The sequence below is a fragment of the Manis pentadactyla genome, chromosome 8 (assembly GCF_030020395.1).
Source record: "Manis pentadactyla isolate mManPen7 chromosome 8, mManPen7.hap1, whole genome shotgun sequence".
Classification (NCBI taxonomy): domain Eukaryota; kingdom Metazoa; phylum Chordata; class Mammalia; order Pholidota; family Manidae; genus Manis; species Manis pentadactyla.
Genome location: NC_080026.1, coordinates 102,719,792 through 102,791,880, shown reverse-complemented (window position 1 = coordinate 102,791,880; position 72,089 = coordinate 102,719,792). Strand labels below are relative to the sequence as shown.

The window sequence follows — 72,089 nt, the reverse complement described above, 5'->3', positions numbered from 1 at the left end:
TGCTAGGAAACTTCATATTTACTCAGAATATGGAGGAGACAAACATTCTTCAGCTCAATAAGGCTAAAATTGTTTTTTCACCAGAAACAAGATCAAAGTTCTGTTCCAAGGAGGAATGGGAACTCCTCAACAGGCTACACTGGGGTGGATATTAGCAGAAGAAAGCTAATCCTCTGACTGACAAATAGTGTATGATTTTAGATTTTAGATGACTGAGAAGGAAGCAAATGGCAACCTGAGATGGAGCCCACCTTTCCTTCCCTCCACCTCTACTCTTTCTCATTCTGTTGCATCCCACTGCCTTCATCCCTGGGACCAAACTCATGGTCCTCTGACCTCCACCCTCCATCCTGGAAGAACAGAGGGAACTGGCAGAAGAGAATGAGCTGGGGAAGAGGCGAGAATCCACAGGAAAGGCCCTGGGTGCCTGAAGGAGGGAGGACTGGCAGGAAGGAAATTATGGGCAAGGCAATTTGCAGATGTGGCAAAGCCAGGAGGGCAAGGTATAAATGATTCTCCTCTTCAGCAATGCCATGCCCATCCCTCCCAATCTTGTTCAGCTACAGATCTTTAAGGCAATTAACTGAACCTTTTAGAAAAATACTGCAGTATCTTCAATGTCCACTATGTATTTCTTTTAGGAAAGTGAGGCATCTCAGGAGCATCAGTGGCTCCCTCTGTTTCTCTGTGGATCCAGGGAGCCGGGATTGTCTATCTAGACAGCAGCTCTTTCCCAACAGTTTCTACTCCCAGATGCTCCCTAAAGTCGCACGTTAAGGGAGAGAAGAGGAGAGAACTGCCAGCTAAATTAGCAGCTTGTCTGCCTATCGAGTCTCCACAGTGAATTGAACCTTCTGGAAGGAAAAGCTTATTCCTTCTTTGTCCTCCCTCTCCCCAGATCAAAGTAACCAGACTCAGTGTCTTGCCCAGAATGACCTTTAATAAATGATTCATTTTTTTGCCCCAAATCAAGAAAATGATAAACATCTGTTGATCACTGTGCCAACAGTGATAGCAGAGGTAGGAATACTATAGATGAGAAACCCACCTTTAAAGACAAGTCACAAGAAAGCTAACAATTCAAGGCTTTTTGAGAAAAACCTAAAGAGGTTAAGTACATTTGCAAGGGCACATAGCTAGTAAGTGATGGAACCAGTATTCTAGTGGTCTCTCAGACATCAAAGCATTTAGCCACTGAAGGCAGCAGGGCAGGAATTCTGGACCATTCATCAAACTCCAGGCTTCAGGAAAAAGGTTTCTGAAAAATCAGTGCAAAGCCTGGACTCAGACCTGGGCCTCTAACTTTTGGCTCAAATAATTATGAGGTCTGGAAATTATTTCCAAAAAAAAACCCAAAAAAGCCAAAATGTCTGAGTCATAAGCAAAGGTTCACTTTTTCTTATTGAAAGTAAACTAAAATCTTAACATGGTTAACAGGTTCTGAGACTGTTATTCTTTCTAGCTGCCCCTTTTTAATAGTACCTTTAAGTCAACAGGTCAGCTGTCCCCAGAATCATGAGCTAAGGACATGGGAGGCTTCATGCTTGTTTAGATCTTTCCAGTGGTTGATAGTTTTCAATTAACTCTCCTTCCTTGTTTTCCAGTGCTTTATCAATTTGTTTTTCTTTCTAGTGACCCTAAGAACACCTATTTTAATCTTCTCAGGCACCCCATGGCAGTGAAGGCCATTAGCATCAGAAGCACGGTAACTAAAACTCAAGCCTCAGTTTTATTAGGAAAAAGGTCTCACTGAGGTAGTTGCACTTTGTAGCAGATTTTGTCAGTAGTTTGTCAACCCTGCCCATGCCTCCTCCCCAGGAGGCAAGTAGATGTGCAGACAGAAGCCAAGATAAGAGACCATGTGCCTGGGTGGCTGGAGAGGATTGCCCTGGCTCCTGGTGGCTCTCCAGCCCCTGGGGACAGTCCCTGTGAGGCCTGCTGCCCTGCCTGACCTTGGGATCTCAGAGATCCCCATGTGTGCTTCCAACAAACCCCCTTTTCAGTCTCAAGATCATTTTAATTGTCCTGAGAAAGATACCTGAACTGGCTCCTTATCTATTTGTCACTGGATTACTTAAGTATATTCTGTGAGCTTCAGCTGACATCTTTGCCAGTCCTCTCTAGCCATATGAGCTTACTTACTGGTTTGAAGGAGTTGCTTGATTTTACTTTTATTTAATCTGGACAAAAAATTTATTTGGCTTAACTTGCAATAAAATATAACAGTAAGCCAGAGAGTAAATTGGGGGATATTTGAGCTGGGAAAAGATTATCTTGGGTTATAAATCTGAATTCTATCTCTAGTCACAAATTGTGAAGGGGATTTCCAAATAGCTAAAAAAAAAAAAGTACTTGTTTCTTTTATTTATACAACATCAGAACATTCTGTCATCTGACCTCTTAAAAATCTGAGCTGGGAAAACCATGTAGAAGAATTCAACTGTAATTTCATAGATCAGGACACTGAGTCTCAGAGAGGTAAAATGTCCCTCCTTTCGTCTGCTAGGCCCAGAAAAGGTTATTTTAGGCCAGAATCTCGACCCCTGACCTTGACATTATTGGGAAACAGATATTTCCACACTTTGTCTGTTGGTAGGAATTGCCCTAGCTTCCTGGGCAGGGGCTGCCCCCTCTGATGGAAGTCCCTTTAGGGACAGAGAGGGGTCTCTTCATTGCAAAAGCTCATCCGAAATGTAATAAGGTGTTATGAGGTATTGATTGAGGTTATTTCCTGCTCCTGACTTTGCTTTATGGCCCAGAGATAGCACTCTATTGAGGTGCTAGTTCTCAGAGAAGCTTGATTCAAAAAAAGCCCCACTCTGGCAGAGGACTGCCCTGTCACCTGCCACCACCCACCTCCTCTGCAATAGAGGTGTCCTGGGACTCTGGGGAGGGGAGATACAAGAGAGGACTGGGATCTGGAATGACATTGTCTGTTAGGAAATCCATCATTTTTGAAAAGAGGTCCCCACTTCTCTCAGGAAGAAGGCTACCTGGAGCTTTGGAAATGGGGCTAAAGGGAACAGTCTCGTCAGCTCTGGTGGTAAACTGCCATTCCGTCTCTAGCTGAATGTCTGCTCAGCTTCTTGGCTTGCAGGTCCACCCCAGTGGCATCTGAACCCTGGGGAGAGAGCATAAGCAGGTGGGGAGGCAGAGGGACAAGGACATCACAGACAAGTTCTCATTTCCCTGAAGGCACATGAAATGGAGGCTTCCTGGGCCCAGAGTCCCCAGGAGATAGAGGAGGCCAGGCAGAGGGGGAGAGCAGGGCTGCTGCACATTAACAAGGACCGCCACAGGGAAGGGGCGGAAGCGCTAGTGCCAGGGAAATGGGGTGTGAGACACCCAGCTGGTGGACGAAATGGATGTTTGCAAGGGGCACTAATGCCTTGGCAGGAGGCGGTGGCTGCTTGGTGCTGAACAGCTGCCCACTGGGGGTCCTTCTGTCCACCAATTGTCCAACTCAAGGAGAAAGAGCCCGGATCCAGGACCTCTTCAGGGAAAGGTGGTGTTGCTGAGCCTTTCCATCTCCCTACACCACATCCCGATATCAGGGAAGTAGCGCAAAGAAGTAAAAGGCAGATCATTCTCTCGCAGCCCTCCTTGCCCATTCCAGATAACCAGAGCTCCCAGGGCAGCCTGTGTTGGGCAACACGTTTGAGAAGAAGAGAGCTTAGAATCAAATGCAGGATGGCTGTTTCAAAATTAACGATCTAAGTTTCAAAGACCTGATGAGGCTGTTTGAATAACTGGAAGTGATGGAAAAGTATAGAATTAAACTGATCTTCTCACCTGGCTGGAAGGGAGGGCAGGAAGGAGCTGTCTTTTCCACTGCTGAGCTTTTTCTCTTCCTGAGCTTTGCACTATGCTAAGTACTTTATGTGCTGCAGCAGTTACAGTGGGTTGGGGATTGATAGACAAAGGGAAGGAAGAGATCCTTGACTCTTCTCTTTTTCCCACATGCCACCACTTTTCCATTTGAAAATCTTGGTCCTATTTTCAATTCTCTGATCACCTTTTATCACTTTACTTCTACCAAGTCAGTCAGTTCTCACCTGTATTATTGCAGTATAGCCTCTAACTGGTCTTCCTGCTTCCACGTTTGGCCCCTCGCAATCTCCTTACCATAGTGGCCAGAAGATCCTTTAAAAACTTATACTGAAAATTGTCTCTCCTTTGCTCAAGCTCATCAGTGGCTTCTCATCTCATTCAGAACAATCTACAGTACTGCCTATGATCTATGAATTCCTGCCTGATCTGGCCCTCACTACCTCTCTGCCTTTCTCACTCTGCTGCAGCCACACTGTCTCTTGCTTTTTTTTTTTATTGAGGTATCATTAATATACACTCTTATGTAGGTTTCACAAGAAAAACAATGTGGTTATTACATTCACCCTTATGATTGAGTCCCCCGCCATACCACACTGCAGTCACTGTCCATCAGTGTAGTAAGATCTCTTGACTATTCTTTAAACATGCTAAGCATATGTCTGCCTCAGGAACTTTTCACATGCTGTTCCCTCTGCCTGGAAAGCACTTCCTGTGATACCCCCATGGTCCCCTTTTCCTTCAGAGCTCTGTGTAGCTGTTAACTTATCAGCAAAGCCTTTTTGATCACCTTGTAGAACATAGCAATTTCTAATCTTGTTTTATTTCCTTTCATGGCACTTTTCACCATGCAGCCTACATATTTACTTGTGTAATTGTTTATTGTTTATCTCCTCCCACTGTAGAGTTATATCTCCTTCATGAGGAGTTCCATGAGAGCAAGGACTTAGTCTCATTTGCTGATCTATCCCTAGAACAATGTCTGGCACATTGTTAACATTCAATATATGAGCGTTAGATACTGTAAGGCATTTTAAGATATTGTTATTAGGTATTACTATTCTTAGGTAACATGCTTAATATTACTATACTCCATATTTGTAGAGAAGATGTTGCCTAAAGTGGTACTGGGAGAGAACTCGGGTCTTTTAACTCTTAATTCAGTGGTTCCTCTGATAGCTTGTGGGAACTTGGCTGCTGTGGTTGAGGCAGGAGCTCCATGTCAAATGGGAAGATTCAGACCCACCTTTTCCCACATCTCACAGGTCCCAGCTTTCTTTGTTAGAGGCCGGAAACCGCAAGTTTCTGTGGTCAGACTACGGCTGTGACTCCTGCACAGGAAGTCAGTTAACCGCGGTAGTACGCAGAAAACCAACTGATGCAACCCATTTCTCCCAGGTTAGTTTTGGCGCAGTTCAATTCTACTACCAGTGATGAGGGCACAAAGGAAGCGGTGCATTTTGTCAACTGTTTTCATGTGCTTTTGTCATAATTATACCCTACTAGCTAGAGCATCAATTTCTAAAAATTAGAGTTTAGGATGAAATTCAGTGTAAACTGAGGGCATTTAATGTAGATCAGTGAAGAGCTTTGGTCTTACTAATTATTTGCCCTCTAAGCTGTTAGTTAATGTAGTTACTTGAAAAATTACAGCTGTGCATATGGAAAAAAGGCTTAAGAATTTTGAGTCAGATGCTCAATGTTCTAAGAGAAGGTTTTTTGGTTTTGGGGTTTTTGTTTTGCAAAACCAGACATATTTTGCTTTGGTTTCATATTAAAATTTATTTTTCACTTACCTGGAAATCAGATAAATAAGTATTTTGGTTATCTATTGTTATATAACAATCCACCCTCAAGCTTAATGGTTTAAAGTAGGGATTTGTTCTTCTGATATGTGGGTAGGTTGGACAGATCCTCTGCTTGCTTCATTTGGGTTCATTCATTCAGCTATACTCAGCTGGAGACTGAGCTGCACTTACTAAGGGAACAGACAACTTTCTATAAAGGGCCAGAAATTAAATATTATGGTCATATGGTCTCTGTCACAAATACTCAAGTCTGCCATTATAGCACAAAGGCAACCACAGACAATATGTAAATAAGTGAGTGCAGCTATGTTCTAATAAAGCTTTATTTGTGGACTCGAAAAATTGAATTTCATATAATTCTCATAAGTCACAAAATATTCTTCCTTTGATATTTTCCAAATATTAGAATGGTTAAAACCAATCTTAGCTCATAGGCTATACAAAAACAGCCAGGCTGGATTTAATCCATGGCTGTAGTTTGCTAACCCCTATTTAAAAGGTCCAGGATGGTCTCACTTATATGTCTAGCAGTGGTTGCTGGCTGATCTCTAGGATACCTTGGTTCCCCTCCACAAGGTCTCTTTTCCTGGAAGCTGAAGCAGCTTCCATTTGTGGCGGTCTTGGCGCAGTGTTCCAGATGGTAGAAAGACAAAAGCTGCAAGGATTTTTGAGGCTTAAGCTCCAGGCCTCATATAGCGTCAACATTGTTATATTCTCTTAGTCAGTCACATGTCCTGCCCACACTCAAGGGATGAGAGACTAGACCCCAATTCTTGATGGGAAGAGCTGTAAAAGAATGTGGCCATATTTTTCAATCTATTGCAATGAGTAACCATTATGGGTTGAATTGTGTCTCCCCAAAATTCGCATGCTGAAGTCTTAATCCCCAGTACCTTAGAAAGTGAGCTTATTTGGAAATATAGTTGTAGCACATATGATTAGTTAAGATGAGGTCACACTAGAGTAGGGCTGCTTTTATCAAAAAGAGAAATTTGTATACAAACATTCACACCGGGAGAATGCCATGTGAACATGAACACAGAGACCAGGGTGGTGTGTCTACAAGCCAAGGGGCACCAGAGATTCTCTGTGTCTTAGTTTCCTAGGGCTACTATAACAAAGTACCACCAGCTGAGTGGCTTACACTACAGAAATTTATGGTCTCAGTTCTGGGGGCCAGAAGTCTGAGATCAAGTTGTTGGCAGGGCTGGGTTGGCTCTTTGTGAGGGTTGTGAGATGGAATCTGTTTCTGACCACTCTCTTTGGCTTATGGATGGCCATCTTTCTTCCCATGTCTTCACTCTGTGTGCACATCTCTGTGTCCAGATTTCCCCTTCTTGTAAAGACAACAGTCATACTGAATCAGGACCCAGCCTAATGATCTTCTTTTAACCTGATTAACTCTGTAAAGCCCCTGTCTCTAAATAAGCTCTCATCCTAAGGTATTGAGGGCTAAGGCTTCAACACAGGAATTTGGAAGGGGACATAATTCAACCCATAATAGCCAGTAAATGACCAGAAGCTCAATGAGAGGCAAAACTGAATTTCTATTGTTTAAGCCATGTAGCTTGTGGTGTTTTGTTAAGGCAGCCCTAGAAAACTAATACAGTAACTGTATGTAAAAGGCAATTTTTTAAGAGCTGAAACTGCCACTGGAAATCAGTGAGAGGTTATAACACATTGAAGATCTGAAGCTCAGCACTCAGATGCCACTATTCAAATATGTTGACAGATAAAAATATTCCAAAAGTCAATCTGAGCAATTTTACTTGTGTTAGTTACAAATATCTATGGCTGGGAATCTTCCCATTTCATACTTCTTCAAAATAGGATTCCAGGCAATAATAGTCCTGATTCCAATTTATATTCCTACACAAACATGAAAGCATAAATTGAAACAAACAGTTAAAAATCAAAATACTTAAGGATTAAAAAAGTGATATTTGATAACATCAGTCTAACTTCATTTAATAGCTGAAAAAAATCAAGTTAAAAAACGAACTATGACTTACCTGAATCTAGAAAGTTAGAGTATTAAGTAATTTACTGGAATCCCAACTATGCAAGTACCTCTTTATTCTAAACCCAAAGCTCTTTCAGCCAGCAAGCTACCTCCTCTCTTTCTTTTGCATTCAACTCAAAAAATGTCACACTGGATAATTTCAACTTAGGGTGCATATAGTATTTTTTAACATATGTATTGTCATCTTTTTCCTGAATGGTAAGATTTATTGTCTCAGTTTTATAGGTGAAAAAAATGGGAGCTCAAAGATGGTGGCACCAGAGGAGAGACAGAGGCTTCCTCCTAAGACTGGATACAATTAGAAAATTTAATTGGTGCAACTAATCCTGAGAGAGCAACAGGAAAGAGGACGCATCAGACTGCACACACCTGGAGAAAAGAGCAGACCTCAGCAAATGGGGTAACGTACCAGAGCTGTGGCTCCGCGGAACCCGAGCCCTTCCCCCACCCCAGCTCACCGGTGGGAAGAAGAGAAATGGAGAAGGGAGGGAGTGGAAGGCTTGGGACTGCTGAATACCTAGCTCCAGAGATCTGTGCTGGGAGCACAAACCTACATTTCATGGTGCTTTTATGAGACTAGTATGACTATCGGGTTAGAAAGTTAATACAGGCAGAGTTCCTGGGGAGACTGGGACTCTGGCCGCTTGTGGAAAGCAGGGATCCATATCTGGCTTCTCTGGGACAAAAACTTATACCTGTGTGCCCAGCCCACTGGCTCAGGCAGTGGAGACAGGCACAGCAGCCAGGAGGTGGGGAACAGCTCTTTCCTACCCCAAGTACCACTCCCCTGTGACCCCCGACATTGCTTCAGGGGCTCAGCAGCTCCAGAATAGAGCTTCTGGACACTACAGGGCACCATATACAAACATGAAACGCCAAAGGAACCTTGTCCAGAGTAAAATTGTTAATACAACTCCCAAGAAAGATTTAAATGATATGGACCTAGTGACTCTTCCTGAAAGGGAGTTCAAAATAAAAATAATCAACATCCTAATGGAGGTTCAGAAAGACATCCAAGAACTCAGGAATGAATTCATGTCAGAGATCCAATCATTAAAGAACACAATGGAGGGTATTAAAAGCAGGTTGGATATGGTGGAGGAGACAATAAATGAAATAGAAACTAGAGAAGAGGAATACAAAGAAGCTGAGGCACAGAGAGAAAAAATGATCTCTAAAAATGAAAGAATATTGAGAGAACTATGTGACCAATCCAAGAGGAACAATATTCACTTTATAGGGATACCAGAAGAAGAAGAGAGAGAAAAAGGGATAGAAAGTGTCTTTGAGGAGGTAGTTGCTGAAAACTTCCCCAATATGGGGAAGGAGATAGTCTCTCAGGCCATGGAGATCCACAGATCTCCCAACACAAGGGACCCAAGGAAGACAACAGCAAGACACATAATAATTAAAATGGGAAAGATCAAGGATAAGGACAGACTGTTAAAAGCAGCCAGAGACAGAAATAAGATCACATACAAAGGAAAGCCCATTAGACTAACATCAGACTTCTCAGCAGAAACCTTACAGGCCAAAAGGGAGTGGCATGATGTATTTAATGCCATGAAGCAGAAGGGCCTAGAACCAAGATTACTTTATCCAGCGAGATTATCATTTAAATTTGAAGGAGCGATTAAACAATTTCCAGATAAGCAAAAGCTGAGAGAGTTTACCTCCCACAAACCATCTCTGCAGTCTATTTTGGAGGGACTGCTATAGATGGAACTGTTCCTAGTGTTGGATAGCTGTCACCAGAGGTAGTAAAATTATGGTAGGGAGGGTGGAGCAGCTGATTGCGAGGCAAATGCAAAATTAAATTGACTATCCCCAAACCCACTCAAGGGATAGAGAAAAAGTATAGAATCTGATACCTAATATATAAAGAATGAAGGAGGAAAAAAAAGGAGGAGAAATAGAAAAGAATCTTTAGATTGTGTTTGTAACAGCATACTAAGTGAGTTAAGTTAGACTCTTAGATAGTAAGGCAAGTAACCTGGAACCTTTGGTAACCACGAATCTAAAGCCTGAAATGGCAATATGTACATACCTATCGATAATCACCCTAAATGTAAATGGACTGAATGCACCGATCAAAAGACATAGAGTCACTGAATTGGTAAAAAAACAAGACCCATCTATATGCTGCTTGCAAGAGACTCACCTCAAACCCAAAGACATGCACAGACTAAAAGTCAAGGGATGGAAAAAGATACTTCATGCCAACAATAGGGAGAAAAAAGCAGGTGTTGCAGTACTAGTATCAGACAAAATAGACTTCAAAATAAAGAAAGTAACAAGAGATAAAGAAGGACATTACATAATGATAAAGGACTCAGTCCAACAAGAGGATATAACCATTATAAATATATATGCACCCAACACAGGAGCACCAGCATATGTGAAACAAATACTAACAGAACTAAAGGAGGAAATAGACTGCAATGCATTCATTTTAGGAGACTTCAACACACCATTCATTCCAAAGGACAGATCCACCAGACAGAAATTAAGTAAGGACACAGAGGCACTGAACAACACACTAGAACAGATGGACCTAATAAACATCTATAGAACTCTACACCCAAAAGCAACAGTACACACATTCTTCTCGAGTGTACATGGAACATTCTCCAGAGTAGACCACATACTAGGCCACAAAAAGAGCCTCAGTAAATTCAAAAAGATTGAAATTCTACCAACCAACTTTTCAGACCACAAAGGTATAAAACTAGAAATAAATTGTACAAAGAAAGCAAAAAGGCTCACGAACACATGGAGGCTTAACAACACGCTTCTAAATAGTCAATGGATCAATGACCAAATTAAAATGGAAATCCAGCAATATATGGAAATAAATGACAACGACAACACAAAGCCCCAACTTCTGTGGGATGCAGCAAAAGCAGTCTTAAGAGGAGAGTATATAGCAATCCAGGCATATTTAAAGAAGGAAGAACAAACCCAAATGAATAGTCTGACGTCACCATTATCAAAATTGGAAAAAGAAGAACAAATGAGGCCTAAAGTCAGCAGAAGGAGGGACATAATAAAGATCAGAGAAGAAATAAACAAAATTGAGGAAAATAAAACAATGGAAAAAAATCAATGAAACCAAGAGCTTGTTCTTTGAGAAAATAAACAAAATAGATAAGCCTCTAGCCAGACTTATTAAGAGAAAAAGAGAATCAACACACATCAACAGAATCAGAAACGAGAAAGGAAACATCACAACGGACCCAACAGAAATACAAAGAATTATTAGAGGCTACTATGAAAACCTATATGCTAAGAAGCTGGAAAACCTAGAAGAAATGGACAACTTCCTAAAAAAATACAACCTTCCAAGACTGACCAAGGAAGAAACAGAAAATCTAAACAGACCAATTACCAGCAAAGAAATTGAAGCGGTAATCAAAAAACTACCCAAGAACAAAACCCCCAGGCCAGATGGAGTTACTTCAGAATTTTATCAGACATACAGAGAAGACATAACACCCATTCTCCTTACAGTTTTCCAAAAAATAGAAGAGGAGGGAATACTCCCAAACTCATTCCATGAAGCCAACATCACCATAATACCAAAACCAGGCAAAGACCCCACCAAAAAAGAGAACTACAGACCAATATCCCTGATGAACATAGATGCAAAAGTACTCAACAAAATATTAGCAAACCGAATTCAAAAATATATCAAAAGGATCATACACCATGACCAAGTGGGATTCATCCCAGGGATGCAAGGATGGTGCAACATTCGAAAATCCATCAACATCATCCACCACATCAACAAAAAGAAAGACAAAAACCACATGATCATCTCCATAGATTCTGAAAAAGCATTTCACAAAATTCAACATCCATTCATGATAAAAACTCTCAGAAAAATGGGAAAAGAGGGCAAGTACCTCAACATAATAAAGGCCATATATGATAAACCCACAGCCAACATCATACTGAACAGCGAGAAGCTGAAAGCTTTTCCTCTGAGATCGGGAACAAGACAGGGATGCCCACTCTCTCCACTGTTATTTAACATAGTACTGGAGGTCCTAGCCACGGCAATTAGACAAAACAAAGAAATACAAGGAATCCAGATTGGTAAAGAAGAAGTTAAACTGTCACTATTTGCAGATGACATGATATTGTACATAAAAAACCTTAAAGACTCCACTCCAAAACTACTAGAACTAATATCGGAATTCAGCAAAGTTGCAGGATACAAAATTAACACACAGAAATCTGTGGCTTTCCTATATACTAACAATGAACCTATAGAAAGAGAAATCAGGAAAACAATTCCATTCACAATTGCATCAAAAAGAGTAAAATACCTAGGAATAAACCTAACCAAAGAAGTGAAAGACCTATACCCTGAAAACTATAAGACACTCTTAAGAGAAATTAAAGAGGACACTAACAAATGGAAACTCATTCCATGCTCCTGGCTAGGAAAAATTAATATCGTCAAAATGGCCATCCTGCCCAAGGAAATATACAGATTTGATACAATCCCTATCAAATTACCAACAACATTCTTCAACGAACTGGAACAAATAGTTCAAAAATTCATATGGAAACACCAAAGACCCCGAATAGCCAAAGCAATCCTGAGAAGGAAGAATAAAGTGGGGGGGATCTCACTTCCCAACTTCAAGCTCTACTACAAAGCCATAGTAATCAAGACAATTTGGTACTGGCACCAGAACAGAGCCACAGACCAGTGGAACAGATTAGAGACTCCAGACATTAACCCAAACATATATGGTCAATTAATATTTGATAAAGGAGCCATGGACATACAATGGGGAAATGACAGTCTCTTCAACAGATGGTGCTGGCAAAACTGGACGGCTACATGTAAGAGAATGAAACTGGATCACTGTGTAACCCCATACACAAAAGTAAGTTCAAAATGGATCAAAGACCTGAATGTAAGTAATGAAACCATAAAACTCTTAGAAAAAAACATAGGCAAAAATCTCTTGGACATAAACATTAGCGACTTCTTCATGAACATATCTCTCCGGGCAAGGAAAACAAAAGCAAAAATGAACAAGTGGGACTATATCAAGCTGAAAAGCTTCTGTACAGCAAAGGATGCCATCAATAGAACAAAAAGGTACCCACAGTATGGGAGAATATATTCATAAATGACAGATCCGATAAAGACTTGACATCCAAAATATATAAAGAGCTCACACACCTCAACAAACAAAAAGCAAATAATCCAATTAAAAAATGGGCAGAGGAACTGAATAGACAGTTCTCCAAAGAAGAAACTCAGATGGCCAACTGACACATGAAAAGATGCTCCACATCGCTGGTTACCAGAGAAATGCAAATTAAAACCACAATGAGTTATCACCTCACACCAGTAAGGATGGCCACCATCCAAAAGACAACAACAAATGTTGGCGAGGTTGTGAAGAAAGGGGAACCCTCCTACACTGCTGGTGGGAATGTAAATTAGTTCAACCATTGTGGAAAGCAGTATGGAGGTTCCTCAAAATTCTCAAAATAGACTTACCATTTGACCCAGGAATTCCACTTCTAGGAATTTACCCTAAGGATGCAACACTCCAGTTTGAAAAAGACAGATGCACCCCTATGTTTATCGCAGCACTATTTACAATAGCCAAGAATTGGAAGCAACCTAAGTGTCCATCAGTAGATGAATGGATAAAGAAGATGTGGTGCATATACACAATGGAATATTATTCAGCCGTAAGAAGAAAACAAATCCTACCATTTGCAACAACATGGATGGAGCTAGAGGTTATTATGCTCAGTGAAATAAGCCAAGTGGAGAAAAACAAATACCAAATGATTTCACTCATCTGTGGAGTGTAAGAACAAAAGAAAAACTGAAGGAACAAAACAGCAGCAGAATCACAGTACCCAAGAATGGACTAACAGTTACCAAAGGGAAAGAGATTGGGGAGAATGGGAAGGTAGGGAGGGATAAGGTCAGGGAAGAGGAAAGGGGCTATTATGATTAGCATGTATAATGGGGGGGTAGGGGAAAGGGGAGGGCTTTGCAACACAGAGAAGACAAGTAGTGATTCTACAACATCTTACTATGCTGATGGACAGTGACTGTAATGGGGTTTGTGGGGGGACTCGGGGTAGGGGAGAGCCTAGTAAACATAATGTTCTTCAAAAAATAAAAATAAAAATAAAAATAAATGGGAGCTCAACATCACTCAAGATAACCAACATCAGTGGACAGAACATGAACCCAGGTCTTCAGAACCCAAACCTGGTTCTCTTTCTACTATTTTTCAGCTGCCTCACTGACACCAAACAAAGGCATCGCAGAACTCAAAGCCAGCTGGACCACAGAATCAGAGAAAGCAGATACTGCCTTAAGTTGTGAAACCAAAATTAACTATAAAAGCTCGAAGTCAACTTATATTTTAAACCAATATTGTGCTTTCTTTATAAAATAGATATATATTCCTCAAATTCCCACCCTAAATATATTGAAAGGGATATAGATTCTCACTTTATAAAATACCAATTAACATGGAGTATACCACCTTACTGAGTGGGGTTTTCAAACATTGTTAACTATTGTCACACTACTGCATTTTCAAGACTATGAGATGTCATTTGTGTGTTCACTCTCAGACAACCAAAGCACCCCTATCCTTAAGCACTTGGGCTAAGGCACTGTCATCATTTTCTCATTTCTCATAACAGCCCTGTAGAATTGGGTTTAGTGAAAAGTGGGGACTTAGGAACCAGCAGACCTAGAACAGACCCATAAACCAATGGAACAAACTAGAGAGCCCTGATATAAACCCAACCATATATGGTCAATTAATATACAATAAACGAGCCATGGATATACAATGGGTAAATGACAGCCTATTCAACAGCTGGTGTTGGCAAAACTGGACAGCTACATGCAAGAGAATGAAACTGGATTATTGTTTAACCCCATACACAAAAGTAAACTCAAAATGGATCAAAGACTTGAATGTAAGTCATGAAACCATAAAACTCTTAGAAGACAACATAGGCAAACATCTCCTGAATATAAGCATGAGCAACTTCTTCCTGAACGCATCTCCTCGAGCAAAGAACCAGCAGACTTCAAACTCTGGTTCTGCCACTCACCAGCTGAGTCGATGTGACCTAGTTACTTAACTTCAATCAGCTTTGGATCCCCATTGATAAAACAGGGATGACAACCAGAAGTACTAACACTGTATTCAGCACATAGTAATTCTTAACTTTGGTCATTAGTGTTATTAATCTAAAGCCTATTATTAATTGGCATATCCAAATGATTAAAGCAGTGGAGGACAGAGCATTGGGCAGTGATAGCCACTGGTGTTTGTTGCTTGATCACAATGTATGTCTCCCAGGACATTTTTATTCTGGAAACTGTTAGCATATTTTATCCCTGTTATCAGTCACTGGATCAAGTTTCCCTTTCTGCTTTGGCTGCTAGGAAGATCAGAACCAAATTGGTGACTCAACTCTACCAACAGTGCAGGACTGGAAGGCCTGTGGATCTTAGACTTGACTTTCCCTTTTTCTTGATTATCATTCTTTTTAGTTTATATTTTTTCTGATCCTCATTTTCATTTCCCATTATATTAAATGGTTACTCATAAACTACTTTAAGTCTTTTGTGTCAAGTTGTTGGAGTATAAACATGAAACATTTTGATTTCTTTCACTGTTTCCCAAGTGCCAGTTATACTCCATCAAATCATTCTTTTTGCTTTAACAGCATTCAGGTATGTTCCATAACCTTCTCTTCTTCACTTTCAACTGTTACAGTTTAGTCTGGTACAGCATAAAGCTTCAATTTCCTGAGATGTTTGAAGCTCTAGGCCTTTCCTCTCCCCTCGTCTGGGCTCCAGCTCCTTCACTGAGTTGGGACAGTGTAGTAGTCAGGGCTTTCTGGAGAAACAGAACCAATAGAATATTTTATCTCTCTGGATGTATATTATACATACACTTACTATATACATACAGAGAGGGAGACAGAGAGAAATTTATTATAAGGAATTGGCTGATGTGATTATGAGCTGGAAATCCAGGTGAGCTGATGGCATAGTTCCAGCCCAAGTGTGAGTCTGAAGGCAGGGGAGAACTGCTGCCCCAGCATAAAGACAGTCAAGCAAAGAGATCAAATTCTCTCTTACTCGTGCTTCTTACTCTATGCAGGCCTTCAGCGGATTGGATGAGGCTCACCCATGTTGGGGAAGGCAACCTGCCTTACTCAGTCTACTGATTAACATATGTTAATCTCCTCCAGAAACACTTTCACAGATACACCCAGATTAATGTTTAACCAAGTATCTGGGCACCCTGTGGCCCAGTCAGGTGGACAGATAAAATTAACCATCACAAGTGAGGAAGAGGGAAGGAGTAAGCAAACTTGACTTAAGTGGTTGAGGTCCTCTCTTGTGCTGCTAGTTATCCAGCTTCTACTGGTCAATGTCTGTGCCTCCAGTGTGACAGGTGTTCATGCATCAGTTTTTTTGGAGGCTCCTGAAGAACTTCTTCTCCTTTCCCAGCTGTATAAACTCCTGGCTGGGAGATTTGGCTCCAGCTCCACCTCTTCTATTCCGGGATGCTCCATTCACTTCAGCTCCTACCAAGGGTGGCATATGCATCATCTTGTTGTTGGGTATCTACACTGGATAAACAACTGTCTTGGGTAGGATAACAGTAAGATGTAAGTAAGCTCAAGCTCAGCTCCCTGCAATGCATTGTGTCCAGCTGCCTCACAGGAAACTCAAGTTCATTGTCAGGTCCGATGGTGGGCATGCACCTGCTCCAAATGGTGAATCATCTCCCTGTACCCTCTGTATCTCTCCATTTCTCTCTGGCACAAAGGCAGAGAGCTAGTCTGCTGTGGATATCCAGGAGATGTCAGTTTATTTTTTATGCTGGAAGCCCCAGTCTATTTATAGGTATACCACGGACATTCAGGTTCGTTTCCTGACACCTGAACAAACTGAATATCACAGTTAAGTGAATCAAACGAAATTTTGGGTTTCCCAGTGCATATAAAAGTCATGTTTGCATTACATTGTCATCTTTTAATGTGCAATAGCATTATGTCTAAAAAACTGTACATACCTTAATTTAAAAATATTTCATTGCTAAAAAATGCTAACCATCATCTGAGCTTTTGGCCAGTCATCATCTTTTTGCTAGTGGAGGTCGTGCCTTGATGTTGAGGCTGCTGACTGATCAGAGTGGTGGTTGCTGAAGGTTACAATAACTGTGGTGATTTCTTCAAAGAAGACAACAATGAAGTTTGCTGCATCAATTGACTCTCTCTTTCATGAATGATTTTTCTGCAGCGTGGGATGCTGTTTGATAGTATTTTACCCACAGTAGAACTTCTTTCAAAATTGGAGTCAATCCCCTCAAACCCTGCTGTTGCTTTATTAACCAAGTTTATGTAATATTATATAAAAATTACAATATAAAATATATAATTTATGTAATCCTTTGTGGTCATTTTAACAATCTTCCCAACATCTTTACCAGGAGTAGATTCCATCTCCAGAAACCCCTTTCTCATCCTTAAGAAGCAACTCCTGATCTGTTCAAGTTTTATGATGAGATTGCAGCAATTTAGTCACATTGTCAGGCTCCACATCTTATTCTAGTTCTGCAGTTTACACTCCCCATTGAAGTCTTGAACCCTCAAAGTCATCCATGAGTGTTGGAATCAACTTCTCCAATTTCTGTTAATGTTGGTATTTTGACCTCTTCCTATTAGTCATGAATGTTCTTAATGGCATCTAGAATGTTTAATCCTTTCCAGAAGGCTTTCAATTTTCTTTTCCCAGACCCATCAGAGAAATCACCAGCTAGGGCAGCTATAGCCTTATGAAATATATTTCTCAAATAATAAGACTTGAAAGCTGAAATTACTCCTTGACCCTTGGCTATAGAATGGATGTTGTGTACCAAAAATGAAAACAACAGTAATCTCGTGGTACATCTGTATCAGAGCTCTTGGGTGACCAGGTGCATGGTCAAAGAGGAGTAATCTTTTTTTAGAAAAATAGAAATATTTTTTCTAAATAGTAGTTCTCACCAGTGGGCTTAAAATATTCAGTAAATCATGTTGTAAACAGATGTGCTGTCGTAGGCTTTGTTGTTCCATTTACAGAGCAGTCAGAGTAGATTTAGCATAACTTTTAATATAAGGGTCCTAGATTTTCAGAATGGTAAATGAGCATTGGCTTTAACTCAAGGTCATGAGCTGCATTAACTCCTAACAAAAGAGTCAGCCTGTCCTTTGATGCTTTCGAACCAGGCATTGACTTCTCTTTTCTAGCTATGAAAGTTCTAGATATCTTCTTCCAATAGATGGTGCATCTACATTGAAAATCTGTTGTTTAGTGTAGCCACCTTCATTAAGTATCTTAGCTAGATCTTCTGGATAACTTGTTACAGCTTCTACATCAACATTTGCTGCTTCACCTTGCGGTTCCACGCTACAGAGACAGCTTCTTTGCTTACATGTCATGAACCAACCTCTGGTATCTTCAACTTTTCTTCTGCAGCTTTATCACCTCTCTCAGCCTTCATAGAATTGAAGAGAATTAGTGCTTTACTTTGGCCCTGGATTAGGCTTTGGTTTACAGTAATGTTGTAACTGGTTTGGTTTTCTATCCAGACTGCTCAAACTTCTCCATATCAGCATAAGGCTGTTTCGCTGTCTTATCACTCACATGTGCACTGGAAGAGCATTTTTAATTTCCTTCAAGAACTTTTCCTCTGTATTCACAGCTTGGCCAAGATAACTGACAAAGAGTCAGACAGATCTTGGCCCAAGTCTTGGCTTTGTCATTTACCAGGTATGTGACCTTGAACAAATCACTTAACCTCATTGGGTTTGTCTCTTTTTCTGTTTAAGTGGAAACAACCCCTAAGTCACAGAGTTCTAGAAAAGATCATCAGAGATAATAGATAACAGACTTTGCAAATGGTTGGGCTTGACAAACCTAAATAGTTCATACTACAATGATCTTCACAACATTCTGAGATTTACTGAACAGGCCCAGGGGAGGGCTAGCAGGCTCCCCATCTGGACATTTGTTTCCACTGGTACTCAGAGCCAATTTTCTCTCTGTAGCTGAACTCTTAGGTGGAGATTCTGGCCATATTTGAAAACATAGAATGTAAGGTAAGCCAATCTGGGTTTGAATCCAAAAGCGCTTCCTTCCTAGCTGTGTGAAAAAAATTGCTTTAACCTGTCAGACTCAGTTTCTTCATATGAAGGGAAAATGAAATTGTAAAATGGGGAAAATAATCTTATCTGCATTGAAGGATTTCTGTGAGATTTAAGTGAGCTAATTAAACATTTATCCTGGGCATGGCATATGGTGTGTGCTCAATAAAATGGTAATAAGCAGGTTGGGTTGAGAGAAAATTCCCACTACAGCTTACAATTTGTCATAGGTGGAAAGTTTCACACCCTGTATAGCCTTCCACAAGACTTTAAAAACCTTTTCTCATCAATTTCATGAGCCATGAATTTAAAGGATAGGCTTTCCTGTGTTTCTGACTTGGACTCCCCTAAAAAAAAATGTCACAAAAGGGAAATACAGAAGAACAGAGCTGCACCCTTGACATTTTGCACTACAGCCTGTCTCTTCTGCTCCTCAGCGCAGCTGTCTTCAGTAGTTGAAATTGATGCTGTCCATTTTGAAGATTTCCTGCAGGTTCCAGGATTCAGTAAAAATGAAATCCCTAAAACACCATGGAGGAATACTTGATTAAACAACGCTCTTTAATAAAAGGTTAATTCCCTATCAGCTGATTGAAAGTTTTCCAGCCAGCCCTTGCTCAAGAATCACCTTGGAAGAATACTTCTCAGGTGGGTTAATTCTCAGGCAAACAAAATTATCCTTTACCCTTCACTCTAAGGACCAAGCAATTGCAGTTATCTAGAATGTTCCTGGCTTTAGCCACAGCAAGAAATGAAAGGAATTCTTGACATTTCAGAAGTCTGATGTGGCAATTTCTTTGAACATTCTTTTAAAAGGAGGATGAATTTTTTTAAAAAAAGGTCTGAATAGTTCCATTGTTGTATCTGAGCATTCCTATTCAGTGGACTTACTCTAATTTACTAAATGATTCTAAGGAAGATGGTTTCCCCTACAGTAAGGGCAAGGCAAAATGATCATAACAGAGACATGAATGTAAATTGCTTTGGATGGAAAATTGACTGAATTGTAACAAGTGGTAGCTGCCAACAGAAAGCCCCTGCTGCCTTTTATAAACTGGGTTTCTCCCCCTGATCTCAGGAGTTTGGATTTGAGGTAGGCCACTGCTGGTGACAATCCCGAGTTTTCCTGAGCATTGTATGGGGTGCAGGCATTGCTTGGTTACCATGATCTCCACCCTGACTGAAACCCGTTACCATATTTGGGCATCTTTAATGCTCATTCCATCAATAGAAAATGCATCATAGCAGGGGCAGCAGCCACAGCCAGAGCAAAAGGCAGGAGTAAGGAAGGGAGGGAGGCAGAGAGAGGAAGAGAAAAGGGCAGACAGCCAGTGACTGAGAGAAATACACTGAACCCCATGGAGAGACACACAGAGACAAGTCCTACCCACTGACAGCCACACAGGGAATCACACAGGCAGAGTCGGATTGAACAGAGGAGAAAGAGGAAAGAGAACACCGAGAGGGAGAAATAGAGAGACCCCAAATTGATATGTTTATTTACCCATCTATCCATAGTTATATATGTAAATATACATGTGTGCATATGTGGGTAAGTTGGGGGTCCTATGGCCAGGATCCTCACTGAACTTAAACCACCTGATGATGTAACTGGCCTGTTGCTAGGCTACCACTTCCACACCTTTAGGCAATAAGCTATTGTGCTATATAGAGAGCTGGGCCCAGTGCTCTGGACGGAGGCAGAGACGCTAGTGCTTGACCTACCACTGGAGAACAAGCTGGGTAATAAACCCTTTCACCCCAAGAACGTTTCGCTATCGATATCTTTGGTCACAGTGAATCCATAGCGAACTTGTCTGGGGCTGAAACCCATTGACAAGACAGCATATATGTAGGTATGTGTATGTGTGTGTATTCAACCCATTCACACACCAGAAAACCTTGCTGGCAAGTGACCTGGTAGGGCCTCCACTCTATGTTCCCACAGAGGTCATAGGTATTTATTTGGTTTGGATGTAGATCATAAGGTACAAGTGAGCTCAACTACATCAACTCTCCTTCAGCTATAGGGATCTTGTCTTAGTGCACCTGACAAAAGATCAGGAAGAAAAGCCCTCTTCTCAAGGAAAACATTTATCCAGAAACTCTGAGAAATTAATTGTCTAACTTACCCTTCAGAATAAATAAACTCTAGATGAGCACTCAGGTTTTCCTTTAATATCAACTCAAACTGTGTCCCCTCAAAAGATATCATGTAGAAAGCAAGGTGCCCAGTCCATAGAGAACCTTCCCCCTCTTAATTTCTAGGCCCCTTTTTTCCACTGATCTGAGCCGAGAAGATGGGATTTGTTAAAGAACTGGTGCTTTAGTTTCTTACTTTTGCTAGGAATTTTATCTTACCTCTCAGTTGCGTCCACACTCTCTTGCCGAAAACAAGGTAGCTATGCATTGAAATGAAGTAACTGGTTCTCTTTCTGTCTTATTTCCAATCCTGGCAGAAAGGGCTTCAATTTTCTGGCATAAATTCCTTTCCTGGATTCATGCCCCTAGTCCTGGAAGAGTTTAGCTATCAATCCTCTGAAATGTGATTGATTTGTCATTTTCTGATGCTGGAATAAGTTTGTTAGGGGAAATTTATGAACACATCACCCTAACTGGCAAGAGCTTTGAGTGCTTGAGGATTTCCTGAAGAGACACTCCAAGAATCTTCAGTGGCTTTTTGTTTTACCCTAGGATGTGGTACAGTTTTCATGGTCTATTTGTTATAAAGCTTCCCTGACGTAAAATACTCATATAGCGTAAATAAGCTCTGGCTGAAATACTTTGAATCTTTCCAATCTGGAAGTCTGAGCTTAAGCTCCCTGCTTTAAATACACTGCAGACAAATTACCCAGTGGAAGAGACAGCAAGTTCCTCTTACGCTCATTTTAACTGTATGTACCCGTTCTTAGCATGTCTGAGTACACAGATTTGGTCTTTATTTTTGATGCTATAGTGTTGACTGCATAAAAACTAATTATTGGGTAGAACTTTTTGAATGATTTTTTTCATCCCTCTTTGTCTCATTTAGTGCTTTTTGCTTTGAGTTCATTTTGTCTGGTACTAACATTGCTCTTTCTGCATATTTTGGTAGCATTTACATGATTTCACTTTATCCCTTTATTTTCACCCTCTCAATGTCATTCTGGTATAAGTGTGTCGTCTCTTATAAACAGTAAATAGCTTGGTTTATATTGTTTTGCCCCAAATAAAAGTATCTGTCTTTAAAAAGAGACATTTAAGTCATTCATACTCATTTATTTGGACATATTCCTGACACTCCAGTTCAAATTTATACCATTCATTTACTGATGTGCTTAGCAAATATTTTTGTTTTCTTGTTTCTCATACACAGAGTCTTTGAAAATTGCATTTGAGTTGTGGTTGCAACCATGGTGATGTTGATGAATAATGGAAATGTACCTTTTGATATCATGCTTTGAAGGAAGAATATTTGTCTTGAAGTTACCAATATTCAAACTTGGTAAATCTTCTTGAGAGTGATTGTCATTGGGCTCATGCTTAGTTGCGATGGGATTTAACTACAATATAGGTGCTCTGAACTTGGATTCTGCCTCAGGTTTGAATTTGCACCCCACACACACCTCCCCCCACACACATACATACTTGCTATATGGCTGTGGATATTGAATTAACTCTTGCTTCCATTAATTTCCTCATCTGGAAAATTCTTGGGATGATTAAGGGGATTGAATGGAGCAACATGGGAAAGGACTTTTCCCAATTCTAGGCTTATTGCAGTCTTAACAATGTCTACATAAAAATAAAACTCCATCTCTCTTAGTTTGTGGTATGTTTCCTTTTCAGAGCTGGGGTCTGGCTGGTATGCAGGGAAAGGAGAAGGCATGCGAGCTATGTTATCTGCTTGTCCTCACAGGAGGAGCCAAGCGGCAGGCCCTGGGTGGAAGCACATCCGGAGCACTGGGGTGGGCCTGGGAATTCCACAGTGAAGACTCCGAGATAAGGAAGTGCCAGGGGGCCGGGGCTGCTGAATGGCTTGTGCCTCTGCTGACCAGGGCCACGTTCTTGTGGGAAGAGAGATGAAGAGGGAATGTGGCTTCCAGAGGCACCAAATAAGGACATCGGCTCTCCCTATCTCATCCAAACGCAGATGTCAGCAGCCAGAACAACTCACCGCACACCATCTCAGGATCCCCTAAACATGGTTTCGAATGGACCCAGGACAAGCTCTGAGCTAAGTGGTGCAGTAGGAACTGCTTAAACAAACAAAGCAAACATTCCTTTTATTTTTTGATATGATTTCCAACCTCTCAGTTTCCCCCATATCCCTTCTTTTGCTGTACATAATTTACCTAGAAAAGAGGACAGCTGCCTTTAAACATCACAAAGCTCCCGTGACCCCAGCCCCCGCCATTGCCCCACCCAGTGCGCTTGTCCAGGTTGGTGGTTCTGGTCTGTTACTAACCCAAACTGACTCTCTGGGGAACAACTGGGTTGTGCCTCCAGAGGTCATTTCCTTGCCAAACATTCCTTTTCAGTGAGAGGATGTTTCTTGCCCTGGTAAACAATCCCCAGCCTGCACAAAGCAGAGAGGGTGCCTGTCCCTCTTCACGCTCTCCGCTTAGTCCTGAGTGGATTCCAACCCCAGAGGCGGCAGTCTGCTCTATAAATTCCTATGTGAAACCCGAGAGCCTCACTCCGAAGGAGAGCAAAGATCTTGGAGGGGTTACAGTTTCCCTCCTCCCTAAAAGATCTGCTTGTGTTGGCAGCAGAAGAGTATGCTTTTCCAAACAGGCTCCTCCTTTTCTTATATGTCAGTTCAGAAAGCAATCTTTCTAAGGCCAGGCTCCTTCTAAGTGGGAGAGGTAAGATCACCTCCCTGGCAGGTCTACACAGGAAAGGATGACACGTGGGGAGATTTCTCTAGTAAAAAGAGTCTGAAACGCTTTCTTAAAGAGTCATTATTAGGAGCATGGCTCCACTTAGGCAGATTGGTGTTGGAGGCTGGGGTCAGCCTGAGCTTCACTTGTCTTTAATTTCAATCACTGTGGTTTTTTAAACTGTGTGAGATAGACATAGACATAGACATAGAGACGGGAGAGACAGAGAAAGGAAGGAAGGAAGACAAAGAAAGAAAGAAGGACAGGAAAAAGACAGAAATAGAAGAGACGAAAGAAAGAGAGAGAGAGAGAGAGAGAAGGAAGAAAGAAAAAAGAAAGGAAGAAAGGGTGGAAGGAAGAAAGAAAAAGAAAAAAAGGTGGGATGATGAAAGGAAAGGAAGAAAAGGGAGAAAGATAGAAGAGAGAGAAGAAAGAGAAAACTAGGGCTGGGGAGAAAGAAGCCTTCCGCAGAGCCGCCAGGGTCTGTCATGCACCCGGCAGTCCCTGGCCTCAGCTCTGATTCTCTCCTCCGTATACCTCCTGGGTCATTTTTCTTTTATTCACATTTTAGCTATTTCTTTACTATATATGTTTCTTCATTCCAAAATTTGGAAATGAAGCAATAAATCTTCAACTGGTTGAATCTTAGCGGACTTATCTTTTTAAAACAATATATTCTTTTGGTGTCATTAAAGGAGGTAAAATGAAGAAAGAAGTCAGCTGTTGCCTTACTGTGAGATTGTCAGTTTCACCATTTGCGTGGGGTCTGCTGGATCTCACAGTCCTGAGGTTTAACAAAAGTTCAAGTTTTCCCCTGACTCCACAGGGCTGTCTGAACCTGTGTGTGCTGACAGATGCCTATATTTTTATACTCTGATCAGAAACATCTCCTTGCCACTTCCAGCTCAGCTATGGCAGGTGATGAGAAAGCAGGTCATGGGTAAGACATTCTGGCTGAGTGACGGCTCTTCCCCCAACCATCTGCCCAGCTGGCAGCGCTAAGAGCGGATGCAGCCGAGAGCGCTGCCCGCAGGAGCCTCCGTCTGTGGCGTTCCTGTGGCTCCTGGGAGCCCTGAAAAATGCTGACTGGCAGACACGCCTGCTCCCTGGCTGCTGTCCCCTCCCTCTGACCATAATCTGGGGCCACCTTCTTATTTGTTTTTCATTAAATACATGTTTATTGAGTGCCTACAATGTGTCAGGGACTGCTCTAAATACTTAGTGTACATTAGTGAGAGAAACAAACACCTCTTGCTTCATGGAGTTGTGTTCTAGGGTTCCTATTTTACTAAAAGGTTTTTATTTATTCATTCAAAATTCTTGAAATGTACGGAAAAATGGAAGAATAGTATAATAAGCACCTGTATGCTCTTCTCCTAGATTCAAGTGTTAATATTTTATAGTTGCATTGTTTTTTCTTCCTCACATTTTTCTTTCTCTCTATATATACACACACATAACTTTTTAGCTGAACCTTTTCAAAGCGAGTATCATGACACCTTACTCCTAAATAATTGGAAGCATATCTTCTAATAATAAGGACATTCTCTTACATTTTCTCAAACTCATTACTACATGTAAGAAAACTATCATTATTCATGTCTAAAATATAGTCCATATTCAAATTTAACTGTCCCAAAAATGTATTATGACTTTTTGTTTTTTTTAATTAGAGGATATCCACCTGAAGTTCATGCATTTTGTTTAGCTTCTTTTAGTATATACCAATCCCCCACATCTTTTTTGTTTGGCTTTTCAAGCCATTGACCTTTGAAGAGCCCAACTAGTTGTCTTATTCAGTGTCCAATATTCTAGATTTGTCTGAATGTTGTCTCCTGACTGGATTCAGGTTAAAAATTTTTAGTAGGAATATTATATAAGTGATGGTTGTACTCCTTGTAACACTTTGGAATATGCATAATGTCAGGTTGTACCCCAGAACGGGCTGAATAAATATTTGTTGAATGAATAAGTAATATATATAATGTATGTATTTTTTCCCATAGTCCTGGTAAGGCAGAGCCTTTAACAATCAAAATTCAAAAACTGTGATAATGATGTTTGTACATTTACCTACACATTCATGTAAATCTAAACCCTATGATGGTATTCTCAACTCTAAATGGAAATTAATATCACCTGGAAAATTTTTAAAAATACTGGCATTTGGGACTGGTTAGCCAGAGATGGGTAAGATTCCTCAATGGAGGAACAACCTAAGACAGGCACAGTTGCAGGGGGGCCATCAGGTGAGAAATTGGGGACCAACAGAGGGGAGGCTTAGAACCTCACCCCCCCTGTTTTGAGAGAAATCTTCTGCATCCATGGATGTTTTGTTGCCCTTGTCTAGCTTGGGTTAATACTTAGTCTATAGGCACAGACCTGATCATCTACCTCTTAAAATTTGCCCTCTTACAGCACTAAATTATGTTTTCTACCTTTATCTTGCATCTACCTACCACTTCAGCATTTTATTAAAAAATAATAATAATAATAATAAGGGAGAAATCTGGGATTCATATATAAATCATGTATAAAAATAAAATGAATAATCATATCTGACTTGATTGTTTATAGTTCATGATGCGTGATCAAAACCGAAAGTTTCTGTGACATGACTGCCCTTGCACTGTTCACCATGTAAGAACTTACTCACTATGTAAGACCTTGTTCACCATGTAAGAATTTATTTGTTATGCTTCAGAAGATTGGAGACTGTTGAGATATAGGCTTGGGGTTGATTAATGACTGTGCATTGAGTCCCCTATACAGAATTTTATTGTTGTTAACAACCATTTGATCAATAAATATGAGAGATGCCCTCTCAAAAAAAAATAAATAAATAAAATAAAAATAAAAATAAATATTGGCATTTGGGCCCTAGTAGTTTGTGAGTTTGGCCATTTGTAAAGGTGGTGCCTGCCGGATCTCTCTGTTGTAAAGATGCTTTTGTACTTACATTCAATCTCTTTGTGATCGTTTAATACCATGAGAATATCCTGATGCCCAATGGCTTTTCATAAAATCGTTTTAGCGTCCGTTGATGATCTTTGTTTGAATCAATATTTCATAATATTTCATTGGGGGTTGCAAAATAGTGAATTTTCTAACTTTATCCTTCTCTCTACATTAATTAAGTGGCATTCTTCTGTAAAGAAGAGATTTCCCTTTCCCCTTCCTTTCTCTATTTATTTACTTGTTTATGGATTTACATTATTTATTCATTGAGTATCAGTATAGACTCAACAGATTATTTGTTTCATTCATAAGTTACCATAATTCTTTTGGACTCTCACCAAATCCTAAATTTGGGTAGCAGGAGTGCTTACAGCTGCTCCTTAGGGCAAGTCTCCATTAGTCCATGATTAACTGCTAGTTTTCTGGCATGGGATATTCTGCACTCATCTTGTGCCTTCCCTGTCCCAGACCTGAAAACATCTGTCTGTCCAAGGAATGGGAACCTATATATAAATATATTTTAAAATGACAGGTATAAACCTTTGCATAGGAGGAGACAGGAAATATGAAATAATACATGTGTGGACATTTACTTTGAAGGAAATGGAGCAGTAGAGATCAGCTAACATCTCTTTGTGAAGAAAAATACTGAGTTTACTGAGCTACTTTTAATCTGGGGATGGAGCACTAACCTGAAGTAGGTAGACCTGAATTTGTATACTGACTCTGCATGTGATTTGGGATGTCCCTTGCTCCAATGTATTTCATTAAGGGACTGGGCTGAACAAGATTGAAGCTCTTTCTACTTCTAAAGTTCAATGTTCTGAAGAGCTTAACAATACCTAGTTGTAAGAAGGGTTTTGAACCGGTGGAAAGCAATAGTTCTTATAAGATTTCAATGGGAGGTGTTGGGAGCAAACCTGTGGGCCTTTAGGCGGGCTTGGTTATGAAAGCCCCACCCTTAAAACCTCCCTCCCAAGGGCCCCCACCCACAAGATGGTGAACTCCCTGCTTCTCTTCCGGGTCCTCCGCTCCCGCCGGAGCCAGCCAAGGCTCAATCACCCCTCTGCACCTTCCCGCCGGCGCCACCTAAGGCCCAATCACCTTCTGACCCACCCCTTCCTCGCTACCTGTATAAATTGAGCCTGCAAACAATAAACTGTGCCAGCTTGATCAGACATCCTGTCTTGCTGTCCGTTCTTTGTGTCCCTTGCCCCTTCATTCTCTCCTCCAGGTCGTCGACTCCCGTTGATAGTCCCGCGGGTCGGGACAGGGAGGAACTTCATCTTTTAGTTCTTTCTGCTTGATCAAGCAAGACTCATTGTATTAAGTGCTTAATAAATGTTTTTGACAGTGATGCTTTTTCCTGAAGCCGGAATGAGATAAACAGACTAAACTGCCAAGATTTAGGTAAGCCATAAGAAATTAAGTTGCAGTGAGATTTTAAGCATCAGGTTGTTTATAAAAGGATGTTTTAGTCTTTAAAGTAAGAGGGTTCTGCCTGCTTGAGCCTGGCCCTTCCTGATGGCCAGGGAATAGACTTAGTAACCACTCAGTATTTTTATTAAATTTCTCTGCTTCCCAAAGAACCTACACTTAAGATGTTTTGCAGCATTTTCTCTCTTATTTAGGAAACTCCAAACTATACCAAGATATTTTTCCAATACTCCTTACTTGAAGTCAGAAATTGCATTTTAAAAATAATTCTCCCCTGCTTTAATAAATTGGCTAAAAAGGTTAAATGGATTTTCTTTCTGTTTGCAGTCACAGAAGCACTTATCTCTTACCCCAAGTGTATGCCCTATGTAATTGGATGTGAAGTCATTCCAAAGTTGCCTCAAAGTCTTTTCAGAGAGTTACTATGACAATCAGACTTCTTTTTTTTTTTAAAACTGCTTTGACACAAACTCTCCATCTTTCCACACTCCCTTCAGTGAAAGTTCCTCTTATGAAGTAGGTTTATTTTTCAGAAAGTTTAGGGGCAGTAGGGGAGATCATTATGAATTCACATTAAATGATTATCCCTCTGACCCATTCTTCTCAAAGTTGTAACAGACAGTCCATCATCCTTACCATGGTCTCAGAATGTTGATTGTTAAAAGCTCTGCCTTACTAAGACTATGGGACTTAATTCAGGGGCCTGAAAAAGAACCCATTTTTTGGAGAAATAAGACTTTTAATATAAAGTCACAGACTTCCTGTCCATTTATTACCTTTTCTACATGGATTCCAGCAAAGGCAAGAATTTGGGCAGAGATTCTCAGAGGGGAAGGAGGAGGGGAAAGAACCTTATTAAAATCTCTAAGGTCTGGGGAAATTTGGAAAGATATTTTCAAAATTACCATCGCTTTGATTTGGTTTTGGCCCCAAGCAGACCTTAACATTTCCATTCATGTGAACAGAATGTATGAGATTTTCATGTTCACCAAGTGGGGGCATGTCTTAAAAATAGTTGAAATACACTGGGCTAGTGAAGGCTTTATGACCCATTTCCTATGTAAGAGGTTTTGGAGGGTCAACTCTGCTGTGCAATGCAGCAGTCATGGTTATTTCTACCTTTTGATTCAGTGGTTTTGAGACTCAACCCAATCTTATGGTCCCAGAAATCACTTTGTTCAAAGCTCTCCTTTGGTAACTTGAAGATTTGAAATTCTAAGAAGTGAGGGCACCTGCTCAGCTAAACACAGGGTGGAAACAGGATTAAAAGCCAGGTTCCCTAATTCCTCATCCCCAACCCTTTGTACTCCACAACTGCATCCATACACAACTGCTGCCTTGCCTGACCCTCCTTGGCTTCTTGGCAGAAGCATGTTGCATTGTCTGCAATTTCCCTTAAATATTTCGGTTGAACCGGGAAAATACCACAAGGGCAGGGGAATATTTCTCCTAAGAGTATTGCTATATCTCAGATGTACAAAAGTACCTGACACATAGTAGGGTGAAATAAATATTGAATAAGTAAATTGTGTGCGTGTGTGTGTGTGTGTGTGTGTGTGTATCCTCTCTTCTTAGTAAAGACAGAGTCTTCAGCAATCAAAATTCTGAGACTGGGATAAGAGTAGCTAGACTCCCTACTGTACCTTCAAGAATATATGTCTGTATAAGTATAAATGTAATCATTTAAATCTGTACCTTGTGGTGGTATTCTCAATGCTGGGTGGAAATTAAAACCAACTGGAGAATTATTTTAAAGGCCAATACCTGGACTGTAGAGCAAAGATTCAGATTTTACTTACACATGGGGTGAAGCTGGGGAGAATCGTTTAAAGGATTCCCAGCTGATTCCAGGACACCCAGCCTTGAGAACCACTGGCCCAGGAGATTAGTTCACATCTAAGATCAGATCCCCTAAACTGGGAGATTCCACTTGTGGTTAGTTAGCATTTGAAAGATGCCAGTGAGCTATGCATTGTTCAGAGGAGACCACCAGCACTTTTACGTGTACCTCTAATTAGTAGAAAAAGGTTATTTGTTAATTAGCTTTGGAAATGTTACAACGTTATTTGTCATTGAAAGGAGCATTTGAGATCTGTGGTTTGGCTAGAAAAGAATATAAGAATTTGCAAGGCACCTGCCCCACTATGTGTCAGGTACTTTGTTATGCCCTCTGGAGTCCTAGGCCTGTAGTGATACCAGGACTCAGTTAGATCTTGTATTGGGCTATACATGGAAGGCTCAGCCATGTGAGTAGACGAGAAAATTAGCTGAAACCTGCTGCTAGAAGGTGGTTTCTATTGCCCAAAGTGCAGCTTTTATGCCAGACATTGCCCAGGGACCTAAATGGACAGAGGGCTAGTTTCCTTGAGTTTCCAGAACAGTTTATGTGGCTGTGTGTGTGCCATGACATGGGTTCATACATCTGGCAGAATTTGAATTGAGACACATAATTTACTATAACAGGGCACCTGCTGTAAGGTGTGGGGCAACCTTAGACCTACAGCCTTCACCTACCTCTACTGTCAGAGGCCACTGATATCCACAAAAAGGAAGCTTGTTTTGTGTTGCTTACAGCAAAGAGTGTGCACTTTCTGTCCAGAGCTCTGGGTAGAAGACTTCAGTCCTGACTTTGTCCTCTAAAAAGAGATGAGGGCAGATGCCATGGTCCTGCTCAAAATGGCCTTGGTACATTAGGCTTTTCAAATACAATTCAATTATTCCATTCTTGGTTGGTGGGGGCAGGGAAACAACCTTGTTTGCTTTAGTTTTATGACCTTCCTTTGGCATTTGCAAGTGTGTAACTGAGCCATGGCTTGGCCATAAGGATACTTGGATTCTTAGTCAGGCTAAGTCAGCCACTTCTCTGAGCCAAGAAAGGTGAGTAGCAGCTGGGCCTGGGAAGGCTATTAAGAGGATGGCAAAATGAGCACTTATAAAGTGCAACAGCGAACAAGGTAGCTTCCAAGTCAGAATCTGGCTTTGATCCTTGGAGTCCTTCCTTTTAGTATCAAGGTGAATGTTTTAAGAACAAGAAGGAGTATTGATAACAACAAAAGTTGATGTGCTATAAAGTGCCTTTGATTATAGCAAATAAAAGTAACCGTTTTGAAAAACAACCCAAATGTCCATAGATAGGTGAGTGGTTAAATAAGCAATAGTACATCCACACGTGGAAGTCCACACGGTTGTTTAAAATAATGAGATTTGTTTGTGTTGATGAAGACAATCTCTAAGACACATTATGGAGTGAAAAAAGTCACATATCAAATCAACATTCAGTAAAATCGCAATTAAGCAACATTCTGTGTTGTTTTAGTTTTTAACAATGATGTATTTACATATTAGTTACATAGTTAAGAAAATATAATAAGAAAGATAAAAAGTGAGTGAAAGTACCGTGTCCTAGACTTTGGAAGACGAGCTTGTCCTTGGAGGTGAGCTATGGCACATGGACCTGAGGACCATCTGGGCACATGTTTCAAATGTTGGGTAACAGCAATATGTGCTTTAAGCCTTGTTCCTCTGACTCTCATTTTCTCCAGCTATAAATAGGGTTATAATTCCGGTCCCTCTGAAATGCATAAATCCTGCATAGAAGAGGAAAAGGTAAAGCTCAGGGACCAATGCCTCTGCTCGTCCTGGCCGTAGATAGTTGACGGTGGGTTGCTGAATGATTGTAAAACTAACCTGGAGCTTTGTTGTCTCAATTCATCTTAGTAAGGAATGGTTATACCCAGTTAGAGGCTATGATCAAGCCAAATACACAACTTTCAGAACTTACCCCACTAAGTAAACTTTTACTGGAAGGAAGCTCCTTAAAAACAAGTGACAAAGAAGAGGGGAGTGGTTGCTGTGTGTGTGTGTGTGTGTGTGTGAGAAAGAGGTGAAAGGGATAAAGAGGCACAAAATTCCAATTATAATATAAATTAGTCAAAGGGATGAGAGTACACACACATAGGGAATATAGTCAATAATATTGTAATATTTTTGTGTGTTGACAGCTGGTAACTACACTTACTGTGGTGAGCATTTAATACTGTAGACAACTTTCAAATCACTATGTTGCACACCCAAAACCAATATAGTGTATATCAACCATCCTTCAATGAGAAAAAAACCTACTTGAGAAGTTTTGCTCTTAATTTTGATGAATAAGAATTATTTGAAAATATAATTTTATCTTATGTGTTGTTAGGGAGCTAAATGTATTTAGAATCTCTTTTTGAAAAGTAAATCCTCTCATGCTTTGAAATGACAAACTGGATCAATATGGGAAAAAAGTGGGTAGGCCCAGCTGTGATTTTGCTGGCCAGAAGATCCGAGGACCTGCCCAGCTCACTTTGTTGAAGTTCAGCCAGATCCATCAACCCTTCCTCAACTGTCATTCTCTGAGAAGTTCTCTTCAAGACTTCCTGGAGCATCCTGTGCAGAATCAGTCAGGTTTTCAGGAAAATTCAATGACTAGAGGAAGGGAAGGGCTTGAAGGGCCATCCTGCCCACTTTCACTTGCATTCTTGGAGGTGATTTGAACACTGAAGAGCCTTTGATCAATTTTGTTTGAGCTCTGAAGGGGTCTGGGTATGAACTGCCCTAGAAAATCTGTGTTGGGCTCAAGGATTCTCTGCTCCTATTGGATGGAATCCAGACTCTCCAGCCTAGGATCCATCCACTAACTGTGTCTGCTGCCAGTTTAGCATTTCTGGGCCCAAGCATCCTCTCTGTAAAATGAACTCATTGGTCTTGCTCGAACTTTAAGGGCACTAGCAGCTCTGGGATTCCATATTCAAGACCCTTAAACAACTCATGACCCTTCCCCAAAGATAACTCCTAACACTATCCTCATTTTGTGTCAGGCCTGGAACAAAGACATAAGAAATGGTAGGGAAAGCTTCAAAGGCTGCTTCTCACTCAGATGAAGAGACCAGTAAAAATGGGAATGGCTTTGTTCACCTTAAAAGAAATCACCAGATTTCTTTTAATAAAACTGTTTTTTAGGATAGAAACTTAAGAGACCAGAAGAGATATAGGAGTTATTGGAAGGGTTCCTTTTTACCACTGCTTTGATTTAGGGGGTCATTGTCTCATTCAGAAAGTTCCAGAGAAACCATGCACAGTCTGATCAGCTCAAGGTTGGGAGAAGAGACTTGTAGCCATGTCTGTAGAGTGGGAAAGTTTGAGGGAGTGACAGATACAGGAATGTCAACACATCCTAATTAACAGCCCCCTCCATTTACTACTCCCTTTCTCTCACTCTTCCCTTCTTTCTCTAACTGAAAATAATGTTTTAAATGACTTTGAAGTTAGTAACCCCAATTTCTCCTTGAAATGTAGAAATATCTAAACATTTTTAAGGAATTTAATACCTCAGAAATGAGAATACAAATACCTCTGTTTCAAAGTGAAGCTCTTTGCTCCTTTAGCAAAGTGTCTCGAACCTTGAAGTATCAGAATTATGTGAAGGCTTGGAAAACTACAGATTCCTAAAACTCACCATAAATTGACTCAAAAGGCCTTACAGTGGGGCCTAGGGATCTGCATTTCTGATACATGCCCAGGGTGTCTTTTATCCATAGTATCTGAGAACTTTGGCTATACAATCTTATGCAGTTGCTAATAAGTGGTCTCCTATAATCTATCTTGGGACCATTCAGATCCTTTTTGAATAAAAAAGTGCCCCAGTAAGTATGCTTTTTAAAAAGACAGTAAGCATATCATGTGCTAATTATGCCCAGTGACACCATGAAATAAAAGTGCATTACTGGATGCTTTCAATTTCTTACAATGATGGTAAGGTGGCATGTCATGGGGCCTTTTTAGCCCTAGACATCACTCCAGAGAATTCCAAACAGATATAGACAAGGGCCATTAGGACCCGGATCTTTTCCTCTCATGCTGTTTATGCCTGGGAATAGGATGTCCTGAAGCAACACTTCCCCCAAGTGAAGTGTTGATAAGTCTGGTTATCAGAAAGATATTATTGGGAGTGTGATAAGCAGGGCATTTACATTTTCTTGATAGGCTTAGTCATATGAAAGCTGACAAAGAAGGAAAAAGAGCAGTGATGTGGTGCAATATCAACAGACAGCTGTCCCCTGGCTTCTCGATAAATAGGATGACTTGCATTGCTGAGCGGTGTGGTCACTGCCAAAGGAATGGCCCTCTCACATTTCTTCCTGATTCACATATTCAGTGTGTTACTTGTCATCCCCTCCCTCTTCTGTTTCTCAGACACTGAGTCTGGAATGAAAATTCACCTGCCTCTGAGTTGGCTGCCGGTGGGGGCAGGCAGGGGTGTTAGTTGGGTTCCCAGGTTGGAAGATTATCTCACCCAGCCCTAGCTATATAAGCTGACCCGGGTGGAGGGGCTCAGCGGGGCTGCCTCAAGGGATTCATTCTACAGCAGAAGAACTTACAGATGAACTGAACTTCAGGCTGACATGATGATGCTGAAAGTAGAAGAGCTGGTATGTTAGACACATTATTTTTACACAGTGAAAACCAGTTCAGTCTTGATTTTTATTTGAAAATTGAAATGCCCTTTTCTTTCAGGCATAATGCACAGGTACTCTGAAAATGCCATATAGGGAAGATGGTTGGTTTATATGATGCAATAAGTGAAATTGGAAAAGTGGAGCTGGCAGTAATGAATTCTCTACATATTTCCTATTTATTATCTTCTCCTTTGGTTTTATCACTGAAGTGTGGAATCACTGTAGTTATCAAAGTGCCTTAGGGAAGAAATCCTATTACAAGAATATATGTCTGGAAACCTTGCAAATAAGGCCAAGAGCCATCAAAAGTACCTAAAATGGGAGAATATTAATCAAAAGGGTTGTGATTTTCCTAGGAGAAATGTAAGTGGCTTAAAAGTAGATTTAAACATAACAACCTAACCTAAGCCTTGATCGTGAGTGGACAGTCACCTGAGGGTAATCCTGGAATACTGCAGTAACAGAGGGGCTGTCACCAGGGAGGGAGGGCCAGGGCTTCCTGCAGGGTCATCTGAAGGGAATGTCCCCAGGACAGGCCCTGCTACTCCTGACCTTGTCACTTTCTTCTCTTACAGGTCACAGGGAAGAAGAATGGCAGTGGGGATACCGGGGAATTCCTTCCTGAGGATTTCAGAGATGGAGAGTATGAAGCTGCTGTTACTTTAGAGAAGCAAGAGGACCTGAAAACACTTCCAGCCCACTCTGTGAGTCTGGGGGAGCAACAGCAGAAAATCGAGAAACAGCGAGAGGCAGAGGTGAGAACATGGAATCGAGTAGTGGGAGGTTGGGGGTGGGGTAGGGGATGGAAGTGCCAGGCAGCAAGGAGAAAAGAAACAAATGAAATAAACGCAACCACTCCAAAGAGATTTCCTTACTAAATTTAAGCCCAGGTTGTGGGAAATAATTATTTAACAAGACGATGACCTCTGGATTCTGAATCAGTGACTGAATATTCTGTGACCATGTTCTGACTGTAAGACTTGGAAAAAGAAATGTGTCTAGTGAATTTCTAATCTCATGCAATCCCAAGCAAGGGAGACCTCTTTTTTTTCTCAATAACATGATTTGTGGTCCATGGCTCATTGTTTGGCTGTGTTTGATATCTGTGTTGAGAAGATCTGTATTGCAGGGTGAATTTGCATTACTTACTAAACACAGAGAGAACGTGTATTAGTTAGCTGTAATTCCAGAACAACCTGTTTCGTGGACCTTGCATAGATGGCCACCTGAAGGAGATTGACAATGATATTTCAGAATTAAATGCTTATTATTGGGTTCTTTGGGGTAAAAAAAAAATTCTCAAGCACGATAAAAAAAATTCTGCAGAAATCTGGAGTTTATTCATGGAATCTTCACTCAGAGACCAGATCCTACCTCCAATTAGTCAAAAACTGATGCTACACACAAGAGAAATAACTATGAAGGCAATTAACTGAGAAAACAGACTTCCAAATACTTGAATAAGTCACTAAATCCAAGTCAAAGATGTATTTTAAAATTAGATTTTGCTTTTGTTGTTCAGACTGTTCACATGCTTCTCTCAGACATTGCAGATTTTGTTTAGACACAACCAGAGTGCCTGTCGGGAGAACTTACCATATTTTGAAATTTGTATTTCTTTCTTAGCTCAAGAAGAAAAAACTAGAACAAAGATCAAAGCTTGAAAATTTAGAAGACCTTGAGATAATCATTCAACTGAAGAAAAGGAAAAAATACAGGAAAACTAAAATTCCAGTTGTGAAGGAACCTGAACCTGAAATCATTGTAAGAACTGTTTGGTTTTGTGGTTATTACACATCTGGCATTATGAATAAATTATCCGTGGCAGGTTTGATTCAGTGTTGGAAAGCTCACGGTGACTCTCACATTATTTTTTTGGCTTTAGACGGAACCTGTGGATGAGCCTAGGTTTCTGAAGGCTGCCCTGGAGAACAAACTGCCAGTAGTAGAAAAATTCTTGTCAGACAAGAACAATCCAGATGTCTGTGATGAGGTAAGGTTTATATAAAGCACTGCAAAATCCAGCTCATTAATTTTATGTTTCTTATGCTTAACTGCAGCCTTGCTAATATGGTACCAAAAATCAATCTACCTGAAGCAGTTTCTCCAGCTGTTACCACATACACCAGTAGCTTAATAGGAGGGTGCAGGGCCCAAAAACAAAGCCGGGTTAATGCCAAGGTTGCATTATTTTTTTGTACTCTTGTATACTTCTGGCTGATTTTTCAGTTTGTCTTTAACTTTTTAGGTCTTTGGGATAGACTTTTAGTAAGGCAGGGCCAAGAAGTAACCTTTGGAGAAATTCATTAATAACATCATCCCTGATTGGGCCCAAACATATCAGAACTACACAGGAAATCTACAGACTAGAGTTCAAGTGCTAGCACTAAGCACTACTTGATTATTTGATTTTTAGCAGCTAATTTGCATTTTCTGGACCTCAGTTTCTTTATCTGTAAATAGAGGGCACTGGAGTAAAATAATGCCTGAAGTTGTTCCAGCCCAAATAGTCTATTAACCTGTTCATATGAAGCCAATTTACCAGAAACCACTAATCCTTTTTGTATCCTTTACCCCATGAACTGATCTAGGGAATCATTTCTGAAGTTGAGCTAAAAATGAGTTTCCCATTCTCCAAAAAATGAATTGAATACTTTTTGATATTCAACCTAGCAACAGTCCCAGATGGAAGAAAACTGTCTGGCCTGCATGGCAAATACTACACAAACAATTAAGGGCAAAATATAAAAAAGGGAATGTCAGCATTTAGGTAGTTTTGAATTTTAAGTTCACATTCCTCAATGTAGATGTCTGAGCACTTAGAAACATATGTTGCAGGAAATTCCAGCCTTAGTGGCAGGATAATTGTTCTCATTCTGCAATTTTAGTAAATTTGACATTTCTAATTCATGAATAAGCACTCAAGTTAGGTCTTCAGAATCCCCAGCTTCATACCTCTTAGAAAGGATTTCGTTTTTATATGCATTGCAATCTCTCTCTCTCTTTTAAATCTTCTGACAGTATAAAAGGACAGCTCTTCATAGAGCATGCTTAGAAGGACATTTGGCAATTGTGGAGAAGTTAATGGAAGCTGGAGCCCAGATTGAATTCCGTGATATGGTAAATATATTTCTTTGTTTGGCAATGAGCCAAAATAAGTCGACTATGTGAAGCTTGAGAAAACCTACAGTGAAAAACTGCACTGAGTGGATTGAAAATTGATCTGAGGGAACTAGGCAAAAGCTCATTTCTCCATACAAAGGAAAGCTGGGGATGAGACTAGGTCATGTGGCAAGTATTTTCCATACATGCTAAAAGGAGAGGAGTGTTCCAGGGAAAAGAAGAAAGTGAGAGCTGTTGAACAGAATTCAATATCCTCATCAGAGAGTTGGGTCATTATCAAGTCAGTAGTATAACTGAGACGTAACACAGTCCATGCTTGCCTTTCAACATCCTTGTCCTTCCATTATACACAGCAGTCTGCCGTGGCCCCTTGGCTGCCAGCAACGTATCAGAATTCTCCAGCTACACACCTTGTATGATAGATGCCGATTGCCATCAATGAGATCTGAGGCTAGACTGCATACTAAATGAATTGCCTCTGTGAAAAGTAGCTGCTATTCAGGCCTCAATAATTCAACCACTGTGATTGCTACAAAGACCAGCATACAGCATATTTTATGAACTGCAGGTTGAGCTGAGAAAATGTTTTATTTATTTAAATGCAGCTCCATTTGACTTTATAACAAAATAGAAAAGGTGTATCCAAAAGTCTAAAGGACTTGAATAAAATTGAACCCGAAAGACAAACAATTAGAAAAACAATTAAAGAAACAAAAAATAAAGTTTGCATGGAAAGACAGTCAAATTCAGGAGTGTGGGATTTGGAAGGCCAGGGGTTACCAACCGAGCAGTGCTGAGGGACTCCCTATGAGTACGTGAAGTCTGCAGTGGCCACAACTGTGGCCAGTAGAGGTATAGAAGCTGTGCTAGCACTGATGACAGCAGAGACCCAGTGAGAGGTGAGGAAAAAGCAATGGGGACATAGGCATCAGACCCAGATTAAGGCCTCTTGGAAGGATCAATTTTTATTCTGACAGAATTTTAAAATACAATTGTTTAGAGCTTGTGAGTGTATTTGGCTAAAATATTTTAAAGTTCCAGGCAGATGTGGGTTTGAATGTCTCTTCTGCCACTGACTAGCTGTGTCTCCTTGGGCAAGAAACTTGAATAGTTTGGAGCCTTGTTTTCCTCCTCTGCAAAATGAACACAGAACACCTACCTCAGGTTGCTGCCAAGGTCCATGTGTCTAGAGTATGTGGCACCATGTTGGCATGAGGAATTTCTCAATAGATTGTAGTTCTTATTCTTTGTTTTTAAAAGTCTTATTAGATTTATTAAGAGCCTCCTAATGATGCAAACATACACACACAGATACATGTATGAATGCATGCACATTCACACAGAGTTGAGCTAAAACATTTGGCAGGAGCCTCAACTACAATGGTGAGAACTGGCAATCTAGCCCCGGACCAACCCCATGTTACCACTGATGCCCTGGCAATGGTGGTTTTCCCGGGCCTGAGAAACCAAGCATTAATTCCTCTGACCAGGTTCTCCTTTTACTTTCCCGGTACAGCTCGAATCCACAGCCATCCACTGGGCAAGCCGTGGAGGAAACCTGGATGTCTTAAAATTGTTGCTGAATAAAGGAGCAAAAATCAGTGCTCGGGACAAGGTATTTCTCCCGCCCCCACTCCTCCTCTTCCCCATCTTCCTTCTCCCTCCCACCTCCCCCTCCTGGGCTCAGCTCCCAACCCCAGCTCTGCCCTCTGCCGGCACCAGAGCGGCCGAGTCTCCCCCTCGCATGTGCCCCGGGGTCTGGGACAGCCTGCGTCCTCGCGCCGAGCTCATCAGCGGCGCCCTTTACTTTCCCAGTTGCTCAGCACGGCGCTGCACGTGGCGGTGAGGACCGGCCACTGCGAGTGTGCGGAGCATCTCATCGCCTGTGAGGCCGACCTCAATGCCAAAGACCGAGTGAGTAGCTGCGCACGGCCGGGCCGCCTAAAGCTGGGTTCCCCGTTACTTTCGAATCACTCCCCAAGCTGAGTACCCCTGTGGTCCCCACTTCTGGGCCTCAGGCCACCGTTCGCCTGTTCACTCTGCTCCTCTAGGAAGGAGACACCCCCCTGCACGACGCCGTGAGACTGAATCGTTACAAGATGATCAGACTCCTGATTACCTATGGCGCAGACCTCAACATCAAGAACTGCGTAAGTGCTGGCAGCCCGGCTTGCCAGCTTTCTGATTAACAAAAGTTTATCTCACATACTTGAAAATAGTCCCACAAGGGTAGTATTTTGGGGCGGGGGTGGTCTTTTAATGGCTCAAATGCGCCTGGCCATTCCCATAAGACGCTGCTAACCTCGGCCAGGCCTCAGTTCACCTGGTCAGAGATGGGCGGAGCTGTCGTGACTGCTGTACCTCCAGTGCCTAAGCCAGTGTCCAGGACTAATTTTAAAATTTGTCTTGAAAATGATTAAACTGCTCTCCTTCACAAAGACAAGCACAGTCTGCCTCGGCCATCCCTGGCTGAGCAAGGCCTGGGGTGGTCGCAAGTAGACCCCCACCACCCCTGAACTGCTCTAAAACTGCACAGTGGTTAGTGCAGCCGAAGGCCAGTGGGCGCAAATTATTATCTACTCAAGTAATTCTGCATCATCCTCTCCTCCTTGCACCAGGACATGCTGCCACTTTCTTTCAGGCAGCCATGCCTTTGCCTATACTGTTGAGATCATTTCTATTCATTCTACATCCCTCAAAATAATTTCCTATTTTTAGACCCTGAGAATGCTCATATACTTCCTTCTACAAGTACATATTAATTTAGCTTCATCTGTAAGTCAGGGAATATAACCAACTTTTCCTCATGGTCCCAATTCCCAGAAAAACATCTTCTAATATAGGCCTTAAAAATATCATGGGGAAGATTGGGTGTAAATTACTGAAGAAATAATTTGAAAGGAACTTGTTGGAGAATCATTTTACAAAGAAGGGAAAGAAAACCCCAGTCATCTTATTCTATGAATCATTTTCTCCCCTTGTTGTGTTACTGTGAGACTGAGAGGAATACTTTATCATTAAAAACAACAACAAAAACTGACTTGGTGACAGGGACAAAGATCAAAGCAGTAGGGTCCCTCAACTTTGATATTGGAATTGGCCTTGTCTAATAATTTATAGAAACTGTAAGAAGAAGAGTAGACTCAATGAAATCTTGAAAGCTGCAGAAAATATGATGATTTTTTTTTTCAATCAGTGAGACATTACCAGCAAAAACAAATAGCATACAGACTGGAGGAGACTGTCAGAAGCCAGAAAATCAGGGGATAAATTTCAGTAGAGAGGAGTTAAGGATTTCATGGAAGACTAGCCCAAAATATACAAATAGGGCTCATAGCTTGAAATTATCAGTTAATCCCCAGCATAAAGGTTCTGGAACCATTAATAGCACTGACCCAATGGATGGATGTTTCCAAAAAAGATCATTAAGCTGTTGGACACCATCTTGAAGGGAATTTGAAACACATAATACATATTCAACTGTTGTCTAAAATTCTGTCTTCATGTCTGCTAATGAGTGTTTCTCAAGGAGGACTGTACAGAGCTGGGAAGCTCTAAAATGAGGGTTACAGGGCCACTAAGTCAAATATGCACAGGAGTCAGGCAGATTACGTAAGATACTTAAACATGACCACAGGGATCTATGCACTTAATTTTTAAAGGTAGAGACCCTTCCCCAACCAAGTCCATGTTGTTCTGTAGAACCAAGGACATCATGCTGCCAGCTCATGTTTTTTCAAAGTAATCACAAATTCAATTGGGAAATCTCTTAATTTCCAACTGTTGCCAATTAATTCCAACTTTAAAAACAATCTGAGCTCTGTTTAGACCAAAACAAAACAGATCTCTAGACTGATTTGCATAACCAAAGCTGGCAGTTTGCAATCTGGGTTAAAGAAAGACTTCTGAATGAATTGAGATGGAAAAATGTAGGACTTCTCATTTCTAAAGACAAGAATTGAGAGATAATATGATTTTAATTTTTTCAAATACCTTGAGACATATATATATAAGGGAAAATTTTTTATCTAAAAAATATTTATTCACATATCACTGACATCACCTCTGAGAAAATTAAATTTCCTGGAAGAGCTCAGTCAGTGTAACTTCTGGGCACATGTGAAAAACCTACCTCCTGAAACAGTAATAGTACTGACAGAACCTGAACATTTAAGCCACGCTGTTGAAGCAGCTCATTTATCACCACTTTTTACCAAATGGGAATCATTTCCAAATTGATAAAAACTGGTTCTTGACCAAGAGGCATACCGTTACCTCCCCACACCCATCCTGCAGGTCACTGGAGATGTGTAGAGGCACTTTCTGAACTTCAAAATGACTTGGTATGCTCTTGCCATTTAGTGTCTAGGGACCCGGGGTAGTCCCACAGAGGAAAAACCACTGCTAGTCTGAAATGCCAAAAGCATTCCTGTGAGAAACAGTGAAGGCTGGTTTGAATATAAACTGCAAATCACTCGTAGTGGGAAGCATAAAACACTTCAGTAACGTACACCTATCCATGACCTCACTAAACACACACACACACACAGGATGTGAATTTATAGATGCCTCCCCTCTGGAAGTCAAATTTCCTCATCTCTTTTGATTAGGCTGGGAAGACCCCGATGGATCTGGTGCTGCACTGGCAGAATGGAACCAAAGCAATATTTGACAGCCTCAGAGAGAACTCCTATAAGACCTCCCGCATGGCTACATTCTGAGGGAAACAGCAACATGCTTTTCACCAGCTGCTCTTCACCAGCATTTTGAAGGCATGGCCCCAAAGACAAGCGACTATTCATGAAATCCAGCTTTTATTGATAGACCAGTTGTAAAGCTGCACTTAATGAAGTTTTGTGAAAGCACAGGGATATAGGTATTGTAATTCCCCTTAGTGAGACACACTCTATTTATTTTTATTTATTCCTGTTATTTATTTATTTACATCGATACCACTGATAGACCTTTCATGATCATCCACTTGGTGAGCAAAGCTTAATCTGTTTATAACACTTCAGAGCCTTCTCATAAGTAGTTCTTAAACCACAGTAATGAGCAGTGCTGTCAGTGCCTACTTACCTGTCCTCTTGTTCATGGAAGATACTTCAAGGTATTTTTAAAAGACAAAGGTGATTATCGCAGCCCTCATTTCTCCTGAATTTTTAATGCTGAAGTTTGAGGTAATAGAAAGTATGTAGTTGACAGGAAAGGGAACAGTAGAATGAAAGTGATTCTGTGAGAACAGGAAAGCCAGCCATTTTATGCCTGGGCCTGGTATTTCTTACCAAGCCAGGAGCTGTACCGAGGTGAAGAGGAAGTGATGAGTGTAAGTGGAGTGCAGTGGACAGAGTGGGCCACTGAGCCATGCAGAACTGAACTTGCTCAAAAAAGTTGAAAGTAACTGCAAATTGTAAATGTGTAAATGTATATTATGTTGTATGTATATTTTATATTCATAATAAAAGCAAATTCTAAACCTCTAAGTACTTCTATTAGTAGGAAAGAATCATGTAGAAAAGTTCATTTAGAAGGGGTATTCTTCTTTTCTTCCAAGTTTTGCAAGTTAGGAATGCCCTGTACAACAGCACCTCTCGGTATTTAATGTGCACACAGATCACCTGAGGATCTTGTTAATATGAAGATTCTGATCCCTCCAGTTTTGAGTGGGGCCTGAGACTCTGCATTTCTGGCAAGCACCCAGGTGATGCATAGGTGGTGATACCCCACAACCATAGGTTGAGGAAGACTGAAAAACCATGAAGATACAAAGTTCAAGTTCTTTTGGCTCCAATGATGGGGAGCAAGAGACCCCTGGTGGGCAGGATGAGTACTGCACATTAAACAAGTGCTCCTTAAGTTCCCTTCTGGGCTGACTGCTCTGAAATTCTTGTGGACACTGACTGGCAGTGCCAAAAGCCGCCTACAAGAAAATGCACCTGGTCCATGATTTCTGACCTCAAAGGGAAGCTATTCCATTGCTAGGTGCTAAGACTTGTGATGAGAAAACCAGATTGTCCTTGCCCCGCCTTCCTGGAACAGATGAATATTATTAATAATAGAAATAAATAGTAACGGTTTATGCTAAGCACAATGAAGTGAAAAATAGGACTGTGAGAGTCTAAGATATGGAGGCTCATCATCTGATTGGGAGGGCTGGGCTGCACATCTCTGCAAGGATTTCTTGGCTGTGGTGACCTTCCAGGGGAGTCTGAAGAATAAACTGGAGTTATTCAAACACAGTATTCCAGGCATCAGAGAGAACACAGCAAAGGGCAAGGTTATGGGAAAAGTTGAGCACTTTAGGAAATGCGTGGAGGCCAGAGTGGAACATAGTACTGGTACCCCACCCAAAAAAGTCACTCCAGATAGGATTGTACACATAGCCTCTTACCTGTGCCTCTAACACTTTGAGAAAGTGGGAGGCACAGTCCACAACCAGGTCTTCCAGCTTGCTGGTCATGGATGTGGAGCAGTGAGGATGGTTTGACCTAGTTTGGGACCTTTGTTATCTAGTCTCCTAACAATTCATAGTGTCCAACTGCCAAGGGCATCGGGAACTTCATTCTCTTTCTCTCTCTCCCTTCTCCTCCCCCCAACCTACTCCCTAGGGTCCTGACTCTAACTGGTCAGATCCTTAAGGCTCAGGGGTTCTTCCAGTCCTTCCAAGTAAAGCACCTACAACACAGGCAACACTTCTCTTGCTGGTACTGATGTTGCCCACGGTGTAACTTCGGTGTTACTATGTGACCAGATTCTTCCTTTACAATGTCTTATTAAAGTCCCTTTCCCCAAAATAATTGGGAGGGTAAAGGAGATAAGAGAGTAAGACAAAGGTTTGCTCTAGTACAAAGGTAGAGGGTAGGAGAGACACCGTGGAGGAAGACCCATAAGAACAAGGCCAACTCAGTTACCTCTGCTCCTGGAACCAAAATAAACACTTCAGGCAAAAATTTCCAGTTTCTGACAGACAGGCCATCAATTTATATAAATTCCTTTGTCTCCCCACCTGAGCCAGCTCTGTGCCCGCAGTCTGTCCCGTCTTGTGTTTTCTCAGTGATGGGAACGTCCTGGGCCAAGAGAGACTTCCGGTTCCAGAAGCTGTCCTTGACATCCTCTTCCCCTAGCTCCCCTCCTTCAGCCAGGCAGCAAGTCTTCTCACCAAGCACCTAAGTAGCTCTATGACCTGCGCACTTCCTCGCACCCCAGGGGCCACTGCCCTAGTTCAGCTCACCAGGGCATCTCCCTGGATCACTCAAACAGCCCTCACTGGGCTCAGCTTCCGGGTTACTTCCCGACCGACAGCCGGTTCTACCAGCTGCAGCCACAGTGTTTTTCTAAAATGCAAATCTGGTCATTTGCCTCTTTAAAATTCTTCAATGACTTTCATTTCCCTCAGGATGAAATGAAAACTCCTTAATGTTTCTAAAATCCTTAAAATCTGACTGCTGTTCACTCTTTATTTTCATCTCCTTCTCATTACTTACCTAGCTAAATTGTAAACTTCAACTCCACTGAGTTTTAAGTTCCTTAAAAAATCCAGGCACTTCTTTTTGTTTCCACATACTGTGCCAGCCCTCCAGAAGGCCCTTCTTCCCACCCCACCCCACTGCAACCCCCATTGCCTAATTTCTCCTCATCCCTGCCCTTCAGATTATCTGAATTTCCTCCAGGAAGCCACTCTTGATCCTTACTGAGACTTTGTTAGTCTCCCCAAGTGTGTTCTTGTTATTTTTTCTCCATGTCATGACATCTACCATCTTCCCTTTACCAGCCAAATGAAAAACCTTCCTCTACCCTTGAACAAGTCATACATGCTCATTAAGGATTAAGCCAATTACAGATACAAATTAAAACAAATCACCAACCAATAATCCTAATTTCATAGCATGCTCTGATTATTTCTGTGCATACTACATATGGGCACTGTTTTGTATCTTCGTTTTGTATCTTTTTCAATTGAACATCTTATTCTAGACATCTTTGTTATTCTTATATTTCAATGTACAATGGATCATTTAACTAATTTTTACTATTGGGTATTCAGGCTGTGTCTATTTTTTTCCACTTAAGACATTTTTGCAGTGGATATCCTTGTCCCTGTACCCTTCATACCTAACCAGTTATTTCTGAAGAAATACACTGTAGAAGCATCTACCAAGTTGGTATCAAATTATGCCCTTCCATACAGTATGTTATTGCCTTTCCCCACAATCATGCAAACAGTTATTTTGTACATCTTTTTATCTTTTCAACCTGATCAGCAAAAGATGTATTTTTGATTAGTTTTCAATTGCTAAAAAAAGTTCAGCATCTTCATGTTTACTGGCCATTTTTCTGAGTCAACCTTCTTTTCCCAATTTTCTAAGTCAGGTTCCCTGGAAGAAGCACTTGAAGTGAATTCTTGTGTGATTCACTGAGTCCTCTGTAAGGGAATGAGGGGAAATAGGACCTTTCAGGAGAAAAGAGACAAAGATGTGGTTTCCTGAGTATCTCCTCAGCCTATTCCCACGGGGAATTCAGGAGTGTTAAACAGAAGGCTGTGCGGTAAGGCCTGTATCAGGCATTGGCCATCGGGTGAGCATAATACTTCCTAGGAATCTGAGTAAACTGATTTCCATTAGCCCAGGATAATCCTCTGGGAAGGGTGATGATAAAGCTAAAGGTGCTAAACCTCTCTGCAATATGCATTGTAAATGTACTTCCCTAGTTGTACTTTTTAAACAGAACGTTATTTTTTTAGAGACAAATTAGTCAAGATTTTGTTCTCTGGCTTTGATGACCACATTTAAGTCTTTTCCAATCCCAGTTTTTTTGTTGTTTGTTTTTAATTTTCTTACCTTTTTTCTAGTATTTTACAAGTTTTCTTTAAATTAAAATTTTAAATCTGCTTGAGTTTACAATGGGTGTGAATTCAGCATGAGACACGGTTTAGACTTGTTTTTTTCCTAAATGGTAAGAGTGGTTAATACTTAGTAGATACTTTCTATGACAGGTCCTGCCCTGAGCCTTCTACAAATAATAATCTACTTCACCCTTGCAATAATGCCAATGCCATAGAAAGGGAGAATAGATGGAGACACAGAGTGGTTATGGAATTTGCCCAAGGTCTCAGGTGGTAAATACTAGCAAGTTGGGATTTTAACGTAGGTAGTGTCGTCAATCTCTGCATTTAACTAGTATGCTGTGCTGTCTCTCCTACATAGGTAACCTGTTGTTCCAAGACCACTTACTGGACAACATGTCATTTCTTCTTATTAACTGTAGTGGTTCTGGACTCCCAACTCTTTCACTGACCTATATGAATTTCTGCACCACTTATAAGTTTTAATTACTACAGTTCTGTTGCACTTTGTCATACTGAGCAGTGCAAGTCCTTCCTATGGTTTTTCTATCAAATTTCCTAGCTATATTTATGTCTTCAAAATACCAAGTCTAAAAACCACAAACATAAGCAAAAAATACATATTTTTAGATTTCATAAGCAAAAAATACATATTTTTAGATTTCATAAGCAAAAAATACATATTTTTAGATTTCATTAAATTTGTAGATTAATTTGGGGGAGAATTTGATGTACAGTCTCCTCATCCAAAAAAATTGAATGTCTTCCTCCACATATTTCAGTGTTCTTTAATTTCCCTTATTGTTTTAAGCATTTTCTTCATAATGAAGGTCCTACAAATTTCTTGGTAATTTATGTCTTTGTGAAGAGAGTCATCTTTTAAAATAACATTTTATGAGTTACTGTTAAAACTATTGGCTTTTGTGTATTTATTTTATAACTGACCACCTTGCTGAATTTTTATTAAAGGTATTGTCATCTTGTGGCAACTAAATCAGGAGTGGTTCACGTTCCATCTACAGTAAACATTAGAAGGAAACCTGCTTGCTGCTATTCAAGGGTGATCAGCCATCAGGCCCTCCTATTCTGAACAACAGGTAAGCACCTATTCATAAACAGAAAGTAGGCACAAACGCAAAAACACAAGTGCATGTAAACTAAGAAATACATCTATTTCTAATTTTCCCAGTTGCTTCTCTTTTTGCAGTCACATTTGCAATAACTACCTTTCTTCCAATAAAACATGAAAGTCCACAGTATTTTATCTGGTGCAATTAAGCTAATATATAGTCAGTTGGTTGAAAAAGTAGATTAAGGTGGGGCATCAAAAAAATATCCCTTAAACATTTTGAGTTTAAAATATTTAAATGTACATTTGTGCCAGTCTTTTAAAGAAATGCCAAAGCCTGTCCTTGGGAGTATGGGTGCACTGAGTGGAGGGCTACAGTTGTCCTTCTTGAGCTTCAGTCTAAAGAAAATTTCAGACTCTAGTGAAGCCATCCAAGTGCCAGTTTTTTTACTGGATCTCCGCCATACCTTGGTTGTCCTGCTCACACTGATTCTAGCAGTTCTTTTTCATGACTCTTTTTCAAACCTTTTTCCCTGGGAATTATTTTTTTGCTTGTAGTAGTTTACCAGTTTTCATAATTTATAATTAACTTACATACTTGCCCAATGCTAAATCCAATGGCATAAATGACTTGTGAATAAACACACACCTAACTTTTGATGAGCCCAAGTGGGGTGAAGGCAGAAGCCAAGTGACACACAAGGAGTGGCAGTGGGTCCAGCGGCAGTGGCCATTGGTATTCCGGAGGGAATGGCACAGGCTAATCTGTCAGATGGCTCAAGTGGAAGTCAGTCAGAAGTGTTTATTTTCAGAACCATCATGCTTAATAGATATATAAAAAATTTATATAAATATATATATGTGTGCACATGTGCATTATTCTTCTCCTTGTATTTTGCCAAGGGTTTTTACTGTTTATTTAAAATCAGGAGTGGATTTTAAATTTTATCAGATGTCTTGTTGGCATCTACTGATTATTCTGATTTTTCTCATTTGACCTATTACTATGATAAAGTACAGTACATTAAAAAGAACTGAAATACCCTTACATTCCTAGATAATTCTCACCTGATCATGGTATACTGCTTTAATGGTTTCTTACAACATTTTATTTAAACATCTATATTCATAACTGAGCTTCATGTGAAGCTTTCTCTGTCTTTTCTCTGACTCTCGGAACAGTGTTCTTTTTCTCATTTCAACAATCTTCTTTATATCAATAAAGCATAAATGCGGATATGTGCAAAAAAGGTTACTTTTACTTAATATAATAATCCTGCTACTAAAGAAATTATTTCCAAAGTTGGTTGAGTCCAGTGCTTTGGTATTTTTCATATAACTATTAGGAAAATCAATATTAGATTTTCAGGGGCTTCCAACTTAGAGGGAATCCTACTTCAAGGATATCACGAGTTAAGAACCAGCAAAGGAAGAAGCCAAGTGTGATTTTATACCCACTTTCCCTCTCCTTCCACAAATTTTATAGCAACTCCTTTTACACAGAATTTTGATTTGATGAATACAATCAAAGAGAGGTTTAAACTAAGATTAGATCAACTAAAAGCCAACCCCTTAATTTAAGTTTCAATAGTCCTCAACATAATCACTTTTTAAGTAGTAACATTAAAAAGTAATGAGCCATGATGTCAAGTAAAGCAGAAAAGCACGAGTTTTTAAATGAACAGGAAACATTTTTAAAGAGTCTCTTGAAATACTGAAACATCTCATTCAATCATACCTGCCGTTGTATCACTCAACACAAAAGCAAATAAACTAGTTTCTTCTTTTCTCTTATAATATAACTACATTCATGCAGCTGGCAGGTTTTTTATTTCTAATGCTTTACTAGGTTTTGTTTGTTATTTTAACAGACTGAATACAAAATCATTTTTACAGGTTCCTGTTTTCTAGCTCCAAGTGAAAATAGTAAATCATACAAAGCTTTTATTTCTGTTGTGGCTAATGGACTACCAAAAGGAGTAAGGGAGTGCTGACAAGACGCGGGATTCTTCTCAGCCCTCGCACTTGGCCTTCTTGCAGGCTGGAAGAGAATCATCATCTGCTTCTGATGGCCGAGGTTTCTTCACTGTGGAAATAATTCCAAAAGCAGTCTTCCTGGTTTCTATAAATCAAACAGGAAAACCATAGCACCTGAAGTTAAATTGAGATTTAAAAAGAGGTGGCTTTACAAGTATGACAAAACCATAATGAGCTATTTTGAGTCCTGATGCCACTTACTGTAATTATCTTTTCCCCCCAACATACACAAATATCCAAATAATATGAATATCTAATTCACTCCAAAGGGATTACCTCGAGGGTAAAACTGCATGGCAGGTGACCTCTAATGGTTTGTCCATGGCATCTACGTAACCAGAACCCAAGTCACAGACCTTGTGCAGCAGATGCTTTATGTACGGCAGAAAGACAGATGAATCAGATAGCAAGTACGAGAGACAACTGTATTGTTCCCATCGTGGCGTGTGAGCTCGCTTTATTTTATAGCACATACCACACCTGTGTTCCTCAGTAGGTCATCAATATACCTTTGAAGAATCAAATGTATCATATTGCCAACATGTAGCAATGCCTGGTTATTAAACAGGTGTTTTAAACACTTGTTGAGTGAATGAAGAAATCAAACTCACTTGTTTACTGATCTCATATATTGGTGACAATGGACAAAGAAGAGTGGGAATTACTAGATGCTTAGGTCAGGTTGGCAGCAACTTCAATTTAAATTTGCCCAATGTCTGCCAATCATGTTCTAATGCGTCATGCGCTGCCACCTACAGAGGATATTAAGATGCCTAACAAAGTGCTTCTTCCTACCACACACTGAGATAAAAGTATGTTTGGGGGAAATGTAACAAATATGGAGGCACCTACAAGAAATAACTGCTTGGATGAATCAGGAAAGTATGTAAGAGAGGTGACACTAGGAATAGAAAAAGGAAAAGAAAATATTCTTTTGCAAAGGCAAGAGAGGTAAGAAGACCTCATAGGTTTAGTGGACAATAGGGGTGGTGTGAAGAAGGGAGAGAGAGATCCATCAGCTACAAGGGAAGTAAGATCTAAAGAACTTGATGAACATAAATTTAGTTAAGCATTATTTATTTTAAGAAATAAAAGTACAGTGAATTCTGAAGAGTAAAATAATACCTTCTCATTTATCAGGGTTAATTTATCAAGTCTACTAAATCTTTGCCAATTATTTAAAAGCATTTTACTTAATAAAGGGAAAAAACTGCTCTTGAAGTCATTAAAATGCCAACATAATCAGAAAACCTCAAAATAAGTAGAAATTGCCAATGATTTCCATTTCACCAAATGAAAAATGTTGCACTTAAAGATGTCTATTTGTATCACTATGATTATAAGTCTATAAAATCAGTTGAATAAAAAATACAAAATTAAATTGTGAAAACCAGTACTTTATAACAAAACAAAATGCATTAGTTTCAAAGTTACTTTAGCTCCATCTCAGAAATGTTTTTTTAATCACATGAACATTTACTTCTTAATCTAAGATGAAACATTATAAACTGAAAAATAAGACTTTTATAGTTATCAGATAGTGTAACTCAGTGTAGGTCTGTTAGAAATATATATTTTTAATAGCAGGAAGTTACATTTGTGTAGGGCTTTGGTCTAAACAGTGTTTTCACATACAGTGTTCCCTTTACTCATCCTGCCAAAGAAAATTTACAACTACCTCTAAAAGAATTATCTATGAGTGCACTGTTTTGTTCATGAGGAATTAAGGTAGGTGTCCCCAACAGGTCCATCTTGGTCCAGTGGCTATTTAAGGACAGCAACCTCATCAATCACAGACAGAGGTCTCTGACCTTGAACCTCTTTCCTTTGTCCCTTCCCCACAATGTCCTTAAAATTCTATTCACTGGTTTCTGGAACCCCATAGGACCATCTAATTCTGATTCCCTGCAGGAAGCCTTCCAATGTTGAATGCCAGCTACTCTGTGTCCTAAGTCTTCTGTTTTCCATTCTGTATCCATTCCTGAACTGCTTGCAACAAATTGTCTCATGATAAGCTTTCCAGATCCTCTATGAACCTATTAACTGTCTTCTGCTATTGCCCCAGTGCATTGCTGTCCTTCTTAAATGTGACACTCAGGATGATACAAACTCCACCTGGGACTTCATCAGTGCAAAGAATACTAATGAGACTTTGAATCCCCTTGCCTTAGAGTCCTTTATTTTTTCTAATGTATCCTAAGGCCAAATTAGCAATCTCAGGAACCCACCACACTACTGTCTCATACTGACCCCATATCAAGTAAAACCAGAGTAACTATAATGAATCCTCTAAATGTGCTGTTAGGGCCACAGGGACAGCAGGCATAAACCAGGAGTGTGCAGGGCTTATTAGGTGAGTGGTAATGTTACCTAAAGTCCACATGGCTTCCTTCAGTTTAGCTTCTATAAAAGCCTAGCTTATGTATATACGTCCTATTGAGTTTTTGTATTCAAATGCAGAACTTCATATTTTTCTTTATTATATTTTTTATTAGTTTCCCTTTATTATTTTAGTCTATTTTGGAACAATTGTTATCCAAAATTTTTATGATTCTTTATATTCATTTAAAATAGATGAAAATAATAGCAGAACTACCAAAGTGTTAACCAACTGTTTCCTAATTTCAAAAAAATCTTGATAAATTCATAATTAATTTGGTCATTCTCAAAGCTTATATGATAGGATTTAGGCCATATAATACAACAATCTCAAACTAAAAATGTTAGAAACAAAAGCAGAATCATCTAATTCATGATATTGTATTCTAAATCAGTATAGTAATCAGTTCTCCCAAGTGGAAATCAGATCATTAAAATCCAGATACAACACACAAGCCCTCAATAACTTAATTATTCATATGCCAATTAACGTAGTCTATTAACAACCTATTCTGAAGTTTAAAATTCACCTGGTGATACCAAGTAAATTGCTTCTAGACCACTACCAGTAGGGCTAAAATTTGCAAAGAGAATGAAGATAAAACAGTAGATCAAAAGTGTAAATTTTTTTGCTTTTAATGAAACTTCATTTTCATTCTCCAAAGTCCTGGCATATTAAATACTTTTACTTCAACTTTTATCATCTGATGAGTAAGAAACTCAGTGGCTTCAAGTAGTAGAATTAGGATGAAGAGACAGATGTATGTAAATGAAGTGAGAACAAAAGTGGGTGGAGTCTGCACATACTTGAACATGTAAAGAAAAACAAGAAAAGAACAAGTTGTAAATATGAAAAGTTACAATTTGAGTTTGTTAGTTGGGTTTTTAAAAATGTATTTGCTTCTTGGTGTTCCCAATAAATGGCTTAACACATTATTTTTAACATTTCAGTTCTCTAAAGCAGTGATTCTCAGCATGGAGAGCATGCCCCTCTGGAGAGGAAGGAGGGGAAAGGGAGATCAAAAGCCTATTACAATACTGGCAGGGACACACATCCATAAAGAACACACTCAATACTCATTTCTATAACACCAACTATATTCATTCCACAAACTACAGAAAGTAAAGCCTGAAGTGAAGGGTGAGAAAGCATTAACGGGTATGGTTCAAAGAGGGTGAGAAAAGATGACACTAAAGGAACTCTGCAGGGCTGGATAATAAAAGCAGATATGGCTCAACTGTCTTGATGAAAATGATTGGCTCCTAACATGACCACTCGACATTTCTCCTGGAAGAGCTGGCTCACCTCCGTGGAGAAGCACTGCTCGGCAGTTGGTAGACACTGCAGCCTTGGCATCGTTTTCAGACAGCCCGAAGAGCAACCCTCTGGTGGTGCCATTAAAGACTTCAACCCAGAGTCAGGCAGGGACATGAGACTAACAGAAACGTAACTGACAATGCTGAGAGAGACTTAAATTCTACAGTGGATCTTAGCCTGAATGGAGCATGTGTCTGAGAAGAGACTCAGTCAACGCCAACCTTTCATAACACATAACATTCCTCATTCTCCTTTTTCTGTTTTCCCCTTAGCTCAGGAAATAAGAGGATGATGTTCTCCACAACCTGACACAATTTGTTTTTGAAGCTATTAATTGGTAAACTTACAGTAAAAGGTTAAGAAAAATTCTGATCTTGTTAAACTGTAATACATCACATCAAATTCCAGATTCCCTAAGAGAAAATTCTAACAATTTCTTACTCAGAAAAGGATACAAGTTTGCCACATCGTATGGGCCTCTTATTTCTAAAGGCTAAAGTAAAATGAACAAAACATAGACATGAGAGAGGTTATTCATAAAATTTAAGTGACTTTATTTGCAGTAAATAATAGAATCATGAAGTATCCAAAAACAAGGAAGTCCACTGCATAAATTCAAGTTCCATTGCATAAATTTAAGTCCTTAAAATGTTTATGGTTTTATTAAGTTTTTGAAAATATAAAAGAATCTTGAAGAGCATTTTGTAACAGTATAAAGGAAAAACTGTATAAACAAAACCTGAATGTCAAAAGGACATAGGGGTACATTTTACTTTCCAGCAGTTACAATAAACAAATCCAGTTAAAAATGAATACATGAAATAAACATTCATTACATTGCTATTTTAATTTCTCACCTAGAACTTTTCAGTTTCATCACTTGAAAAGCAAAAACAATGTGTTTAATGCCAGACTTACCCTTTCTGCAGCACTAGATATAATTATATTCTACAAAACAGAAAGTGATCAATATTAAGATAAATGTGAAAAGAAGAGTCTTATAATACAAATAGCTAGTAATCACATTTTAATATTTAAGGTTCTATAAATATCTTCTTTTAAAGATAGGTAAATAATTAAAGTAAAAGAACAGAAGACCTCATGATAAAACAAAGATAACAGATGGTAAGAAATAGAATAGACCTTCCCAACATATCTTAGAAAAGATAGTTAGTTTAAAAAACTAGTTGAAAAGGTCATAGAACCTTAATTCAATTCACTGATAATAAGCCATTATTATCTAGACTTTCTTCTCACAGTAAACTGCAAATTCCTTACTGAAAGATAAAGGCTTTTAACACATCTTTTCCCCCCTCACATATTCTTCCCTTGATAATTTTCTTTCCCATAGGACTTGTAAAACTCATTAACATGAGAGAATTTGTGCCTCAAGAACTTTCTGCTTCAAGGAAAAGTAATCTGTTCAACAATTCCAGTGTATTAATAACAATAAACTACGAGATTTGAAAAACATCCTAAAATTATGGACCCATACCTTTCCTTTGCAGATGGGCATCAAACTGAGGGCATTGGAAATTGTGTACCTTCTCATTGTGGAATCTTTGATTGCGGGGCTGTAGACAAGTTCAAAGCCCACACCTCGGTCAATTGCCTTAACAAGAAATAAAGACAATAAACGGTTAAAGATAAACACACACTGTCATACTTTATTTTCATTTAAATTCACCCTGGCTTCCCTCCTCACCCCTGCAAGTCAAGGTATAGCCTCAAAGGCAGATTTATGCTGAGTGGCACTATCCACAGGAGAAGAAAACAGATCTGTGACTCTATTTGATCAACAGAGTTTATCTTAGCTGTGGGGAAGCTGACTTGATATAAACAGGAATATGGAGGCTAAGGACAGCAAAGTCTCAGTCACGTGGCAGAAGGGCTATTCCTCCACAAACTATTAAAAGGACAACAGAGGTGTGCTCTTTATACTTAGGGTAAACTGTTTGCAGACATAGTAAACCAAGTGATTTGACCCAAGAATGAAGAGATGAAGGAATGAAGAACTGAAAGAAGCTCAAAGAGCAGGGGTGGGAAGACCTCTCGGTTAAGTCATTTATAAGGCATATATTGAATGAAGGAACAGTAACAGGAGGTTGAGTGCTAGTCCAGGTGCTGTGCTGAGTCTTATGTATACATTTAACTCTTCCTATACCTTTATAAGGCACTATGGTGGACGCTGCTAAATGCCCCCAATATCTGTTCTCCCCTTTCTCTTTACTCATAAGAGTCCCTGATTCTTAGCTGGGCTCATGGATGCCAAACAAAAAAGATAGAAGAGGCCTGGGCCCTTTATGATTTTGATTGGCTCATCAGACAAGCTTGGTTTTCAACATGAGAATAGAAACTTCTTCCATAAGCCATTCTTAGGGGGTAGGCATCCTGCACAGGTCAGAAACCAGCCTGGAAGGGGTGGAAATAGGACTGAAATCCACTACTTCACTAATCCTCTTTCCACAAGCAACTCAGTATTTTCATTCATCCACAATAGACAACCAAGCATGGGAACGGTGAAGCAAAAGCTGTCAGGGTTCCTCCCTTCTAAGAGCTGACAGTTTGGTAGGGGAGACTATCAAATAATTACACAAAAATACAAAACTTCAACTGTGATATATGAGATCAGGAAAGCTTAGGAGTGAGGGAGGAATTTAGTAGTTAAATAGCAGAAGGAGGCACATTTTCAGATGGAAGAAGTATGTGGAAAGGCTTTGGGGTTGTGGGGAGGGTGGTAGCATGCACAGAAGTCGTAGGCTGGGGAAGACAGTAAGAGGGAGAGCTCTGTAGGGGAGTGGAGGCTGAAGAGGATGGGAACGGCCAACTGTGCAGGTCTTCAGAATTGGAGACAGGATTCACTGAATAGCAGTGGCCTTCTGAATGAACAAAGGAAGGACCACGCAGTATGGTCCCAGTCTGTGCCTGCCAAACGAATTTCTATTACCTAGAGGACAAGCTGGAGTGGTCAGCTGTGACTGCTAGGGGTCTATTCCTGAGTGTTTACAGGGAATGGAAAAACCTATCTTCTTCCAGAACTGGCAGCCCACCTTAATTTAATTCAAGTGTACCTGGCAGGCTCTATTTCCCCTTCATGAACACAGGTTTTGTTTCTTTCATCCCCCAATCTTCCCTTTCCTTAACTTTTCCTCCTGCCCAGATTTTAGATTTCCCTCCATATCTGATACAAAATTGGCTAGAATTTACATGCTATTTTCCACACTGCAACCTTCCCCTCTCCCCTTTTCGGACAACTTCCTCCCACATCTAATTCTTTGGCTTGTGTTATTTCTAGGGATGATGTCTGTTATGATACTCTTTGTGCCACAGTTCAATGAACACCTCATCCTCTGCCTAGCTTGTACAATACACTTTTAGAGAGCTGGTATCATGACACTTCTTTGTAACACATAAATGCCTTTTATACAAAAAGGGTTTAGTATGTTTATATTATGAGTGAATAAATGGCAACTTATAGGAAAGAGGTTGTTTGGTGATACTGTTCACTATGGATTGTCCATCATTAAAGGAACCAGTAAGAACTTGGCTAACTGAAATTCACATATAAGCCTCTTTTAGCTGTATTCTCAAATATTCCCAGTTATTTCTACCAAAACTACTAATCAGCCAAAGAGGCTGGCTTATTTTTCTCTTCCTCATCCTTCTAGTTGCTAACACATCCTAACACACACTGCAGGATGGAGAAGAGGGGAAATGAAAGATATTGATGATTCACAGAACTGGGCAACCAGGTCCCAAAGTATTCCTAACTGATTCTAAAATTTCAGCCCCTTCTGAGGACTGGATCAAAAGAAAAACTCCTTTTTTTTTTGGAGGTGGGGGAAAGGAGGAAAAAAAATGACATAATTATCAGCTTAACTTTTTTTTAAGAAAAAAGTTCTGCTTTGATCTTAGTACATTAATCAAGTTCACTTTTAAAAGCTAAGAAAACTCTGAGATGGAGAAACTAAACATAATGTGCTATTGAAGGCTGTGAACATTTCTTTCATAACACTTTATTTTAAATTTTTATAAAGATAAAATACAGACTCATTACCTGGGTTCCTGCTTCTAAGATCATTTTAATGTAAATTGCCTTAAGCTCATCAAATGATTGTTGTTAACAGCCTCTTCATAAAGAACCACAGTGCCTGCCTGATTGGCTTTTGTTCGCATCTCTGACCAAAGGTGCTGGAATATGCAGATGATCAGATTTCTTCACTAATGAAAAATATTAGTCACAATGATGCTACAAACCAAGGGCAGATGTGTGATACTTAATCAAGAGATACTGGTGGTAAAATTCTAGAACTAAGCAAAGTTTAAGAGAATGAAAAGAGCAAGAAAATAGGGAACTGATTACTGGGACAATATGCAGATTCTCTGTTGATTTCATAAAAATTAGTTCTTTATTGATTTCAAAAGGATGACACTCTTTTGGTGTATCTAAAGATAGGTAATTTGTTCACATGATTCACAAACCGAAGTAACATAAGCAATAAAAATTCTTGCTGCTCCCATCTGCCAATTCCCACTTGCCATAATCACTTTTACTAATTTGTCTTCTTCCAGAGTTTCTTCATACAAATATAAGCAAATATGGATATATATTATTTTTTCTCTTTCTTATCCAAAATATAGCCAGCTGCATTCTCATTCTGACTTGAAGGCTTTCCCTGTCAGCTCATAACTTCTGCCTTGTCTTACAGCTGCATAATATTTCATTGTACAGATATGGCATGTATACCCAAACCTCTACTAATAGACTCTGGGTTGTTTCAATATATCTGTAGAATGAACACTGTAGTGGGAATGCTGGGCATTATGGGTTAAACTGTGTCCCCATAAAAGGTTTGTTGAAGTCCTAACCCCCATACCTCAGAATATGAGCTAATTTGGAAATAGGGTCACTGCAGATATATTAGTTATGATGAGGTCATACTGGAATAGGGTGGGCCCCTAATGCAATACAACTGGTGTTCTTATAAAATGATGGCCATCTGAAGACAAAGGGACACAGAGGAGAACACACCATGAAGACAGAGGCAGAGCCCAGAGTCACGCAGCTGCAAGCCGAGAACTGTTGACTGAGGGCCGGCAGCCTGCCACGGGCTAGGAAGAGGCACAGATGGGCTCTCCCACAGCTTGCAGAGGGAACACGACCCTGGCTGCACCTTGATTTTGGACTTCTAACCTCCAGGTCTGTTAGACAACAAATTTTTGTTTTAAGCCACCCAGTTTGTGGTACTTTGTTATGGCAGCTCCAGGAAACTAAACACTAGGTCAGAGGGAAAGCATTTGTAATTTTGATAGCTGCCAAATTCCCACTCTGATATGGATTGCTCCAATTTACACTGTGACAAGCAATGTATGAGAATGCTCGCCTTCCCACAGCCTACAATAGTGTATCATCAAACTGCTTGGTTTGTACAAATCAAGTGATTTTAACACAAATTTTTCTGATTATGATGAGTTTAAGCATCTTTCACGTTTAAGGGTCATTTGTATTTCCTTTCCTGTGAAATGTCTTTCATATTCTTAATCTATTTTTGGGGAATGTTCATCTTTTTTTAACTTTTCAATTTCTAGAAGCTCTTTATACATTAAGGAGATGAGGCTTTTGTCTATGAGATGAATGTAAATATTTCCACCAGTCTGTCATTATTAATCTTTTAACTTTGTTTCTGGAGTTTTTGCCACACAGAAAATTTTGATACTGGCAAGTTTGCTGGCACTGGTCCAAGCCCTGGATCAATAAAGCACTTAATACATTTAGGTTCACAACACGTGTGATGAAATATAAAGATAAAACAGCACTCACACCCAATTCAAGAATATATGGCATGATTCCTAGAACAACCTCACTGTTTCAGACACTATTTGCTGGACATCTCTCAGTGGGGGCTAATGGACCATGAAAACAGAAGTGGACTATGGTTAAAGAAACTGCTGAGAGAAAAACATCAGAGATAGTGTAAAATAATACAATCACTGAAAAAAACTCACTAAACTTATTGTTGAATGGCAGTAACACTGGAAACAATCACAAGTAAAGATATGTGCTGTTTAAAAAACATTCTCAAAACCTAAGTTCATAAAGATCACATTTTAAAATATGGAATTGTTCTGTGCTTAACAAAGAGCTCCACTGTAATTTTCAACAGCATTTCCCAATAGGAAATGATGGCAGATTTAGAATCAAAGCTTGAGTACAAATCCCTAGTCAATCTTTGAGAGAAGTGTATCTGTGTGAGTGAGTCACTAACTACCGAGTCTCAATTCCCTTACCTGAATGAGGGAGATAATTAACATCTACCCCACCCTAAAGCTGCTGGGCTACTGCGGGTGTTAAAGTGCTAAGTCATAAAATGCAGAATAATTAGAAGTCATTTGATTATCCAAATAGAGGAGATGAATTCAATTTTTTTGAAACCCAACTATCACATGATGAAGTTGTGATTTCTGCAAGTTATTTGTAAGACTTTGGAAGAGGTTTGAAGACTTTAATTCAAATGATGGTGCCCTAAGCATGTGATGAAGGTAATAGAAGGGCTGAGAGTGGTCAGTTACACAGATGGAGGGCTCTGGTAGGCTCCAGCTCCTGCTCTCATAATCCCAGGCTGCTCCATTTTTTTTTTAAATTTTACTGAGGAATAGTTGACAAATATAATTCTATGTATTTTAAATGAACAACATGATGATCTGATATACATATATATTGTAGAATGACTGTCAAGATCAAGATAATTAATACATCCATCACCTCACATAGTTAACTTTGTGTGTGTGATGAGAATGCTTAGGATCTACTCATCAACTTCCAGGTATATCATACCGTATTTTGAACTACAGTCACCCATATAGTAGATCCTCAGAAATAACCTATAATCCCAACCTTCTGAACTGACTAATTCTCACATGGCTCAAGGTCTCTTGGTAAAAGACTAATGAATTAAACACCTTAATGCTCCTGCTTTTCACCACCACAAAAGAAAAGGGTACAAATCCTATCCAAATTAAGGTCTGTGCCCAACAGAGAGGATCTTTATAATGCCAACCTATCTATCTATTCTTCATGGCCAAAGACAAGGTCAAAGGAGCACACACGAACCATGACTTAAGACTGAGCTGTTATTCACATTCACTACATGTCCTATACTTTTACGTTGAATATATTTCCATACCTTAATGTAAATGTTCAGTTCCATATCCAGAATAGATACAATACATACAAATAATACATACATACCTACATAACTACTATTATTTACCCTGAAAAATGAGCCAGACATTTTTATTTGTATGTTTTCTACTTTCTCTCTTAAATTAAAAATAGATGAACAAATAGGGACTTTTCTGCTTCTTGACCAATTTGCACAGCAGCCTACTTCTACACTAGATAAAGACTAAAAATAATCTTGCACAGCCTTTCCCTCCACTCCATCTAGTTTTTATTAAACAACGTATGTAAAACGTTCAGATTTTAAAAAAGCAGATTCTGTGTTGAATACTGCATATCCCTCTCATTTGTCAAATTTTTACTTTTCAGAATTCTTACATTGAAAAATGTAGGAAATAAGCCAAAAATATCCATCAAACAGCAGCTTTCCTGAACTCACAGATGGAATCGGAGGGTAGGATGTCCAGTGTTGCTGGCTCCAGTGCCACCCTCCCCATCCCACTCCAGTGCCCCACTTTCTATGCTTCCTGCCGAATACTGACAACCAGCTGATGACTAATGACGAGCAGGATTTGGCACGCTCCCTAGGCTGTACCTCAATATGCTGAATTAGACACATCTCAATTGACAAATTTAGGGAGGATCCATTCATTATAGGCAAGATATTGGAGTAATTAAGAAGGACGACACCACAGTTGGTACTCCCAGAAGCTAACAATCTGGGTTGAACAATAGGATATGTTCATAAGAACCCAGCAGAAAGCCCTCATCAGAACAGCCATTGGGAAGCTTACTGCTGTTGGGGGGCATAAGGAATGACTGCTATCCATTCCTTGCACCTGCTACTATTACCTCCCAACCAAGGACACAGGATCGTGTATGGGTTTACTCAGGCAAAGCTGTCTAGAAACTGGCCTCCCTGGTTCACTAAGGCAAGAGAAACGTAAAGAAGTTTTTATGTATACAGCAACTTACAGTGCTGCCTAATGTCCAGGGTATGCCGTTTACACGGAAACTGGATCGGCAGTCTGAGGGTGGTAAAAAGCCTTGCAAACTTAGGGACAGAGATTGCTACCTCTGCAGAGGAACACAGGTGAGGTAAGACTATCATCACCTCGGGTACTGTGCTAGTTTGTGCCTTTTATCACCCAGAGATGGCTGGGGCACATGAGATCTCACCTGACAAAGACCCAAGCAGAAGTGTCCCAACCCTGTGACTGAATGAAGAGTTCAGTGGCTTCTCCTTGATAGCCTACATCTGACATTTGATAAATGAGTTGTTAAACAACATAGATATCCCACTCTAAAATGTAATAATTTTCTTTTCTTGTTTTCTACTTACTTTTAAGTACTGGCAAAAACATGGGGAAAGACTGAAACTTAACCAGTATTGTTACATGTTCAGGAATATTCTCAATATTGATCTGAAAAGAGCTGTTTTATAGTTTCCCCTTTAAATGTACTTCTTTGTTTTCTCCTCATTGTCCCCCTCTATTCTTGGCATCAAGCCAATTCTTTAGCAAGAGAGACTGTTGTGATTCCACAGAGACAAAAGAGTAGGAGAGTTATTGCTCCTAAAAAAAATACATTAGTTTTTAATTTTCCAATTGTGATAGGATTGGGAATGTAATCTAGACTGTCGGTTCTTCTCCTTGGATAAGTTCTGAGAATCGGAGCAGATTTGGAAGCTACTATTCTAAAATACCATCCTCACTCATGTTTTCTTTCTACCTTTAGTCACCTTATAAAATAAAATCCTCTTTTCTAGACTGCCTCCTATTTATCTAGCCTTTGTTTTTTTCCCTTCTAAGAACACTGGTTTCTTCTGCTTCTTTTCTAGCTTAACACCAGTTTGTACAGATTCACAGATAGAATGTAAAGTATAATACTTACCACATTAATTGGGGGTCTTTTGAAGTAAAATGGTAGTTTCTCTGTTACAGTTATGCAGACTAAATCCACATCTAAATGTGTACAAGCAACCTGTTAAGAAGAAAAAACAGGTATAGCCAGAAGGAAAACTGGCACATGTTAAGAATGGAAGGTAGAATCAAGCTTGATATAAAGAAATCTAAATAGATATGGTTCACTCCATAGGTGAACTACATATGTCCCTTTATAAAGTCAGTGGTTAGCCATTCCTTCAAGTTTGGTTTGAATGGTTTAACTGTAATTTAGCCAAAGCAGAGGTGGTCCATAGACTATCTCAACAGACAGGGCCTAGAGACCCTCCAACTCATGGTCGGCTGTATGAGGATAAGCAGCTAAGAGAGGCACATATTCTGTAATGCTGCTCTTCAAAGGGTAAGGCCTGGATTTTGGAAGGAGGAAGAAAATAGGACTTCTATTTCCATTTATTTTTTACTTCATTTGTTTTGTGTGCATATTGTTTCCATAAGCACATCAAGATAGGTAACATGCAAATAACTTATAAGAAAAACACACACACACATATTGGGGATGCAAACTGACAGGGTACACAACCAGAGTAGTTTGGAGACCACTGGGCTAAATAACCTGAATTCTCTTCACCCCGTCAAGTCATGTTAAATCCTAAATGGGAATAACCAACTCAGAGGCTCCTGAAGCTTCTATGTAACTCTCTCCTCCACCTCCCACTGCTGTTCCCCCACTCCTGGCCAGTGGACTCCCCTTACAGTCTTTTATCTTTGCCTCATCCCTAGGGTAACTATGGAAAGGAAGGGTTTATCTATGGAGACATCTTTCAGATATTCCAAGTGGGAAACAGTATGTTATTTCCCATGAAAACAATGCTATTTAAGGTGGGAACATTTATACTACTAATTGTAAACATATGTGTGTGCATGCTTTTATGATTCAATTTAGAGACCTTAGTTTTAAAGTATCATCTATAGGGACTCTTGCGTAAATTCTAGATAATGAACTTACAAATGGAACAAAATGACTTATAGAATACAATCTGTTAAGTAACAAACTGATTGCATTTGACCCAATTCCAAACCATGATATACTCACAAAAGCTTTATGGTTAAAAGAAATATTTTTTTTATAGAAAATGATTTTTATATAGAAAACACAGAGTGCTAACTTCAAATGAGTCTTAAAGAATGAATAAGATGTGGACAGATAAGAGGAACTGTGCCAATTTTAAGAACTGTTTTCAAGTAACTTTGGGAGTATATCTGTAGAGTCGATTCCAATCAGTTTGTAAATTATTTATAGCTTTCATCTTCCAGAATATTTCTGACTGTTCCATCCACCATACAAACATGTATCCATGCTTTTGAATTCAAACTTTTGAATAATCTGAGAAAAACAAGTAATAAGATAAACAAGATAAAACCACTATATGATACTATAATGTACTCTAAAGCCCAAAGTCCTAGCTCTGCTATATCCTATCAGAGATTTAGGGCAAATTACTTAGTCTAAGTCTCAACTTTCTCTTCTATAAAATGGAGATGTTAATAAAAACCTCCAGGATTATGTGTTAAAGATAATAAATCAGTAAAAGTTTTTGGAAGGTTATATAAATGCATGCCTTCCAACCATGTTCAGCTTGTTTCTTTAATCACAGGTATATAGTCATAAAAACAAATGTATGCTCTTCAAATCAAACCAAAATAATATACAAAAAAAATTGGATGTATTACCAACTTTCAGTCTACATTATAACTGAGCTTTCATTATTTAATAACAAAACTAACTTGTTGTTTAACAAATCTGGAAATGCCTGTGGTCCTCCTTAGGGCTTCAGCACTGAATTAGAATCTCCCATGGAATGTGAAAAAACAGATACCCAGACTCAATCCCTGGAATCAGAATCTTCAGTGATGGACATCTAAACATGCCTGATTTTTAAAAAGTTCCACAGTGGTTTCTGATGACTAAGAGCCACTCGATGCTACTCACCTCTTTTTCTGAAACCAAACTCTTGAGAATTACCATGGTTGAGCACTTTATAAAGGGAGTCACCAAACAAAACAAAACAGCTTTCATAATAATGAAATATTATACATATACATAATAATCTGTACTGTTTTCCTGCACTAATATAAACAATTAAGAATTGACAGTATGCCTTGAAAACTACATTTACCACCCATCAGCCTCCTTAGTCAACAGCTCCATCTACTGGATAAACTTAGGGGCAATCTTTCTACAATTTTAGAACAGATTTTGCTTAAAAATGAACTGTTCTGTAAACTTATGCACCAAAGATTAGTACTTTTTTCCCCCAACAATATCCCATTGGTGGATATAGTTTTGGCAGATGGCTACTTTTTTGAACCTAGATACAGACAACATTTCTAAAAGTAGTAGCTACAACCTCATTTTACACAGTAAATATATTCTTGAAAAACTGCATTAGTTTTTTTCTTTTCTGTAATCATTTAAAATGCCCAGTGTGTTTTGTCTCAAGTTGAGCATACATGTGAAACAATTTGTCCTGAAAAGCCACAGAAATAGCAATTTTAAAAGTATAAAAGGAATTACAGATGACTCTTGAACAACACAGGGGTTAGAGGCATTAAAATCTGAGTATAACTTGATTCTCCAAAAACTTAATGACTAATAGCCTACTGTTGGACCGGAAGCCTTATCAATAACATAAACAGTCAATTAATACATATTTGTATGTTATATGTATTACATACTGTAAGCTAGAGGAAAGAAAATGTTATTAAGAATATCATAGGAAAGAGAAAATACATTTACAGTACTGTATAGCACTTACTGAAAAAATACAAATATAAGTGGACTGACATTTAAACCTGTATTATTCAAAGGTCAACTCTATATTCATAAAGGCTCTGAGATCACAAAGGGGAATGCTATGAGCAGATGATTGATTTTGAAGAATTTCTGGAAGACTAAACATTGACATGATCATGCTGACATATGGACTACACCTCAGCATGTGCAAAGGGGAAAGCTAAAAGAGATGGTATCTTCTCTGCCACAGTACAACCTTGAACCTTTCTTCCCTCACAGGCAGTAGTGAATAGCGTGAAAGGCAGAAACTGAAATGAATTTAGAGCTAGAAACAGTTGGACAAATATTTACCTAAGAAGAGTTGCAAATGAATGAACAAATGAAGCAAAGATTAAAAAACAAGAAAATCTGATGGACTCTTTCAATCTGACCCCATCCAGTATCTAGCAGGATGAATAAAACCAAACAAAAAAGACATGCCATTCAAATACACCCATGCAAAATTCCAGAATTCAAGTATAAATGTAAAATGCTAAAAGCTTCCAGATGGGGCAAAACAGGTCACCTACAAAGCCATAGCAGCTGACATCTTATATAAAATAATAAATACTACTTTCTTTTACTGTTACTTACATGGAAAAGTTTTTCTGTTTTTGGAAAAACTGCAACAATATCATATAGCCGGACTTTTGAAGATGTTGCTCTCTAGTAACAGAAAAAGAATGTTATCATATAGTGACAAAAATTATACACATGGAATTCTGACTAGTGGCGTGACTGCACTTATATTTCAATCATGTAACATTTTTAATACACAGGGAAGACCTCAGAGCACATGAAAATTTAGATACCAACATCCATCCCACCACATTCATCCCACTGATCATCCTCCTTCTTTCCTTACATTTGTTACAATTTAACTGTGTATCAAACATTGGATTTGAGATACTAAAATCAAATTAGATAGCTCTTGCTCTTACAAGCTGGTGGAGGAGCTTCCCAGACATTTACTGAACATTTGCTCTGTGCAGGACACTGGGAATACAAAATCATTTAAGGCGTTATGTCTGCTTCAATAGTTGCCATTGTTTTGTGAGTGAAGAAATATAATGACTGAGCATGATGCAATTACGTTCACAATGAGAATACCTTTAAATATAAATTAAAATGCTAGATGTGCAAGAAAATATCTAAAGAGCCTTAGGGCTGAAGGAGAAGGTTCTATCACTTAAAAAGTAAGAGTTATTGTTTTAAAAAAGAAAATCTCAAACTTACACTGTAAGTGTATGTATGTGAAAAAGTTGGAAAAATATATATTCACATGTACAGTCTCTGAATGATGAGATGATACATATTTATTTTATGCCTGTTGGCACCTTCTGAATGTTTTCCTCTTATTTTGTAAAAGGAAAGACCTAAAAGAATTAGAGGAGGAAAGAGGAGGGTTGAAGAGAAGCAGCAAGTGCCATGCTTAAGCAGGTAAGAAGGCCTGCTGGGCAGATCTGTGAGCTGGGATCCAGGATTTTTTGCCCTCTGTTTGCCCACTTCCACTTGGGAAGAGAATAAAGAGTATGACCAGGATGTTCATGATAACAAGAGAAAATGAAAGTCTTTGCGACCTATCAAAAGTCAGCTCCATATACGTCTGCCCTGGGCCTAGAGAACCAGAATGCTTCCTTGAAGCTGTGTGAAATACCAGAATCTAGCTAGCGTTCCACATTTTCTTTTGCAAGGTTAAGTGTGACAAAGGCCAGCCTTTTCCTTGATTGCTCCTGTTCTGTGACAGAGGAGTCCATCCCAGCGAAAGACGGAACAGCTCACCTTCTGCGGGATCTCACTCTCTCTCCCTCACTAGATCCTTCCCACCAGCAGGCCTACTCAAGTCTCTCCCATCTAGCAAACAATATCTAGACAGCAGGTTCTCATCCACCAACCTTTTGGCCCCCAGTGGAGTGAAACTGTTCAAGTCAACATGATACCCTGTCCACATTTCCTCAGGGTCCTATTGTTTTCACGGAAATGGTTTGTGCTAAGGCAACCAACAACTTCCCTGTTGATAAATTCAAGACATCTTTTAGCCCTTCTCCTACTTGACTACTCAGGCACACCCTTCCTCACTCTTCCCTTCTCACTTTCTTCATTGTCCTCCTACTTCTCAGTCCCTCCCTAGCCTCCAACCCTAGCTCATCTTCCTCTATCCCACCATTAGATGCTTAAGTTCCTCGGGACTCTGTCCTGGGCCTCCTCTTCCCTCACTGCACTTTGACCAGGAAGTCTCATTCATCCCCAGGATTTCAATCCCTCTCTTCAGGGCAACCATTTCCAGATCAGTTTTCCTAATTGGATTATTCTTCTGAGGATCACACCTTTTTTCCAACTGCCCATTGGACAAGCCCTACTGGCACTCTCGCAAGAATCCATCATGTCCCAGACAGATGCCCTTGAACCTGCTTCTCTTCGTACATCTCATCTCAGGATATGGTACCACCATCAACCTAACCAGGCTGCTCAGGACACACCAGGAGTCATTATCCTAGGTTCAATCAACCATCAAAACTCATAAATCCATCAATCCTCCCCTCTGGGGCCCTCTCAAATCCCCTCCTTAACCCCCCTGCAATCTATCCATTCTTTATAACGTACACCTCATACTTTTTCTCCTTTGGTTAAAACCTTCAAGGGCTTCCAACTGTTCACCCAGACCTACCTTCCCAATCTCATCTCAGGTTAGCCAGCTCACTAGGCTGGCCCTGTTAGTGATGCTTCATTTCCCAGAATACACATTTTCCTTGGTTTCAAGACATCTGCACCCTCCATCCTTTTTGTGGGAACACTCTCTCCCCCACTCAACAGCTATAGAACCTGATTCTTCTGGCTCCAACTTGAACAATCAACTTCCTGAGTCTGGTCTCCCTGTATGCACTCCCAAAGCATTCTTTATTTACTACCTCCCATTTTTTAAACATTCCTCACATTTTAAATTATTATCTGCTTAAAGCTTATCTTGTTAATTAAACTATAAACTTTGTAAGTTCAAGGATTATGTCTATATTAATTCAGAGCAGTATCCCTAGCACCCACCTTATGACTCTGGTTCATGAGTTCAGTGAATAGCAGTTGTCAAAAAATTCTTTCATTGTGTATCCCTGTACATGTGCCAGAGTAGAAGAGACTGTGTTGTACTATGTGATTTCAAAGGATAGGGAGAGCAGGCAGAAGTCACAGAAAGGGCATGTAAGTACAGGGTGAGATGAAAAACCACCTGTTCAGTATTAATCAATACGGCCAAAAAATGAGAAGAAAAATAGTTAACTTACCAAAACATTGCAGTGAGATGGATCCGAAACGATAATCGTCAGTCTACTTAAAATTTTAATAGGTCTTGATTTTCCCTATAATCAAAAACATGCTATCAAAACACAAAATACAAATGATTGATTTTCCTCCTTACCAGTGGGAAGTATTTATTAAAAGTACCATCAGTAAGGGATAGTGAAGATTAATAAAACCTAGACTTTGATCTCAAGGAATTTATAATACAGCTAGAGAAAAAAAGACATTCATATCATACATAATGAGATAGATAATTTAAAGGCAGTGGGACTTCAAGAAAGATCATCTGGGAAGTACAGAATCAAGAGTAAGAGAATGTCTCACATAAGCGCTGAATATTGATGGACAAGTAAGATCGGTAGAGGGGAATGAGCAGTGCAGCTTAGAGAACTGCATATGTAACTGGGCATGTTTGAATGAATGAATAGGTATTAAGCTTCTCAACAAAACACCTACCTGTACAATTGGCAAAGTTGTAAAGAGCTCAGAAACAGCTAATGGTTTTTCAATCTCCTGCAACAAACAATAAACAGTCACCCCAAATTATACATGTTAACAAGACAAAGCCCAACAGAAAACCTACAAGGGGCTTTTAGAAAAGACCATTCTTAAAAAAACAGAAAGAAAGAAAGCTAATTTCTGGTATTCCAAAACACCAAGTAAGTTTTTGTTTTTGTTTTTTTAAAAAAGGAAGAAAGTTGAAGAGCAGAGAAACCACTGAGAACATAAATGGATAGGAGGGATGAAAAACAGCTTTTAGATTGAAACAGTAAGGTACAGTTGTTGGCCTAAAGATATATATACATACTAACTAATATGATTAGAAGGAAATCAATCAGTAATGAATCTATGAAAGTAAAATAAAAAGTAAAAAAAAAAACAAATCCCTAAATATTGCGATTAGAGTTCAGTCCATAGTAATGTACTTTTTAAAGTTATTAAAAGTCACTTTATTAACATTGAATCAACTTTAAGAATCCTTACACCACATCCTGGTGCCTCACAAAAAAAACTTCATCATTTGCACAAATACATGTCAGCTCAACTGTTAACGTATAAAATAACAGAGTGCATTTAAGAAATAGGCTCATCTATAGCTTCTACATTACCAGTAGAAAAACAAATATTAACAAGTGCTGGTTATTAACTTCAGTAATTGTTTTACCTGCTTCTTCTCCTTAAATTCAACAACATGATTGACAGCAACAACTGAATAGCCCACTGAAAAGAAAAATTGAACATTGTTAAATATAACAACCTCTCTTTCCTGTGTACCTAGGCTCATCCCAATTCATGACAAAACGAGAAGGCAAATAGAGTGGCTGTGGGCATGGGGTCTGGTGTCACACTGCTGCTCTCAAATCTAAACATTACTACTTACAGGCTACTTGACCTTAAGTTTCAGGTTCTTCATCTGTCAAATGGCATTAAGAACAGAATTTACCTCATACACCTGTCATGAGAATAAATGAGAGAATACACACAGGATGTTTTATAACAGTGCCTGGCACAGAATCAGGGCTTTGTAGGACTTCTGTGACGTATTATTAGAATGACATTAAAGACCCTTACCTTTATGCTTCTCCTTTTAACCATCATTCTCTTTCATGTACCTTTTTTCATTTTCATCCCTTTAAGTATATTCTTTTCCCCTGCCATCCTTATTACTGCTCACTCTTTCGCTTTTTACCCTTTCTATTTCCTTCAGAGGCCCTTCTCCTAAGGAGAAATGAAGTAATAACCCTCACGTGGCTGCCCACTTCCCCTTGTGGGCTGCCCACCATTAATAAATTGGGAACTCTTTTGAGGCCAGGACCTTGCTGCATGGGCCTCAACACAGCACTGTTCTGGACATCTGGACTACCAAGTATGTCTCAATCATGACTCCTACCTTTAACTTCTTTAAATACCAATGGGGATGGCAGGATATTAATACTAAAAGACAATACTGATGCCAAAACAGTGGTTCTCCCTCTCATCAGTTTGTCCCACTTCCTTTTTTCCTTAAGTATTTATTGAGCATCCATTACTTGACAGGTCCCACAGAAACCTCTTTAGTGTTAACCTCTCTATCCCCACACTTTACAGTCTAAGAAGACAGTAGTCATGAATAACTCCAGTAATTGAAATGGGGTCTTATCTCTCAGGGTTTTCACTTCCCTTGGATTCAAATATGAGTAACATTCTAGCATTTTGGACATGCTGCTTCCCTCTCACCGCCCAGAATGTCTAGCGCTCTCACCTACACTTCCTCTAAACAATACACTATTGTTATTATATTATCATTATTATTATATTATTCCAATAGTCGCGTCCCCATATGCCCCCCCTTCTCTGAGACCTCCACAGCACTTTCGTTTGTGCACCAGCTTCCCGCATTTGCTCGGACACTGTCGTTGAGAGGCAAAAGGGGGTGACATCAAAAGCCCTGACACATGAGACTGCACACTTGGAAACCCCGGCTTCCGTCGCCGATTAGCTATGCGGCCCTACGCAAATCCCCCACTCTCTCATGGCTTCAGTTTCCTTAAATTTTCAAGAAAGAAGAAATTGGACTGGGTACGAGCACCCTAGTGTCTTCGAGTTTCCCGAGATAGGGACAACACCGCGGTGGGTATCAGCTTCCAAGAGCATCCCAAAGACCCTGAACGAGGCCCCGCACTGCAGATCCCTCCCAAGAGTGGCCGAATGATCTGGTGGGCAGCCAGCAGGGCAGGCACCATAGCCTGAGAAGCCGGGGAGACTCACCGTGAGCCGCGTTTTCCACCAGCCGGCGCAGAGCCTTCAGGTCCGAACCCGCTCGCAGATCCAAGTCTGCAAACACCGCCATGCCGAAGTCACATGATCACCCGCACTCCCGTCTGCGCGGCCGCCGGGCCCGCCCCCAGGGTATGCTGGAAATTGTAGTTTCCATGCGCAGTCAGTCCCTCCGTGCCGTTGACTAAGGTTCACAGGCGTTGCTTCGCCTCCAAGTATAGCAAAAATTAACGCGTTGAGATCAACAGCCTCCTTCAATCCTCCTTTTCTTCTGAATGAGGATGTTTGGTTTCCCCCGAAGGAGTTCACATCTCCCACCATAACTCCAGTAAAATCAGGTAGAAAGTGATTTTTTTTAATGCACGTGTACATTTATTGAGCGCCTACCATGAACCACGCACTTTTGCTAAGACTGGACACGACTTTTCAAAAGTCATAAGGAGACTGTTTTTTTTTCCTTCCCCTAAAGTCCGTTCCGTTAAAATGGGTTTATCGAGAAAACGGGGAACTGACCCGAAGAACTCAAAGAGAACTGCCCGAGAAGAGTCGTTTCGTTCAGTCAGAACTGGTAGTGTCAGCACGCTGCTCCGTGTTTCAGTCCACATCTTCAACCGCAAGATGTCAGGGCTCGCTCTAGGATAAGCCTTTAGCGCCAGGACTGGCCAAGCCAGAAACGGGTTTGGCAAGGGAGGTGCAGGATGGCAATGTGTTACGGTTTTCCTTCAGAGA

General features: G+C 39.8%; 2 protein-coding genes across 2 annotated transcripts; one reads left to right on the top strand and one right to left on the bottom strand.

The window, feature by feature from the left end:
* The first annotated feature begins 34,443 nt into the window (after nt 1–34,443).
* On the top strand, nt 34,444–43,230 carry ANKRD1 (ankyrin repeat domain 1). Its single transcript, XM_036925113.2, has 9 exons — nt 34,444–34,597; nt 35,200–35,379; nt 36,251–36,388; nt 36,510–36,617; nt 37,646–37,744; nt 39,264–39,362; nt 39,563–39,661; nt 39,799–39,897; nt 42,358–43,230. Exons 1-9 carry the CDS (start codon nt 34,571–34,573, stop codon nt 42,466–42,468), a joined length of 960 nt encoding a protein of 319 aa, XP_036781008.2. The 5' UTR covers nt 34,444–34,570; the 3' UTR covers nt 42,469–43,230.
* A 6,357-nt stretch (nt 43,231–49,587) lies between these two features.
* On the bottom strand, nt 49,588–71,477 carry RPP30 (ribonuclease P/MRP subunit p30). Its single transcript, XM_036925327.2, has 11 exons — nt 71,352–71,477; nt 69,769–69,824; nt 69,060–69,116; nt 68,588–68,662; nt 65,904–65,975; nt 62,466–62,555; nt 54,888–55,004; nt 54,311–54,340; nt 53,848–53,885; nt 53,381–53,460; nt 49,588–49,780 (listed from the first exon to the last, which is right to left on the bottom strand). Exons 1-11 carry the CDS (start codon nt 71,431–71,433, stop codon nt 49,671–49,673), a joined length of 807 nt encoding a protein of 268 aa, XP_036781222.1. The 5' UTR covers nt 71,434–71,477; the 3' UTR covers nt 49,588–49,670.
* Between the last annotated feature and the right edge of the window lie 612 nt (nt 71,478–72,089).

Bases quoted from the DNA above. Each gene is read 5' to 3' on its own strand.
- ANKRD1 (XM_036925113.2), top strand. From the start codon at position 34,571: ATGATGATGCTGAAAGTAGAAGAGCTG. The intron at 34,598-35,199 runs GTATGTTAGACA...CTTCTCTTACAG, and splicing joins TGCTGAAAGTAGAAGAGCTG to GTCACAGGGAAGAAGAATGG. The intron at 39,363-39,562 runs GTATTTCTCCCG...TTACTTTCCCAG, and splicing joins AAATCAGTGCTCGGGACAAG to TTGCTCAGCACGGCGCTGCA.
- RPP30 (XM_036925327.2), bottom strand. From the start codon at position 71,433: ATGGCGGTGTTTGCAGACTTGGATCTGCGAGCGGGTTCGGACCTGAAG. The intron at 69,117-69,768 runs GTAAAACAATTA...TGTTTGTTGCAG, and splicing joins AATTTAAGGAGAAGAAGCAG to GAGATTGAAAAACCATTAGC. The intron at 68,663-69,059 runs GTAGGTGTTTTG...TTTTGATTATAG, and splicing joins CAACTTTGCCAATTGTACAG to GGAAAATCAAGACCTATTAA.